Here is a 69887-nt window from a genome sequence, read left to right on the forward strand (position 1 = left end):
ACATGGATACAACCACCCATTTAAATTCTTATAATCTTACAGTTTTCAACAGTTAAAACAAAACTTTACCATTTACATACCACCTATTCAGGATTACATAAAAAAAACGTGTTATATACGACTCCTCGTTGTGTACTGCTACATGGCAGTGAAGCCTACAGGAGAAAATGATAAGGACAATAAAAAAGGATGATGCCACAGAAAAACAACTCGAATGAAAATAATTGTTTTAGTATGGCCTCCATAATATTTTACAATGAAAACACTTTCCAACATTTAATCTAAATTCTCTTACTTATTGTCAGCATTCCTTCCAGATGAATACATGCAAATGAACACATGGTTAGTGTAAATGGGTTCTCAAAGTAATGCCGCCACCTAGTGGCTAAAATCAAGTATTTAAATCATCACAATAACTAACATAAATATACTGTGAATTTTATACAGTCTTCTTTTGGCTGCTGCCTTTAGGGGACCCCACAGTCACTCACCTGCCTCCTTCTCACCCTATCGCTAGCATCCACCTCTGTCACACCAACCCCCTGCATGTCCTTCGTCACCACATCCATGAATCTTTTCTGTGGTCTTCCTCTTTTCCTATCTGGTAGCTCAATATTCAACATCCTTTGCCTAAAATATCCATTATCTCTCCTCTGCACATGTCCACACCATGTCAGCCTTGCCTCTTTTGTCTCCAAAGTGCTTAACCTGAATTTGCCTTCCGATGTATTTATTTCTAATCAAGTCCTTCTTGGTTACTCCCAATGAAAATTTTTTAACATCTTGAGCTCTGCCACCTACAGCTCAGCCACCTGTCTTTTTTTTACTAGTGGCACTGTGTCCAAACCATACATCATAGCAGGTCTCCATCTTGTAAACCTTCCCTTTCACTCTTGCTGCTATCCTCTTGTCACACATCATCCCTGACACTCACCTCCACCCTGCCTGCACTCTCTTCTTCACCATCCATTGCTTCGGATGGTTGACCCCACATATTTAAACTCATCCACCCTCACTATCTCTGCTCCTTGCATGTTCACTCTTACATCTGTCTCCTCCTCATTCACACATGTATTCTGTCTTGCTTCTACTGGCTTTCATTCCGCTTCACTTTAGTGCATACCTCAAACACTCCAGGCACCTACACCTATTCCCTACTCTACTCTACAGATCCCAGTGTTGTCTATGAACATCATAGTCCATGGAGACTCCTGCCTGACCTCATCTGTCAGCCTGTCCATCACCATTGCAAACAAGAAGGGGCTCAGAGGTGATCCCTGATGAAATCCCACACCCCACCACCATCTTGCTGTCCTCATAGTCTTTGTATACAGTCTAAAGTCTTTTATACAGCCTATGGCCCAAATAGCAGGACTAAAAAGACCTCAGTCATCTTTGATTTTAGTAAGACTTTTATACAAAAATGTGTTGAAGTAACATTTTTAATGGCCTTTTATAATAATAAAACATTGGACTATCCTGTTTGTATGATTTTGCATAAAATTTGCATACACTTTTGCATTAAAAATTCAAACCTAAAAACCTGTAAAGATACACTGAGGGTAGGGTTATCTATGTGACCTTTGAATGGAAAAAACAAAACGTCAAAACAAAACGTCCAAAATTGCAATTATAATTACACACACGCACACACCACACAATATGATCGGAAAAGACAGAATAATTAAAAAAAAAAAATCACAATTCAATATCTAAACAGAAAAAAAAAATCGTTAAATAAATACAAAGCTAAGCCCAGAGCCATCCTTTGACCAGCAGGTGGTGCAAGGTGCTGTATCTCCGTCAGGGTTCCCGTCAATCATTTTACCTCAGAGCGTAGAAGGGCGAGATAACGCCGACCAGGGAGCACTTTGTTCAGGAGGCGAGCACAAGTTGTGCGCGCCATGGGGTTTGTCTACTGCAAGGCACAGTTGGCACTTTCCTGAAACTTCTGGAGACAGCTGTGCCCCATTTTCTCTCTCTTTTCTCCCCCTCTCAGTTACTAGTTAATTTATTCACATCAATATCTCCCAAGAGGAGCGGTCGCCGGTTACTTCAACGTTAGCTTTGTGGTGCTGAAGTTATTTCCAGTTGAGTCGAGTTCACGAGTGGAGGAAACGAGGCAGGATGTACCATGAAGACACCACAACGTTACAGAGGCCACGCTATGGAAGTAAGTGACATAACTTTTGATTGTTTTCGAGCTAAAAGCAGATGAGTCCTGCCTCGCCTCGGCATGGTTGCGATGATGAAGACAAGCTAACGTTAGGTGCCTTCACAGGGATGTTTGATAAGCAACAGGTGGGGTAACCTGCGCCACCAGCTGCGGGATAACTTCAGTAGGTGTGGCTGGCGCTGACAGTGTGTTAAAATGCGGATCTAATGTGGTTGTTGGGAGGTTTTAGGTGAAAGAGACACATTCTGGATGTTGAAATAAAACTACTAACCCCCTCTCCAAGGTGGCCTTAAATGCAGCACAGCGATTTTTATCTGATTATTTGACGGTGGAAGCCAGCATAAGGCATTTTTCTCATTGGTTAACCATTAACTTGAGATTTCTGCTGCTGCTGTGAAATGTGTCCCTAACCCCGTGAGCACGCCAAGAATTTAACAGAGTACACTGATCACAATAAACCCAGGGAGGGTTTACTGTAAATATAATGCCCACTGACCAACTTCTGTGGGCAAAGTACAACTTTGAAAACAGTCAATATTATCATCAGTGCTCTTTTCTTTTCTGCGTGTGACTTGGATCATTACATTTTATTGATCATGTCTTGCTCCTGCGAATCCATAAGAAATGTGTCTCCAAATAAGATATATTATGTTGCAGTCTCTAAAGTGGGGTACAGACAAGTTAAAGTTTGTTGGCTCAAAATCCCAAAGTTGCCCTGTAACTTTCAAGTGCTGTTTTAGACACCCCCCCCCCCTCCCCATATGAATGAATGCATGTAATACTGACCTTAGTTTATTGATTTGGTTGGAAAATGGATGAACCAAAGAGCAAACCCTCTCTTGATTGGTAGTTTCCCCCCACCACCAGCCCGCGAAAACGTTAGTAGACTAACCCTGCAGCTAAACAAAAGCATGAGTCATAATCACAGGGACTATAACTCCGGTCCAGTGATCCTGTGGCACACAAAGGCAAAAAACTCATCCTGATAGTTAAATTTAACACACAGTGCAAGAGCGCAGACAGGCTCTTCCAGGAAGTGTGTGAGTGTGTCACTAGAGGTAGTGTGTAATGGCTGCACTGGGGTAGCTGTGCCTCAGACACATTTTCATCTACATCTGTCTTCTGCACAGCTGGACCACAAATCTGTGGTTGGACCTCTGGATATGATACTCAAGAGAGCGTAAAACATTTCACCTAAATAGCCGGACAGTTACGTCTGTGTAGATGTAGTTGGCCTGTGCTTCTCCCCACACGCGAGCATTATTTGTCAAGCCTGTACTGAGACTAGGTGAGCGGATGTCTCTGCAGGTGGCTGATGAATGGACAAATTCAACAGTGCGTGCTTGAGAGGTTTAAAATATTCAGACTATCCACGTAGACACTAGGTAGAAGAGAGTTTAAGGTACCACAGATGAAATTGTTTAAAGTTAAATGAAATGCATAAAACTCAGCGAAACTGCTTACAGGGTCAGTTTTCAACTTATTGTTTTATTAACTCTTGATCAGTGCTTGGAAAAATGGCTTGTGCAAATTTTCAGTGTCTGTGTTTTAAAGAAAAAAAAAAAGTTTTAGGAACTCTGTGAAAAGGGGAAAAAAAAGGGGTTGCATTGGGCCCAGGTGTGCAGAAGCTCCACTGCCATGAGTTTGATTTTACTGTTTTGCAATGTGAAACTTTCCAAAAAACATGTCAGCGCTGATGGATGGTAAAGCCCAACTAGGGACAAATTAGCAATAACTATAAACTCTCTATGCAGTGCATCAGCTTCATTCTCTGTATTGGAACTAGTGCATGTTAAATTTTCCCTATCAAACAAATCTTGTACAATAAATAGTTTAAGTTTTTTACACCATCTTTGAGTAATTAGCCAGCCCCAAAATGATGTGCTACAAAAGATAAAAATTGGCTACTAGAAATGCTGTAAACATTAGGTGACTTAGTGGTTGTACCTTATGACCAAGCCATCTTAAAAATGTATGTTAAAAAATTCCCAGAAGCTTAGACCTCCAGCTAAAAACTGTGCCGGTCCATGTGTAACTTCAGCATCTAGCTTGCACTTAGTTTGCTGTAGTGAAAAGTGAAAGCACCCGAGTTTGAGATTGTCCCTTTTACTCAGCCAGAAATAAAGACATTTGATTGGATTAGAGCAGAGTAAGGACCGCTGGGGGGGAGGAGATCTCATTAAGCTGCAGGTGAAGGTCAGCTCTCAGCAAAAGTCACTTGACAGTTGGGCACCCCATTAAGGCTGTTAAAAAAAAAAAAAAATGACCACGCAGGGGTTCACTGAAGCATGCAGTGCAGTGTTTAACACGGACCACAGCTCTTGGCATACAAACAAAAACTAACTGAACAGGAAATATCGTCTTAGTCTTTGTGAATTGTATGTGTTGTATTTTTTTTTATTTTGTGATGTATGTTTGGTGTCAGCACTTCTTCTGTTCAGGTGCCTCATTTTATTCAACACTTTGAGTGTGAGTGTAATTAAACACCATCTTTGAGGAGACAACTTTCTGTGGTAATGATTCTTTACAGTCTGGAGGGACGTGTAGGATATCCTGTCGTGTGTGCAATTTTCTTTTGAAGTAGTGTATGCAAAAATAGTTATGACCAATAAGAAAACACAATGACATAATTTTAAGTTTGCCCTCTCCCCCCGCTTTTTTTTTTTTTTTTTTTTTTTTTTTACAGCTATTCAGGATGATGAAAGGCTGTCAGCAGAAGAGATGGATGAGAGGAGGCGGCAGAACATCGCCTACGAGTACCTGTGTCACCTAGAAGAAGCCAAACGGTAAAGTGGGTGTAGATGAAGGGAGAAGCTTTGGAGCATGCAGACAAAAGCCTGCCACTTTTACTTGTATTGTGTGCTTTCACACACCATGTGAGAATTGGGTGTGCTCTTGGCCAATCATTAGGTCTGTTTAATATTTATATAGGACAGTTTGACAGTTTAATGAGCAGGAAGTGGTTCAGAAATAAAGTCATGCAGTGAAAGTGAGGGCAGTTTTGTGAATAAGAGACCAAAACAATGTAATGATTAACAGTGTTTGTAGTATTGTGAAACTGCAATGGTGAATAAAGGCTGAATCAGCATGCATGTAAGATGATGACATGGAGGTGTAAACATTCCTAAGAACACGTGTCATTAAGTCCAGGGAGGTGCTGACTTAGTGGAAAGAGTAGCTCATTATCCACTGTACCCTGAAATTCTCCAAAAGCTGGATTGAAATGGGTTAAAAAAAAAAAAAAAAAACCACCAAAAACTGTTTTCTAAAGCCAGCACAGATCTGATGAAGTCTTTGAGGTGCCTTAGCAAACCTGAAAGCCAACCACTTCCCGTCTTCATATTAGCATCCATCTGAACAGAACAGGAAGTTTGATCATGCTTCTTGTAACACACTGATTTGACAGCCACACCCAGTCCCCCAGAGATCATTTCTTCTCGAGTAATTTCTCATCTTAAATCCATTGCAGCCTCTGTGGCCTAGTGTTGACTCCGCATTTGCTTTACATCCACATACCCTTATAGATTTATTGTTTCACAGCTGAACTTTGACTCTTTAAAGACTGTTTGAATAACCTAGATTATCTGCTTATGGCACAGGAGAGTTGAGGGTTTACAAGGCCGGGTAGAGTAAACTGAGCACAGCTTCGCGCTTTCATCATAATCACCAAAATAATGACACTTCAGTTTTTTTTATAGTTTACAGGAAACACTTTAGCAGAAGGCCAACTGAACTGCTTAGAGAACTTTTAGTGAGAAAGGTGTTGTAGTAATATACCAGGTTAACTTTAAAATTACATTTTAAATTACATGTAACGTTCTCAGTTTCACTTTTAGCTTTCTTTTTTTTTCATCCCAGAGATTGTGGCGCCTGTCAGCTGTTGAATGGCACCTTCATTCTGTGAAATGTGTCAAGTTAGATTAGGATTAAGACAGAGCTCTAACAAAGCTGCAAGCCACAGAGAGCAAGGGATTAGGTTCTGGTCTCTGGAGTCAGCAGTCACTGAAGCCAAGCAACCATGAGTAAGCAACCCAGTACACCTGAAGAGATAATTTAATTATCCGCCATTCTAACACCTGTAGAAATCTGTCTGTCCAGTGACCCACTCCAGTGTAGTTCAAGCCTGTGTCCATATTTGTGAATGTGTAAATATTGGCCAAACACTTAAACGCATTCCATTTTCAGCACCTGACCTATTAACTTTGTTAGACTCAGCTCGTTGGTGTCAGCAGATACGCTATTGCCAAAAGTATCCACTCACCCATCCAAATCATTGAATTCTGGAGTTCTAATCACTTCCATGACCACAGGTGTGTAAAACCAAACATGCAGGCATGCAGACTGCTTCTTTAAACATTTGTGAAAGAATGGGTTGCTCTCAGGAGCTCAATGAATTCCAGCGTGATACCATGATAGGATGCCACCTGTCCAGAAAAATCCAGTTGTGAAATTTCCTCACTATTAAATATTCCACAGTCAACTGTTAGTGGTATTATAACAAAGTGGGAGCAATTGGCAACGACAGCAACTCAGCCACAAAGTGGTAGACCATGTAAAAATCACAGTGGGGTCAGTGGATGCAGTCGTGTGCAAAGGTCACCAACTTTCCACAGAGTCAATTACTACAGACCTCCAAACTTCATGTGGCCTTCAGATTAGGTCAAGAACAGTGTGTAGAGAGTTTCATGGAATGGGTTTCCATGGCTGAGCAGCTGCATCCAGGCCTTACATCGCCACAATGCAAAGCATCAGATGCAGTGGTGTAAAGCACACCGCCACTGGAATCTAGAACCGGGGAGACATGATTCCTGGAGTGACTAATCATGCTTCTCAGTCTGGCAATCCGATGGACGAGTCTGGGTTTGGTGGTTGCCAGGAGAACGGTACATGTCTGACTGCATTGTGCCTAGTGTAAAGTTTGGTGGTGTGGGGGATTATGGTGTGGGGTTGTTTTTCAGGAGTTGGGCTCGGCCCCTTAGTTCCAGTGAAAGGAACTCTTAATGCTTCAGTATACCAAGACATTTTGGACAATTTGATGGTCCCAATTTTGTGGGAACAGTTTGGGGATGGCCCCTTCCTGTTCCAACATGACTGCGCATCAGTGCACAAAGCAAGGACCATAAAGACATGGATGAGTGCGTTTGTTGTGGAAGAACTTGAGTGTATTCTTGAGAGTCAAGAATTCCCATAAACACACTCCTAAACCTTGTGGAAAGCCTTCCCAGAAGAGCTGAACCTGTTATAGCTGCAAAGGGTGAGCCATATTAAACCCTATGGATTAAGAATGGGATGTCACTCAAGTTCATATGCGTGTGAAGGCAGATGAGCAAATACTTTTTGCAATATAGTGTATATCAATTTCAGTATGGGTGGGTGGGTGCATGGGTGGTAATAACATTATTAATGAATCAATTTTTATTAATTAAACCATTTTGTCATGGCAAAGAGCCAGCATGCCCAGGATCCTGAAACTGAAGCTGCTACATTTTAGCCAATTCATCATTTGTTTTATTCTGTTTACATCTGTGCCACTACTGCTGTAACATATCTGTATAAAAGTCTAGCAGGACAGACGAGCTGCCAAAAAGATGTGCTGCTCCCTGTTTAAACCTGCAAGTTTTATGTAGTGCACTGCAGTAAAGGGAGTCAAAAAAAACAAAACAAAACAAAAAAACAGCCAGTAAGGTCAATGACATTGTCAAACTCATAAAGGTTGCAAGCTTAGTTTAATATCTGAACTATTTGTTACATGTTGCGCATTTAATCCAAAATTCACAGAAGATTGCCATATTGTTCCCCTGCAATTTTTTTTTTTTTTTAAAAACATCTGTCCACTGACAACAGATGCCAGTTAATAGACACACACACACACACACACACACACACACACACACACACACACACACACACACACACACACACACACACACACACACACACACACACACACAGTTGCACACCAAGGAGGAGACCTTGTACTCTTGCCGGAGAGTAAACAAATGATGGTTTACATTTGTAGCTTTTCTGGATGGGGAGCTTTCTGGTTTGCTTTGATGCAGGATGGCCCCGTGGGCTCCAGTGTTCTGTTTGCTTTAAGTTAACAATATTACACTAATCTTTCAACACAGTTTTTCCTAAAATGAAAAATAAAATTCTGTAGTTACACACACAAACATGCACAACACAACTCATGACTTGCATGACTAAGCTTCATGACGCAAGCTTCCCATAGCCACTGTGTAGTCAGAAATACAGAAGCTGAAAGCAAAAGAGGATAGTTCACTCATCATGTGTTTAGGTGGGATAGACCTTTGTGCTAGAGTCCTGAAAGCTATATTTTGTTTTAGCACAGCGGGTCACAGATTGGACAATAACAGGAAGGGATTTTTTGGAGGGCTGTAAACAGGGGCTGCTTCAGGAGACAAGTTCTCCCATCATTGTTTTAAGGACAGGAAGTGGCGTTTCACAGGAGAACTGTGTAACCCATGCAGGATGTTCCTGCACCATGTGTTCAAGTACCAGATTTTCTTTTTTCCTCTGTAATCTGGAATATCAAGTATACTTGCTCTCCATTAACATGCTACTTGTATTTAGAGATGTATAAAGATCAAAAAAATCTATTTGGTTTTTGATCTGAGTTAGCCTTAGCCACTAAGTTGTGTTGTGTTTTTCTGTACCAGATTTCAAGTCATGTAGTTTCAGGTGGGTTTTATGTTTGCAAGTCAGTGTTGTGCAGTTGCACTAAGTAGGATCGCATCATATGAGCAAAATCTTTAATTTGTGATAATTAATATTGTGTGGTATAATAAATATTAAAAAAGTTAATTTAGAGCTTCCCATAGGAGAGCTTAGGTGCAATGCGGTTGTGAGAGTTCTCTAATCTCACTGTTGGCAGTTGGCAGCAAATATCCATTTGTGTGTAACATCCATCCAAACCATCTATCATGGGATGAAAGGCACAGTACACCCTGGATGGGTCAACAGTCTTTTGCAAGGCTAAAACAGAGACAGACCACCATTCATGCTCACATTGAACTCTATGGCCAGTATAGAATAACTATGTAATTTAACATGGATGTCTTTGGACTGTGGGGGGGAGCCAGAGTACCCGAATTGGAACCAATCAAGATAGAATAAGTGGCAGCTTGAGACGCCAGGATGCACAGGAAGGGGCCATCTCCAAACTGTTCCCACAAAGTTAGGAGCGTGAAATAGTCCAAAATGTCTTCATACGTTGAAGCATTAAGAGTTCCTTTCACTGGAACTAAGGGGCCAACTCCTGAAAAACAACCCCACACCGTAATCCCCCCCCCCCCCCCCCCCCCTCCACCAAACTTGGCACAATGCAGTCAAGTATTGTTCTCCTGGCAACCACCAAACCCAGACTCGTCCATCGGATTTCCAGACTGAGAAGCATGCTTTGTCACTCCAGAGAGCACGTCTCTACTGCTCTAGAAGGTAGGGGCATTGTGTTTTACACCACTGCATGTGACGCTTTACATTGCGCTTGGTGATGTAAAGCTTGGATGCTGCTGCTCAGCCATGAAAACCCATTCCATGAAGCTCTCTGAAGGCCACATGAAGTTTGGAGGTCTCTAGCAATTGACTCTGCAGAAAGTTGGTGACCTCTGAGCACTACGCGTCTCAGCGTCCACTGACCCCACTCTGTCATTTTAGTGGCCTACCACTTTGTGGCTGAGTTGCTGTCATTCCCAATCGCTCCCACTTAGTTATAATACCACTAACAGTTGACTGTAGAATATTTAGTAGCGAGGATTCACGACTGGACTTGTTGCACATCGTATCACAGTACCACGGTGGAATTCACTGAGCTCCTGAGAGCGACCCTTTCTTTCACAAATGTTTAGAGAAGCAGTCTGCATGCCTAGCTGCTTGGTTTTATACATCTGTGGCCATGGAAGTGATTGGAACACCAGAGTTCCATGATTTGAGTGGGTGAATGAATACTTTTGGCAATATCGTGTATCCTTAACCTGTGAAATTGTTCATTCCTTATATAGAGACAAATGTTATATCCAAAGTATTTTACAGAAATTAGTCGCTTCTCTCTCATATTATCATACGTGAAATAATTTTATACCAAAATGTTGCGGCTCTCTGAGCTGTTCATTTTATAAGAATAAAGGCAGAGCCTTTGGTCTTAATCTGCAGCACTGGTTGAAATCATTATATGAAAGCTTATTCCTCATGGTGTATAATCTGCACACTTAACTGGGTTTGTGTTGATAATGCATGGTATGTGTGTGGCTGTCTTTAATGTGCTGACACATAAGACACATAATTTACCACACTGGATCCTTGGTGCACCCACACAGCCTTAATTAACCTAAACAAGATATCCTCTGCAGGCATGTGAGAAGTAATGCTTTACTGCTTTTGTTAAGACTGAAAGGCAACAGGAGTTGTTGGTATATATAATACCTGTAACTGAAACATGACTGGGATAAATAGCTGTGAGCTTTACACTGTAAATTCAGTGTATGGTGATTAGCAAACAGCCTGTATATAATCTTTCTCTTTTTTCTTTTTTAAGTTTCAAACATCTAGGATAGGGGACCATAGCAATAAACGTAGTCTTACTTGCAGGCAGTAAGATAATGTGTAACAGACTTCTTAAATCATGATGATTCACTGTGCTCACAAATCATTCACTAGTCCTTTGGAATGGGTTTTTTTTCCTGATGTCCCTGGGAATAGTCTGGCTGAGGTTGCGTTCCTGAAGCCATTGCTTAAGCTTTCAAAGGGAAATTACATCAGCATGAAAGGAGGTCAAGTAAATTCTAATATAAACTATATTTTGCTATTCAGTTTTTAGTTTTCACCTTTCTCAACAACTCCTCTAGGGATAAAATTTGCTCTCTTTTTCATCGTTGCACGCTGTTGTCTCGCGGAAGTGGAACTTTAAAAACTTGAAGTAGTATTATGTTGTTTTGATCAATGTTTCCTTCATTCTTCCCTTGACTTGTAAGCTCAAAGCACAGACTGGAAATGTGTGTTCAGCCCCCTTCCTAAAGCATGCTGGCCTCTGTGTGGGTGTTGCCAGTAACAGTTGCAAGTTCCCTCCCATACACAGACTACTTTGTTGCTCTGTTTAATAAAAAAACTTCCAGTTAATTTCAGCAGCAATGACTCTTGTGAGCATAATGAATACATATTGCACAATTCTGTTAATAGTGGTGCCTCATTGCAGTAATTTGGTCTAAAGTGACTCAGCTTTCATTTGTTATGGGACTGAGGTAAAAACTGAAATCTTAGTCTTTTGTTTATCCAAACTTTTGGTAATTAGCGGCCATCACAAATATATCTGAATTTGTGTTTCCAGAAATGTTATTTATTTATTTTTCCACTCACTTTAATTTTTGCTTGTGTGAGTGCAGCAGGTGCAGGAAAATTCAATATTGACTTGCTGACTGCACGTAGGAATTCTGCCACCAAATATCTCTGCACTGCTCCCTATCAGCTGTGAGGGTAAAACAGACTGGGAACCATAGCAGTATAAAAGGAAAGTCAAATTAATGTACATAGCGATTTAAGTTTTACTTACAGCGCATCATACATGCATCAACAGAGTGTCTACACTCTGTGTACTTAGTTGAAACAGCTTTAGAAGCCATTATAGCCTCAACTCTAATTCTTGTTTGCAGATTTTAAGCCCTGCCAGGTTAAATGGGGACTGCATGTGGACAGCCGTTTTAAGGTCTCTCCAAAAATGTTTAATTAGGTTCAAGTTAGGGCTGTAGCTGGACCATTCAAGGACATGCAAAGCATTATCCCTGAGACACTCTTACAGTGTCTGGGCTCTTTGCCTTAGGTCACGGTCCTGTTAGATTTAGAAGGTTAATCGCTGGTCTAGTCTGAAGTCCTGGAACAGGTTTTCTTTAACAATACCACTATACTACTCTCCGTTCAGGCTTCCCTCAGCTGTGACCGGTTTTCTTGTTCCTGCTTCTGGAAAAACAAGCTTGTTGCTGCCACTGCCATACATCACTGTTGAGATGATATTGGGCAGGAGATGAGCTGTCCCTGGTTTCCTCTATACACAGTGCTCAGAATTAAAGTCAAAGCACTCAGTCTCATCAGACCAGATAGTGTTGTTTCTTACAGTCTGATTTTACTAGCTTTTTAGCTCCACTGCCAACGACAGTTAGTGGAGCTGATCCAATACTGAGCAGTCAGTCATTTGTCCACTGACTGTCAATTTTTTGCTAAATTCACTACTTCTTTATATTTGAAATCTTCTGAATCTTGGCACAAATACTCTTTTTGTGTTTACCTTTAATCCCTAGTCTACTTCTCCCTTATTCCTAGGCTGACTTTTTTGAAACTTGGCCTGGGTATTCAGTGTGAAAAGCTCTACAAAATACTTCATACAAATTTTTTATTTTCAATTTTTTTTGTTTAAGATAAACAGTACATTAATTTTTAACTTCAATAACCACTTCTCTATTATTTATTGGCTGAATCGTTTGAGACTTGCTACAAGTATCATTGGGCAAATCTTTACCAAATGCTGCAGTTGTAATTCAGATTTTTTACTTTGATTTTTTATTTTTTATTTATTTATTTATTTTTTTTAAATATGAATTTTCGAAATTTTCAAGGAAACTGTACATTGTTGTTTAACTTCAGTTGGTACTCCTCACTTATTTTGCTGGCCAATTTTTCCAAAAGCTGATATAAACATTCATTAGGTAAAGGTCTGCAGAATGTTGCAGACAGATTTTCAATATTTTACTTTTTAATTTTTTTATGCATTTTTGAAAACTGGAAAAAAAAAGTAATTATCAGTTTAATGATAGCCAAATTACTTTCCTTTCCAATATATCACATAGGTACCAGTAAAACATTTGACAGTGGTGCTCTATTGGCCAACAGGTCTCTTGTTATGTTTTCCATTTGAGGAGAGGTCTCAGTCTGCCTGTTCTGCTGTAATGCTCACATCAGTAAAGTGCCGTGGTGATTGTTGTCCTTCTGGAGGCTTCTTCCATCTCCACACAGCACGAGGAGCAGGAACACATCACTTTCTTGGCTCCACTTATTGCTCACTTCCAGAAAGGGACTGGGTCATAGCTGCTTTAGCTCATTATACCTTACAGTATGTCTTGCTTTTTGTGCTGACATGCAGTGTCACCTGTGAGGTGTTTACCTTTCTAAATCATGTCCAGTTGAATTCTTTATTTAGTTAAAAAAACATAAATGGAAAGAAAATGTTTAAATTCTGTTCTTGCTTTGTTATCATGGTGTGTTAAATTTAGATTAATGAGGGGAAAAGGAATTTTAAAATAAAATAGAAGGCAGAAGAAAGTAAAGGTGTCACAATAATTATTTAGAGTGCAATGCAAATGAGTTGATCTGTCAGTGTGATTTGTTGTGTACTAATGGTGTAGTCTCATTTTCTTTATATTCATCTTTGCTAATCAGCAATTTTAGATGATGTTGTCCTCTTTTCTCTATGTAATTAACAGCCATGCTTAAAATTTATAGTTAATGTAATTAACATCAGACTATTGCTGGGGGCTTTATTTGGTTACAGTAGATCAGTATTTGAGATGCGCTTAACATCTGAGCTTCATATTTGTGCTCTGTTAGGTGGATGGAGGCCTGCTTAGAGGAGGACTTGCCACCTACCACAGAACTGGAGGAAGGACTTAGGAATGGTGTCTACCTTGGCAAACTTGCCACATTTTTTGCACCAAAAATGGTTTCAGAGAAAAGGATCTATGACAGAGATCAGTCCCGTTATAAGGTAAGACTTCTTTTCTTTTATTGAACTTATTTACGTACGGCCAATAGAAGAATTATTGCTAAATGTGAACTTTCAGATTGCATCACAACAGACAGAATGACTGTTTCTAGACATCCCAGGTACTTCCTGACAGTTAAAAACAGTTTTGAACAGGAAAGGAGGAGATGTGACAGACCAGTGCTGAGGGCTAACTGTAAGCTGATGTGCCGCTACACTAAAGCACAAAAATGTCTGGATTATGCCAGTATGAGTTTTTGGCCATCAGACCAGCTGAGCTGTTACTCAATTTATTATTAATAATGAAGCATTAATTGTGAATGCTATTTTTTTCAGTTCCTCCCCATGTGTGGCTACATTTAAATATCTGTGCTTCTGTGGTTATCTTTAGAGCAAAGGGCTGCACTTCAGGCACACTGACAATACAGTGCAGTGGCTCAGAGCCATGGAGTCAGTGGGCCTCCCCAAGGTAAGGGGCTTGTACAGCCAGGAGCACCACAGACACGTTAAATTCTCTTTCACATTCATCACACTTTAGGTGTAGCTTCATTAAACTAAAACAATCTAAAATACAAAACAAGACTGAGAAGATGCCATAACCGAAGTTAAATGTATCATAACTTGATCATAATAAGTAAGATGCATCAGAGGTTTAGAGTTGTTGAGTTAATTTGGACAGGGATGTTTTTTTTTTTTTTCTTTTTAAGTATATGATGTAAAATGTGATGTAGTGTATGATGTAAAAAAACAAAAAAAACAAAAAACAGTTTGGGTAGAAAGGCATCACTGCAACAGGATCTAACACCATAACATAACATACCTGTGCATTGGCTTATGGTTTGTAGATGGCATCGAAGACTTTTTAGCTACAATAAATTGTAATGAAGATGTAGTAGTTCTGATAGAACAGTGTTACCCATATTTTATCATTATCATTTATAAGATAACACCAAAGACTTGCACTCTGAAGTGCATCCTGGAAGTAAGAATATTCTTTTCTTTCTAATAATTTAAACGTACCCACAACTATCTCCATCTCCCTAATTCAGTGTTAAGTGGTTGCCCATTACTAGTTTATGTGTAACGTGATTAAGAAGAGAATTTTCAAAACAGGTAAGACTGTTAGCTATATATAAATCCAGCTCATTGTGTTTGTTCTTCTTAATTGTATCTATGTAAGTATGTATAATTTAGCTGAAATTAAAGAAATATCTGTCAGATGGCTGTTTGGGGGGAGGGTGGATCAAAAGGATGACTGACAGTAAAAGCTACTAATATGAAGTGTGTTGTAGAGATTGCTGTTGATTCATCTTGAATTGAAACTGTAAGCTTTGCTAAGATAATATTTATTGTACTGGTGTTGGTTGGATAGTTGATTCGTTATTTGCCCTCTGCTTGCTGCTTCCCATGCATGTAAAGTTTATGGAAAACAATGTGCAGGATCGTGCGCTTTTGTTAAGTTGCAGCACAAAAGAGTTTCATGGCTCTGATAAAAGAAGAGTGACTAATACCTGTTGTGGTTTCTGCTTTCAGATATTCTATCCTGAGACGACAGATGTGTATGATCGCAAAAACATGCCCAAGGTGGTATACTGCATTCATGCACTGAGGTAAGACTAAAAGGATTCCAAAAACATAGTGATTTTTCACTTGACTGTCTTCATGCATTTCTCTCTTCTGACAGCAAAATTGCTCGCTCATCTGTTATCTTTTTGTATGCGCAGTGGCTTGGTGCTGTTTTTTTTCCTGAAGGATCCACACCTGAATACTCAGTGTGATTTCATTTCATGAAATGTAAACCAGCAGACTGAAGTGTTGTTCTTAGATGGCCTAAAGGCTAAGTTATGGCATCTGTTAGGGTTAAAGTATGAGCCAGGGCCACATTTGTCTGTACAGTGTTGACTAATTCATGTCTGCAACATAAAAAGTGTACATAAAAGCTGGATGTAGCTTCCAAAATGAAATGCTAATCCAGTGCACAAGTGACTTAAACCTGCATTCTTTCTAATGGCCACCAGAGGGCAACTCATCTGATTGTAAAGTATGCGAATTGCGGTTTCTCAAGTGATGTCATGCACACGTTGCTCTAGTGTTTTCTGCCATATTGGACATAATTGATTGTTAAGGAAATTTATATTCCTCTGATTGGTTGGCTGTGGTTTGTGGGGTTTTTTGACTGTTGATGGGTGAAATCAGTTGCAAAGTAGGTGCTGCACCAAAGACCACCTAGTCATTGCTTTTATTGCTATCAGATTGCCAATTACCTACAGATTTCCATGTTTGTCTGCAAAGGCTGACTAACTACCAGCCCAGCAGTAGTAAAACTTTAAAGAATGCAGTGCAAACTGGCAATGGAGAAGGTTCCCCTTCAAAGTAAAAGTTGTGCCTTCTCGCTGTAGCCAACAAGTTTCAAAAGTTAATGATATATGTGTGGTTAGTGGTCACGTGTCTGCAAAACCTCAATATAACCCAACTCCTCACTTGATCTATAATGTCCTTCATTTGTATCCTGATGAACTAATGAATGCAACATCATGTACACTTTGGAAATTAGAGTCAAAAAAGAAGATAAAGCAGGGTATGGTTTAGGGTGGACCTACCTGATCACTGAGCAGCCACTATCCTATGAGCAAGTTGTAGTGAAGGTCAGAAGTGCTTAGCTCAAAGCTTCCTGATGAAACTGTAGGTGACATTGTGGTGCCAAGTCCATACAGTCTATAGTGCAGCTGTAATTTTCTCTAACTTGTCACTGACATTTACAAACAGTCTAATTTATATATATATTTTAATTTGAATCAGGTTGTAGCAGACAATGCAGAATTTAAGGACAATACACTCATCATGGGAATGAATGTCATGGGAATTTGGGTCTTTTAATGATTTCTTTGAACTGTTCTTCTCCAGTGTGGAATAATTGTGTGGCACACATCTTTAATGACTTTAAAGAACAAGAATTGGGTGCACACGTTTTAATTTATTTTAGATTTTTTTCTAATCCACACAGGGTCTAAAGTACACAAACAATTTTTTAATAAGTGGTACTGAAAGTTCTTCAGTGTCTTTTAACTTGACAAGGTCAAGGCCTATTAACTTCCCATTAGTGATCATGTTCAATACAACTGGTAGTTTGTTTGCCAGCATTAAAAGGATTTATTTGACAGTACTCATTGTGTTGACTAATACTCAGAACAATGGGAAGGTCCAAGGAACTCAATAAAGGAAGGAGAATTGTAGATTTACACAAGTTGGGAAGGTCTCTTGGAGCCATTTCTAAACAACTGCAGATAAGTACAAGTTATTCAAATGTTTCACCACTTTGCCAGGGTCTGTAAGAAGACCCAAACTGACGCCCTTAGATGAGATGAAATTGGTTAGGATGTTCAGGAACAACCCAGGAACCACCAAGGCTCAAGCCTTGAATTGGAAAGTGCTAAAACCCCAGCGTCACTGTCCACAATGAAGCCAGTTTTACATTGCCATGGACTGAGAGTGTGCCAGGCAAGCACAACTGAAATTTTAATTTTGGACACAACTGGGTGTTTCTACAAGACAGTGTTTTGGAATGGATAAAGCAGGCTAACATTAAGCTTCTGGAATGGTCTTCCCAAAGCCCCGACCTCAGTCCTATTGAAAATTTGTGGACTATGCTTAAAACTAATTTAAATGAACTCTACCATTTCAGCCAAGAAGCGTCTGGTCAAGGTGCAACTGGTTAAGGGTCATTTAACCAAATATGTATACTTTTGAGCCTGTGCAGATTAGAGAAAATCCAAAATAAATTCAAACTTGTGCACCTAGTTCTTTTTTTTTTCTTTTTTTTTCTTAAAGCCATTAAAGACGTATTCTGTAAAAATCATTCCAGCCTGGAAAAAGAAAAGATCAAAGAAATCATTAATAGCCCACAATTACCATGACATTCATGACCAAGATGAGTAAATGGAAACTTCTGACCACAAATGTACAGTGTGTACATGAAGCTTAACCTCCAATCTATGCATCAAAAGCAGAAGCAGATTAAATGATTTGAAACAGAAACTGGAAAGCATCATTTCTACTTTAGTAGGCCAGTGAGGTTTTATGAGTTGTTCGATATGTCATATTGTATATTATCCAGAATCGGTTATGTAGCTGTTTTTGGGTTTCAGTGCTCAAGTTTATGTTTATTTTCCTAATAAAGTTTTGTGGTTTTAGGGTGGCTTGTGCATTGCTGTAGGCCCTTGATTATTCACTTGAGATGACTTTGAATGAAATGTAGGGCAAATTTGATCTTTCTAACCCATCCAGTTAGCCAAACACACATTTAGGGAGTGGTTATATGAGCTGCCTGGGTTGTTTTCTTTGTTGTAGTGTTTTGGTGAGGTCCTGTGAGAATTGGTTTCCTTCCCCCCTTGTGCACACACGTGCTCTTCCTTCCTGCAAATCCTGCTCAAGTCCCACAAGTTCTCATGAATGTTATTCCTCCCTAGGTACAAACTCATGAAGACACATTCAGGAACATATATCATATATCATATGATAGAGATGTAACCACAACTGTAGGGAACCAAAAAAACAAAAACAAAGAGGGAATCCACAGTCTAAAGAGCCATCAGCTAGTCAGCTGATCATCTTTAACCCCTGTGGCTGGTAATCAGCCACCTTCATTAACCCTAGTCAGCTGTTTCGGTGTTTGTATCTCAGACTGAATCAGCTGCCTGCATGTTAAAACATTACCCTTTGTTTAAGCAGATTTTGGACTGTTTCTTTGAAGCCTTTGTGTGCCAACATCTCATGTTTACACACACTGGGACCAAAGGGCAGAACAACCACCAGCTGCTATAGCTCCTCCATTCAGAGCTATACTGATGCCAGACCTCCCTTAAGTATCTATAATTCATTGCCACTTAGCCAGTACCTGCCAGAAGATGAAAGTTTTATGAAGTTTCCAGTCATCTCCTTGTTAAATTCATTTGCTTGGTGGTGGACTGAGTCTGCTCACTACTGTGGTGGTGCTTGTTGTAATTTGAGGCAGTGTTACCCCCCTGTGGTGTAAGTGTGACACTACAAAGAGAATAATGTCAAATCAATCTTGAGAGAAAAATAAATATCTAGTTTTATTTTTCTCTTTCTCTCTTTATCTTCTACAGTGTTTTTTTTATTTATTTCTTTTTTGCAAGACTCTTTTATTCTGTTTTTTGTTTTCCAGCTTGTACTTGTACAAACTGGGAATTGCACCACAGATCCAAGACCTGCTGGGGAAAGTGGACTTTACAGGTAACAATCATATAAATGACCTGAAACTAAAACATAGCACAAAAATTATTAACAACACATAATTTTATACCTAGCACCTAGCCATGCCCAAAAATTTGTAAAAGAATGAGTCGCTCTCAGGAGTTCAGTAGCGTGGTACCATGGATGGATGCCACCTGTGCACCAAGTCCAGTTGTGAAATTTCATCTCTACTAAATACTCCACAGTCAACTGTTTGTGGTATTATAACTAAGTTGATGCAATTGGGAATGACAGCAATTCAACCACAAAGCGGTAGGCCACTGAAATGACAGAGTGGTGTCAGTGGAAGCTGAGGCGGGTAGTGTGCAGAGTTCATCAACTTTCTGCAGAGTCAATCACTACAGACCTCCAGACTTCATGTGGCCTTCAGATTAGCTCAAGAACAGTGCATAGAGAGCTTCATGGAATGGGTTTTCATGACTCAGCAGCTGCATCCAGGCCTTATATCACCAGGCGATGCAAAGCATCAGATGTAGTGGTGTAAAGCACACCGCCACTGGACTGTAGAGCAGTGAAGATGTGATTTCTGGAGTGACCAATCATACTTCTCCATCTGGCAATCCGATGGATGAGTCTGGGTTTGGTGGTTGCCAGGAGAACGGTGCATGTCTGACTGCATTGTGCCAAGTGTAAAGTTTGGTGGATGGGGGATTATGGTGTGGGGTTGTTTTTCAGGAGTTGGGCTCGGCCGCTTAGTTCCAGTGAAAGGAACTCTTAATGCTTCAGTGTACCAAGACATTTTGGACAATTTGATGCTCCCAACTTTGTGGGAACAGTTTGGGGATGGCCCCTTCCTGTTCCAACATGACTGTGCATCAGTGCACAAAGCAAGGACCATAAAGACATGGATGAGTGCGGTTGTTGTGGACGAACTTGAGTGGCCTGCACAGAGTCCTGACCTTTGGGATGAGTTAGAGAGGAGACTGCAAGCCAGGCCTTCTCATCCAGCATCTGTGACTGACCTCACAAATGCGCTTCTGGAAGAATGGTCAAAAATTCCCACAAACACACTCCTAAACCTTGTGGAAAGCCAGAAGAGTTGAAGATGTTACAGCTCCAAAGGGTGGGCCGACATCATATTAAACCCTATGGATTAAGAATGGGATGCCACTCAAGTTCATATGCATGTGAAGGCAGACCAGCTAATACTTTTGGCAACATAGTTTTTGTGTGTATATACAAAACAAGGAGTGATCAGAATGTTTTAAATCTTGCCCCATAAATTTAAAATAAGTAAAAAAAAAACCTAAACCTTATCTGATTTTCATTTTTAACCAACTTCTCCTTCATGATCATTTTCTCATGGGTTCTTGGATTGTTTTTTGTGCAGCTACTGTTTTTAAATTGCTCCTTTTGTAGTTTTTGTTCTTGCATCACTTTGAACTGCTGTCTCCAAGATGGCAAACCTTCAATTTGATTTTCATGTTGGAGAATGCGCTGTTTGCCCTCACATGATGGCATGCTGCACGGTTCAGGCAGTTTCTAATGAATGTCTTCACAAATGCTCCTTGTGTTACAGCAGAAGTCTGTGTTTTCATCCAGGGGAACAGGTTCACTGTACACAACACAGTGTTAATGAAAAATGAAAGCATGCTCCTGGTAGCACTCTTGACTTGATGTGATGCCCCTGGGCTTGAAAACTATGGTCTTGACAACTTAAGACCGCTGGTTCATTACCAGAGAGCTGGCTCTCATCAGTATGATGATCTTCCACACAATGGGACAATAAAGGGAATTCCACATGACGAGAAAGATAAGCGAGACGATAAGCTTTAGGAGGAAACTGATAGTTTAAAAATTTTTTTTTTTTTTTTTTAAATGGGTTAAGCCTCAGGAACTTTTTGAGTGCACCTCACAGTGTGCCAATACAGTAGGTCTTATACATCTGTCATGGTGTTGTAAGAGAAACATGGAGGTTCTGTCCTCATCTGTGACTTAATCTTCCTCTCCTTTGGTATGAGAGAGCTGTTCTTCTTGTTAAATGTTGTTCTAATAGCAACTTATTTTTAACTAATAGCTTTCTGAAAGTTAATGAAATATTTATTTGAGGGTTTTGGTGACTCAAATATTTTGTATATGAGCATTTTTAACAGTCATCGCCAGTGTGTTGATGCCTACATTTAAGATTGATACTTCTTAAATTTATTTGTTGGCTTTTATTTTGCTGTACTGTGTAACTGCTGTTTCCCATTTCAATAATATATGTGTCTTCCAGAGGAAGAGATCAGTAATATGAGGAGTGAACTGGACAAGTATGGCATACAGATGCCAGCTTTCAGTAAAATTGGAGGTATCCTGGCCAATGAGCTCTCAGTGGATGAAGCTGCCTGTGAGTCCAGTGATCTTTTAACCTGAACCCCTCAGTTGTTTCTAAATGAAGTTAACAGAGTTGGCATCCAATGCTTCAACTCAATGCACATTGTTTCTTTAGTGCATGCTGCTGTGATTGCCATCAATGAAGCGGTTGATAGAGGTCAAGCATCTGTCACAATGGGAGCCCTGAACAATCCTAATGCAATGCTGAGGAACACACAGGAAGCTCTGGCCCAAGACTACCAGGACACACTGAGCCAGTCCAAGGCTCGTAAGCGGGATCAGTCCTCAGGGAGGGTGAGAACACTTACAAACACTTCTTGGAGCTGTTGCTTTCTTGTTTAGCATCTTGGCTGCAGTTCCAGCTGTACTTGGAAGTTTTAAACTATTGCTGCATGCTAAAATAGACTAGATTGCTATGTCATAAAAATTTTTTTTTTTAAATTGCATGTAATACACAAATGACTCAGAGGCTGAGATTAGGCATTTCTGATTTCTTACCAGTATACACTGAGGAGATATATATATATATATATATATATATATATATATATATATATATATATATATATATATATATATATATATATATATATATATATATATATATATATATATATATATATATATATAATAAAAATTTAAGGAAAAAGAGAAAAAAAAACCCACAACGCAACTGGAGCCACAACATGTTCAGTTTTAACCTTGTTAAAACTGTTCTCCCCCCAGTTTCATATTAACTTAAGTTAAACCATGGGCAGCAAATGATTAAGTTGCATCTAACTTCTGCAGAGGTTGAGGTGTTTTCTGTGGCTGAGAGCGTGTGCATGTTTCGACCACCAACAGATTTTAAACATTCATTGTTGGTCTGAATGTTGTTACAAATGTATGAAATGGAATCATGTATGATGTTTTCAAAAAGAATTTAAAGAATGCAGGAATTTGATATGTGTGTGACAACTATAATAACTGTAGGGAGCTGCACTGCCATCTGAAAGGGTTGTCTGCACTGACTTACTCCCCAGGCTTTGCAAGCACATTCCAGTGACTGCAGTGTAAGCTGTATTTACCTAACCCTCCATGCCATCCGGCATCTCGCCTCCCATTCTCTTTACAAATACTGTGTAAACAGTAACTGTGCTTTTTTTTTAACCTCCCATTCTCATTTATATCACCACGCTAATGTAAATGAAAATGAGAGCTAGTCAATACAACAGGCTCAAAATACAGTGTTCTTTCCCTAATAATATAATATGAATATATTTTCTTTGTTAGTGGTCCTCAGTTGCTGCTGAAGAAAGAGATGTTTATGAGGAGCTGCTGACTCAACAGGAAATCCAGACGTGCATTGATTTGGTCAACAGTAAGAGCTTCCCTGTGTTTGCTTTACATTCATTGTCACAAAATACTGTCATGTGCCACAAATTCATTCCTTTTTGCAGGAAAACCGATCTAGTACTTTATGCATATTAATACTAAACATTTGTAAAATGAGATTATGCAGCATATTTACACAGTTAATAATAAAAAAAAGAAACATTAAGTTAACCTTAAGTTTAGTCCTTTTCTTGAAGACTTAAAAAGTATCTGCTGTATTGCTCACTGATGTTTGTTTGTCTTTTGCCTGTTTTCAGTTCAGGCAGCAATAAGGCAGGTGAATCAAGCTGTGTCGAGCCAGGATAAAGCTGCTCTGCTGGCTGCGCTTCGGCTGGAAGCTCTGGCTTTGATCGGTGTTCAGGAGTCAAACGGCCGCTGGTACCTGGAACAGTTTACCAGCTACTGCCAGCATAAATCTAAGGTACACTGAGTCAGAGCTTCTTTGCTCAGTTTTTGTTGGATTTATTTCCAGCTGTTGATATATAGTAAATAATCTGTTACTATATGGATTAAAAAAAGAGCAACACTTACATGCTCGACGTGACATACTTTGAAACTACTGTGTTGACTGTTTACAGTCCTCAGTACAAACAGTGTGACTGTGTAGGCAGGTGAACTTGTTTAAAGAAGTGTTGGCTGGTAGTGTATGAGGAGCATGTGTAAATCTACGTGTATATTTCTAGATAACCATAGTTTGTAGGAATTCAGATATTGCTGGTTTTCTGCTTTCACATAAAATATCTAATTATATCTTCAGGCTGAAGAAAAACAAAAAAACTAATCAAGTAAAGAATGCAAAGAAAAATAGCTCAGTACAGTATAAGTTCAAACGCATATCCTCAGCCACTTTTCTCTCTGTGGCCTTACATAAAAGCATACTGAATAATGATGGAGGGCTTATTGGTATCTTTCTAGTGTATTCTAATTTTTGTGCTTCAGGATGGTGGGAGGGTCCTAATACTGGACAAGGAAGAGATTCAACGAGTTGTCAGCTCTTGCAATGACTTTGCTGAGGCAGAGAAACGAAGTAAGTGGCTTTTGTAACTTACAGATGTTTACTGATGAGTTCAAAATCAAGCTTTTTTTTCACAAAATATGCAAAGTCTAATCAGTCAAGTACATTGCATGAATCATTATTTAATATGGGTTCTCAAAGGTCATTCAACACATAATGTATAAGCTGGGGAAAAATATTTTATTAATTTTTTAAATTTTTATTCATTTGGGAAATTGTCCATATTATCATGAAAAACCTGACTTTCTGTTGTAATTTTCTTTATCAGAACTTGAAGCAGTTGCAAGAATCAATACAGCCATTCGCCTCGGCAATGCTTTGGAAACGGTGGAGGAGCTGATCAACCCTGAGGCACAGCTGCCAATTGTGTACCAAACTGCTGCCAACCTCTACCAGGCTGAGCTTTTCAGTTTGCAGCTACAAGGGGGACGGGTGAGCCATGTTTCAGACTTCGGGCATGGATGTTGATACAAATATCCTTACCAGGTGTAGATAAGGTTAGTGCTAGATATATACTGCAGTCATCAATTTTTTTTGATCCAGTGTTTTATGTTTATCAGTCTGGACTGAGCCATGAGGAGCTGAGTGTAGCTGTAGAGATGCTGTCAGCTGTAGCAGTGCTGAATGAAGTGCTGGACACCAAAGATCCTCAAGCTGTGATTGAGCAACTAACTGACTCTCCCCTGGGCTTTACCAACATAGACCAAGACAACCTTAACAGGTAAGATGGCTGCAGGATAGATGAGGAACCACAGGTGTCACTGAAGGAGCAAAAAAAAGAAGTTTGGCTTAAGAGGTGCTATGCTGTGTAAACTATGTGAGGGCATCGTTTCTAAATGAACCCAAATATCTTTTTCTGCATTATGATTTGTAAAAGTATTAATGACTCTCAGACAACACATATGTTACTATAAATTGTGATAGGCTGATTAATTTTGGTTGGATTCTACCAATTAATATTTTGTTGTTGCTGTAATATCAGTTTTTGTTTTTAAAAATTAATTTCAGTTAAATAAGTTATAGGAATAATGTATTTGCACATCCAAACAAATTCTTTTCATTTCATTTGATGTACCGTATTTTGCGGACCATAAGGCGCACCGCATTATAAGACGCACTATCAATGAATGGGTCTATTTTCATACATAAGGCGCACCGGGTTATAAGGTGCATGATAAAACATATGTAGAACGAAACAAAAGCGTCAGATAAGTTGAACTTTATTCAACTCGTTCAAAATAACTGAGAATATTGTTCAGTTGTAACAAATACAGAAAAATACACACCATTTTAAATCATCTTCCACAAATCCTCATTTGAACAGTTGGGCGATTTTGACATCAAGCATGCCGGGTTCCCTCTCATTATCCGAGTCAGTCTCATTGTTGTTACTGTTTTGTTTTGGTTGCTGCACACAGCAACCATTTAATTGTTAATAAAAGGGAAACTGGCAATCTCTCGCATCTTCTTCAACATCTTAACAGATGCTACAATATATTCTTTATTAATGTGGGTAAAAACAAGTCATTTCTTCATTTTGTATAGAAGCCCTTCACAGATCCTGTGCACCAGTATATTTACCCATATAAGCAAAGAAAAAACATTAAAAAAAAAAAAAAAAAAAAAAAAAGGAAATCACTTTTTGACACCGGAAACCTGAAAACTCCGCTGTCACCGTGTTTTGTGTACATACAGCGCTCGTACTGCGTCCCTTCATACACTGTGGCATCGCCCGGCCCTCTCTTTGGCACCGAGGGGGACAACACACACACCCCCGGACCTTGATTCACCCTTTAAGCTACTTGTAGTGATTTTTGAGACCGCCAACAGCCAGTTTTGTTGCACAGAAGCTGGCAACAGTGCCGGCCGCCGATCACCAGATTACGCACAAATATACGGGCCAGCATAGATGAAAATAGGCCAGGAACATGTAGAATAAAATCCATCATAGTTTTCTGCAGTTTACTGTGTACACTTTACATTTTTTGAACAATGCTTCCACTAATTGTTGAATTTATCTCCGGCGGCTTTGGCTGCTTTCCACACCTGCTGCGCCGCACTCACAGCTTTTTTGCGTCTAATATCGTCAGTAGAGTCATTTTGTGAATCGATGATGGGCTGTTATAGAGAATTCAATGAGGCCTTTGAACTGATCTGCCAGACCTGAGGCCATATCGCTGCAGACCACGCAATGGTGCTGTGGTGTGGATGCCTCAGCCATCGGCGGTCAGACGGCAGCGCTCAACTATGTTACCCCCCTCCCCCCTGTTGTACGCTTTGTACGTTCTGGAAAATGTCCATATTTGTTAACCGTCCCTTAACAAAGTACCACTAAAACATTTTGAAAGATTTTTGAGTGCAGTGTACCACATAAAATTGGTTCAAGGTCAGTAAGCACAACAAGAATTCATACATAAGGTGCACCGGATTATAAGGCGCACTGCCGATTTTTGAGAAAATTTAAGGATTCTAAGTGTGCCTTATAGCCCGAAAAATACGGTACTAAAACTTCTCAAATCTCTTTGACTCTTTTCTTCAGGTATGCTGACATGCTTATCAAAGAGCGAGCTGAGGCACTTTCCACGGGCCAAGAGTTTCTCACCTGGAATGATGTTCAGAAATGCATCGACACAGTGAACGTTCAGGTCCAAGAAGAGCATGAACGTAAGAACGTCTTGCAGGTTTCCGGTTCTGGTTTACATGTTATACAGTAGGAAGTGTTTTGTCTTGTGCAACTAATCAGTTTGTGATGCAGTTTGGAGACCCCAAAGAGTTCATTGACCTTGTAATATATAGCACATAGGGACAGCTGTTTTGAACTGGTGTTATAGAAATAAAATGTAATTGAATCAGATTGATAGGAAATCTATTTAGGCTTAAATGCCCAAACTAAATAACACGACTTGCTCATGATGATACAACAGAGCAGGAACAACAGTTTAAGAACCATTAGGTCAAAAACATAGTAATAAGCATATTAATGACCCAAGTTTATATTTATGACCCTGATAGGTGTCTGAGAGACCAGCAGCATAAAAGCATTAAGTTAAATAAAGCCCATCAGCAAGAAACATATTTGTGATGTGAGGAGATCAAGTGGAGACCTGGGCAGGTTTCTTGGTTTGATAGTTAACATTGTGTTACATAACAGTACTGTAAAGTTTACAAGGACATATTGGGGAAATAACAAATCTAGAACTGGCTGTTTAATAAAGGCAGGGGTACTGATACTTGTTGCAACAATAACTAATCCACAAGGATTAACTGGGATTAGTCATTTTGTGTTGTGTAACATAAGATGACATGTTTTGCGTGGACAGAGATAACTTTTGTGGACGCTCATAGACATGTCCACTTCAGACAGATGTGTGATCATTACTTATGCCTGCACCAAAACCTGAAGCTGCTGGTGATTGCTTAACTAAAGTGCTTTTGTCTGCTGAAAGAACCATATCGGTTGTCACAGTGTGTCACAGAGTCAGGGCTAAGATATTACATCCAATCTCAATTGTATTTTTTAAAAATCAAACAATGTGCTTAAACTAAATATTTTACCATATTTCTAAATTCAGACTCAATATGACCTACTACTACACAGGCGCACATGGCTGCCTAAAGCTTAGTAGTGAAAGTGCTCAAAATACTAAATTTCTCAAATTACCTTTTCAAATAAAAAAAATTCTAAGAAATATTAAGTATACATTTGGTAAAAATTCAACCTCTAAGTTGCTCTTCAGCTATAAAACAAATGAAAGAGGTTTATTTTGGCCACTACACTAAGAATTTACTCACGTAAATGAAACACAATCTGTGCTCTTGTTTTTTCTTTTTTTTTTGTGTGTGTGTCCTCCAACTACAGGTATCATAGCCATAGCTGAGATCAATGAGGCACTTAACTCAGGAGATCACAAGCAGACGCTTACAGCTCTGCTCCTCTCTACAGCCAAGTTGACAGGGGTGAACCCAGCCACAGCCAGACACTACCATGATGTCCTACAAAATACCAAACAGCATCTCTGCCAGGTAAATGGACATTTCTTTATTCAGAATTTGAGTAGAAAAAATGTGCTTGCACCATCCACATCTAGATATTGCAAATATGGAAATATCTTTACAGCTGAATGAATTGTTATTTTAAACCACGTGACGTAACTTTGTCGGCAGCATGGTTTGAATCCACCATCTGGCTGGGGTCTTTCTGTGTGGAGTTTGCATGTTCTTCCTGTGTTTTTTGTGGGCTTTCTCCGGCTATTCCGGTTTCCTCCTACAGTCCGAAGACATGCAGTTAGTGTGGATAGGTTAACTGGTGATTGTGAATTACCCCTTAGGTGTGAATGTTTATCTAATTTTAATGAAAAGAACAAAACAGGACACAAATAGACTGTAGTTTTATTATACATGGAAACAAACAACACTCTGTGACCACATTAAAAGTTTCTGGGTCTGAAATGTTGCTTTGGACGTAACGTAGATAAACCCTAATGTTGACCCTGTTAATTCCACAATTTTTTGTATGTACATCCAGAGTCACGTCATAACTGCTGGTCTCTCAGATATCTCACGAAGAGAAATAAATTGTAGTTCTGAAGCTGCAGTCCTGGAAATAAGCATACACAGGAAGGGATCGAGACAACTGTGGAAACAGCAGAGACACACGGCTACTCTAAAGTATCCATACAGACCATCGTCCCCGCTGGAAAGCAGGCGGATGTAGTGGGCCATATGCAGGACGCCGCTGGGCAAGAAGCACATCAAAAAGATGATGAAAACCAGAGTGCTGACCCTGATAAATGGCCTCCAGTCACAAGCACTTTGTCCTAGATGGTAAATCACAGCCATATGGGCATAGATACAAAAGAGGAAGGGCATTATAAAGCCCAGACAAATAAGCATCAACCTATATGACACCAGAGGGGAATGGGATTTTTCCTCTAGGGGAAGTAAATCATGACATGTTGTGATCCCCAGCTGGGTGATGTTGTAACTCTGCCTGACAAGCAGCTCAGGCACAACAGCAGCCCCAAACAGGAACCATATAACCAAACATGTCCACACTGTGAGTGTAGTCGTAGCAAGCCTCCTGTATAAGAATGGTTTGGCCACAGCCAGGTAGCTCTTTAGACTGATGCATGCGATGGTCTGAGCTGAACAATAAACGTTGCCATAAAACAAAGCTGTAATTAGCCGGCAGGAGTTTTCCCCAAATATCCAGTTGTTCCCATTGAAGTGGTAGTGAGCACGCAGTGCAAGAGAAAGCAGGAGCAGCAGGTCCGACAGCGCCAGGTTCAGCTGAAGAACTACAGTGGAAAAGGACCGTGCTCTGAGTCTGACTCTGAGAAAGCCCAGAATGTAGGCATTGGAGGGGATACCCACCAACATAGACAGGATGTATGACGAAGGTATGACCCAGGTGCTGAGCACCCCTGTGATATAGGCTTTCACTGGGTCCTCTGGCTTCACATGCAAACATGAGTCTGTATAATTCAGTTCACATGCTGACGCCTTAAAGGTCCTTGGTCCAGGTTGAAATTCGGTCCCAGTTTTGTTTCCTGTAATGAGCAAAAAAACAGTTTTTACACCTTTGAACCAACTGTCATGCAGAGATCTTTTTATTTCCTTGTGTTCAAAAAATTTTCTTAAGTTTAAAAAAAAAAAAAAAAAAAAAAAAGCCTTCTGTTTTGTGAGTCTGTATTAGGAAAGAAGCACTTTTTCAATTGGCATGTATCAAAATGACATTTTCAAAAATGTTTAAGAATTTTTTTGTTTAATTAAAAAATTAACATAGTTCTCCTTCTGGTAAAGTCTTATCTTAATAAACTTACCCTCATGCTGATTGCTCTGCACTGCCATCAAACAAATGAGCAGTCCTGGCACAAAGTCGACCATGTCACCCTTAAGTTGATATTCCAGGATTTTCCAGTTAATTTGGCTCCAGCCCTCTTAGTTCTGCTTCTTTTCAGGAGTTCTCCACTGGTAAAACGTTTCTGTTTTGCATCTCTTCAGTGCAACAGTAGAGCTGATAATGGTGTGAGCCCCAGCTTCCTAGCAGTGTATATGAAAGTGTTTCCTGCCCAGGCTTGACAACTGAATTCCCTTCTGTCTGCGTCAGTCACAGCCCTCTGACTCATTGGGGTGGGAGGGAAACTACTTAATTGTTTACAGTAATGTTTATGTTAGGTTTAATTTTCCAAGGAGTTTGGTTAATTAAAGTATGACCTGGCTGACAAACACTAAATGGTGTCTTAGTGTTTGTCAGCCAGGTCATGGAATTCTGTTGCTGAAGATGGTATTTTAGCAAAGTTGGTTACCCAGGATAATTTTTCCTTTTTCCTGTCTTCTGCTTCAGTGATATCTTTCTGGTTTACACACACACTCACTCTAGAAAAAGGAAATCGTCTTTTATAATATGACGCATTACCTCTCCTGACACTCTCAATATATGAGGAGCATCTGAAACAGATATTAAGAAGGGCATTAGTGATCGACTGCTTCAGTTTTTTGTTGTTTGTGTTGTAAATAGCAGCTTCCTTCCTGATAGCCTTGTGGACGAGGGTGCACCTCACACCCTTTGAAGTTGTCTAAAATTAGCCTAAGACCAAACATAACGATCAAGCTGAATAAACATGCTGTGAGCTTGTTGTGACGTTACACTGCCTGGGTCTGTCTTTGAGATTGAGGTGATTGTTTTAAGTGGTGGGTTAGGAAATGGTTGCAGCACTAGTTTACTATGTCATCAGTATCTCTATTAAATAATTCCATAATCCGAGCTTGAATTTGCATACTGTACATGTACTGTAACTAAAACATTTTCCAGTCTTGCACACTGTTTTGACTTAGATTGCTTTAAATATTTTAGAAATTAATATCAAGCTAGTACTAATGCCTTGTGTGACTGAGTTTTAGTTTGGCCTTCATTCTGTAATGAAGATAAATGATCTTATTTCTTTATTATTTTTCCTGATTGTAGAGCTCCGGTGATGAATCCGCAGTGCTGTGGTGGGACCAAATCCAAGAGGCCATACTGACCGCTAACCAGGATGAAGAGGAGGCTCTCACATGTATGTTTTCTTAAAGCCTGATTAATTCTTATCATGTGATGGGCCTATAGATTGCTGGAACCCTTAAATTAATATTCAGAGCTCCCGCACTGCCTCAGTGCCTTATAGATACTCTTGACAAATGACAAGTGTGCTTTACCGAGGCAGATGTGGACATTGTCTAGCTGATTTGACATTGAAATAACAGTAATTTTGTTGCATGTTGTTACATTTAAATTAGTTATAAAATATTTTCCATGTAAAAAAATACATATTTTATTTTGTACATTATGCTTCTGTACACTACAATATTATGTAGATTTTATGTACAGAGCAGTTTGCATGCTGGTCCTGTTATTATGCCATCCTGCATTATTTTTTCATTTTAATACTTCTAAATAAATCTTTTTGCTTTGGATTGATAGTGGCTGGAGCAGTAGCTTATATTAACAGGATGGTGGGTGAGGGGGACTCCCAGAATACACTGCAGGCTTTGCAGGCTCCCACTGCAGGACTGAGAGCAGTTCTTCCTGAATGTACCGACACATACCAAGCTGAACTTTTGCAGAGACAAAGAGACGGTGCTGTTAAAGGTAACGGGATTTACATCTATGCAAGTATGCTTTCTGTTCCAGAAACTCATGAATATCTGGTGAGAAGTTGAGAGTTGGTATCAGCCTTACTGTGTTTAAAGGAGCACTTTCTGCTTTCTTCCAGGCAGCACTGATAGTGTGTGGGTAAAACACTGCATCAAGGACAGATATGACTATTTCTATAACCTGCAAACTGGAGAGGGCACATGGGAGGAGCCTGAAGAGTTTGAGCACAATAGTGGCCATCTCAGTAAAGAAGAAATCCAGGTACTGCTCCATTTTATCAAGTTTTAGTAACACTTAACATCCCAGTGATGGGGTTAATTTTATTTTTAGATTAACAGTTTCAGTGAGATTTGTTTTATAAATGCACTACATCTAAACACTGTTGTGGGGTTCACTTGGTTTTTTCCTCAGAATGTTGTCAGCTGTGTGACTGCAGAGTATAACAGGGAACAACTTTGGCTGGCCAATGAGTCCTTTGTGACCATGCTGCAGGCAAGAATCAGAGGTTACCTGGTCAGGAAGAAGCATGCGCAGAGAATGGAGTATCTACATCAACAAGAACCACATGTTGTCAAACTGCAGGTGGTTTATGGCACTACTATGAAGTGTATTTAGTGATCAGTTACATAATAAGCTTTACTGACATCGAAGAGTTATTGCAGCAATAAATAAATAATCAGTGTTAACTACTCTGTGGTGACACTGATATCAAATATTCTGTTGCATGTATATGTTGTCTTAATTTCCTTTGTTTTGCAGGCTTGCTGGAAAGGTTACAAACAGAGGAAAGAGTATAAAGAAAGGATGAATTTGCTTCAGAAAAATGTTTCTTCTGTTGTCAAGGTGAATTTATTTTATTTTTTTTATATTTATTAATGATGAACTAAAACAGGAGAATGTTAACTGGGATTTGTAACACTTATCAGTTAACTTGTACCTAGCATCAGTAACATAGCTGCATTATCAAACACCTGAGAAGTAAATTCTTATTTATTTAGATCCAATCTATTGTAAAGATGTGGAAAGCAAAACGTGAGTACAGTCGGAGGCTACAGTACTTCAAAGATCATGTGAGTAATACTTCATCAGCATCACCAAGGTGCAGTCTTTGGATTTGTGTTGTTTGTTTTCATGCTTCATAAGACTCAGATTTGTCTTTGTGTTTAGGAAAAAGAAATTGTGAAAATCCAAGCTTTTCTAAAGGCCAACAAAGCCAGAGAGGACTACAGAACACTAAGTGAGTCAAAAAAGGCATCTTTTTTACTCATTTAGAGCTGAGTCATCACAACATTAAATTCATGTTTTGCTAGTTTTAGAAGATTGTGACGCATGTGACTGCTCACATTTTTCAGTAGTATTGAGCTGCTAACCCCCCCCCCCCCCCCCCCCCCCCCCCAGCTTTACTCAGTGTGAATATAAAAATATAGCTCAGTATTCTGATGTATGTGTTTATGTAAATATTTAGGCTGAAAATACTGTGTCATATGATTTTTGTCTGTACTGATGAGCCATAATATAAATGCAATATGTGATTGCGGGGGTGGGGGGTGGGGTGGTATTTACATCTGCAGATTGTATCTCTTGTTGACTTAATTTTGTGTCAAATCTCAGCTGGAGCCAAGGATCCTCCGTTGTCAGTGGTGCGCAAGTTTGTCCACTTGTTGGAGCAGAGCCCCCTGGATTTACAGGAAGAGCAGGAAATGACACAACTTAGGGAGGAAGTAGTCACAAAGATTCGCTCCAATCAACAGATGGAGAAAGACTTGAACCTAATGGACATAAAGATTGGACTGCTAGTGAAGAACAGGATCACCCTGCAGGTTACCACTCCCTTTAATTTATATGTGCCAGAAAAAAGGAAAGTCAGTAAAATGCTTGAGATCATTTGTAGTCTGATGGTCTAATGACTAAAACCTCAAAAAGTTTCTTTATTCTTTATCTAGCCATATTTGGATTCCTATTTAACGGTTGTTTTTTCCTTGAAAAGGATGTTGTGTCCCATAATAAGAAAATGAAGAGCAAGAAAAATAAAGCGAGTAAAGATGACCCGATGGCAGGAGACAGACTTGGCATTAAAGGCCTAAGTAAAGGCAAAAGAAGAAAGCTCGAGGCCTTCCAACATCTCTTTTACCTACTACAGGTATTAAAAAATGGGTGTCTAACTTCTTTACCACTGACCTGTTGCCTAATCTAGAACCAGTCCAAGCATTTCCACTGTAAAAGACTGGCCAAAAAGCTGGCACCAACAGGGCATCAACATATTGCTGGACCCACAGTTGGAACCAGTGACATCAGAGGCTGTGAAAGGGATGCAGTTCACATATTTCATCCACCATGTTTTTCTTCCTGAAGAAGTCACCCAAACTTCTGGATTTGGTACTAAAGTCAGAAATACGGGCTGGTTCTTAGAAGGCACTAAACTTGCCTTTTTCACTGACTTGGTACTGTCACCAAGTCAGTGGAAAAGAAGCATTACTCTACCTCATCAGCTTTAAATGAACTTGTCCAGTGCCATTTCTAGTCACATAATGCCATGCTCTGGTTCTCTTCTATTTTCTTTAGACCAATCCATCCTACCTGGCTAAGCTGATCTTCCAGATGCCCCAAAACAAGTCCACTAAGTTTATGGACACCGTCATCTTCACACTGTACAACTATGCCTCTAACCAGAGAGAGGAATACCTGCTGCTCAAACTCTTCAAGACTGCTCTAGAAGAGGAAATCAAGTGAGTATTGCAGCTCTGTACAATATGGTACATTAAAGTTCACTGTACCCAGTTTACACTTTTTTTTACTCAAATATACTACTAACAGTAAATAAGTGCCTGTAAGATCCTTTACCGTCTTCTCTTATCTCAGTTCTAAGGTAGACCAGATCCAAGACATAGTGACAGGTAATCCAACAGTCATCAAGATGGTGGTGAGCTTCAACAGAGGCGCACGTGGTCACAACACCCTCAGGCAGCTGTTGGCTCCAGTCGTCAAAGACATCATCGAGGACAAGAGTTTGGGCATCAACACCAACCCTGTGGATGTGTACAAAGCCTGGGTCAACCAGCTGGAAACTGCTACTGGAGAGGCCAGGTAGTGGCAGTCAAATTAGTGAAAATACTGCCAGCATAGTTAGTTATTATGTGTTATCAGTTGTGTCCACACTTGTTGCTTTTTTTTTTTTTTTTTTTTTTTTTTTTTTTTTTAGTATTTAAGATTTGTTTTTATCACTAATTTGAAATCTCAGCTGTCTGAACAGAATTGGTGTGCTGTAATAACTGAATTCTGATGTCCAGCATTTAAAATTCATGTCAGTCAATTGAAAGCAGTGAACTTCACACATGCATACTTCTGCTGCCCCTCAGCAAGCTGCCTTATGAAGTGACTCCTGAGCAGGCCATGTCACATGAGGAAGTACGCAACAGGCTGCAGGCATCCAGTCAGGCACTGCGTTCTGCTACAGATAAGGTCTTGAACTCCATTGTGTCCTCACTGGATAATCTCCCGTAAGTTTTAGGAGCTGTGAAGTGTCAATGTCCAATTTCCTTTGTGTGCTCTGTGACAAGTTTCCCCTGTTGGTTAGTTCCCTGTATTTTCCTTTTTTGTATTGAACTGTTTAAATGTCCTCTTTCATGCTATGATTTTAGTTTTAGGTTATTTTCTTGTCTCCCGTTAAGCATTTGTCATTCATTTTTGCTGTGGTGCAAGCACTCATCTGGCCAGTTGTTTGACATTTATGTTCCAGTCACAAAACTGGGTTACTTTGGCAGGACTCCTGTCACACACAGTACAATCTTCACAGTCTCGAGTGTATATACAGTACCACTAGATGGTGCTGCGATAGCATTTAAATTGCTAATGAAAAAGTAAAAACACACTGAAAACCATCAATAGTTGCAGTCATTAATGCAGATATTGACGCATCAAATACATTCCTTATTATGAGCTTGTTTTTGCCAGGTAGTATATGGATGCATGTTGTTTTGTGCTTCATGTCCCATCAATGCTTTGTGTTTTGCATGTAGTTATGGCATGAGATACATAGCTAAAGTTCTGAAGAACAGCCTCCATGAAAGGTTTCCAGATGCCTCAGAAGATGAGCTGTTGAAGGTATAAGGGTGTGTGTGTGTGTGTGTGTGTGTGTGTGTGTGTGTGTGTGTGTGTGTATGTGTATTTTTCATAGTCATGCATGGTTTTGTCTGAATTTTATTATCATGATTATGCTGAGGTGAAGTGTCATTTTTATATATCAGATTGTAGGCAACCTGCTGTACTACCGCTACATGAACCCGGCCATTGTGGCCCCTGATGGCTTTGACATCATCGACATGTCAGCAGGAGGGCAGCTTCATCAAGACCAGCGTCGTAACCTGGGATCGGTGGCAAAGATGCTCCAGCACGCTGCTGCCAATAAGCTGTTTGAGGGCGAGAATGCACATATGACACCGATGAACAACTACATATCGCAGACATATGAGAAGTTTAGGTAAGAAAGACGAAATGGAATAGCTAGCACAAATCTGTGCTTTGATTTGTCTAGCATTGATAATATGATGAGCTTTTGATCAAATACAACATGATAAAAGTGAAATAGAGGAAGAAGAATTTTCTTTCCAATAACAAAGAGTGGTAAACCCAGTTGAAGAACATGTTTTGCTAAGGAAGTTAAGCTGACATGGTGGGAGCAGAGGCAATCCTGGCAGTAGACGCAGCCTAATGTGCTGTATCAGCAGTTTGGAGATGTGTGTCTGCAAAATCAATTGAATTCCAGACTGACTTGAACAAACTAAATGAGAGAGGGTGGGCCGCTATGTTCTGTTATCTGCCTCACTTTGTGTCTGACTCATCATTACTGAAAATCCAGATAAATCACACTCCATTTACTGGAAAAGGTCAGTATGAACTGTTAACCTTGCTGAGGGAAAAGTACCCAGCACATCACAGGAAGTTAAGCAATTTGATAAAACTTCAGTGAGATTCTTGTTTATGCTCTCAAAGACAGAGAACTGCTAACAACTGCTTTCTGTCCAGGTTATTTTTCCAGTCAGCATGCGACGTTCCCGAACCCGAGGAGAAGTTTAATATTGATGAATACTCTGATATGGTGACCTTAAGCAAACCCATCATCTACATATCAATAGAGGAGATCATCAACACACACTCGGTAAACTGAAGCAAAATAATAAAATGATTTCTACAAATGTATGACACCTACTGAGGATATAATTTAAGTGACTCAGCCTACAAAATCCCCACATTATGATTCATGCTTAAATGATTTATCCTGTGTCTCCATGCTCCTCTCTTGCATGCTCGTACATCCTCCAAATTTGTGTTGGAAACCTAAATTTACATAAAATTTTTTTTGACTAATTTATTTCTTACTTTTTCTAGTAGCAGTAATACTATTACAAATATTCCACTCATATTAGATTTAGTGGGGTTTTAGATTTTGTTCACACCAAGTCAAATTTGAAGATTTCTTCTTTAATGTTCTTTTAATACAGCTCCTATTCTTAGCTCACCATCTCACATACACCTGAAAATAGACATACTAGTTAAAGTTACATTTCTCACTGTCCTTTTGTTATATATATATTCTATTGTCCCTTTATCATCATCACCACTTAACTGACTTGACATCCTGTTTCCTTTCGTTATTTCCAGAACACTTCCTTGGAAAGGGGGGTAGTGGTGATGGTGTCAGTAGGCTCTAGCCAGCTGTGTCCTCTTGTCTTCTGTATAAATGAAGATGATGGATGTTCCTTAAAATTTTGTTTCTTACACTACAGTAGTTCAAAAAAACAAAAGCACAGCTGAGAAGGGGACATAGTTTTTACCTACAAATAGATCTATTGTTTTATATGTACCGTAGGCCTGAGCTGGGTGTTATGAGCCATACATAGTGAGTATTTCATACTTGTAATATGTATTAAAGCACTGATAATAACTAATAAAATTATCCAAGAGTTTATGCAAGAGGACCAAAAGAGCTGTTTGCTAGAAACTGGTTCTGCTGCTTGTTTGTGGGTAAATCTATCAAGGTTCATGTCAATGTCACAGTATGTTCAATGACTAATTTTACTGTGAACATTTAAACTTTTAATATGATCAATCAAATGTGTATTTGTTCAGCTGCTTTTGGAGCATCTGGAGGCCATATCTCCAGACCGCAATGACTTGCTGCATGAGCTCCTGCAGGACCTCGGAGACGTGCCCGATGTAGAGACATTGCTCGGTACGGTCAAGTAAACTTTTATTTTGATTAATCTCAAGTTAATCATCGGTTGACTGAAATGAAATCATTGTATAATCTGTGCTGCTGTATTTCAGGTGAAGGAGCTGTTGACCCAGATGATCCAAACAGAGAGAGTGCTCTGAGCCAGCTGGCGAAGACTGAGATCTCCCTCACTCTGACCAGCAAGTTTGAGCTGCTGGAAGGAGATGACAGAGACTTGAAGACTCTCAGTACAAAGTAAGGTTGTCGCTAGAGGACGCCGAGCAAAACAGCAAAGCCTGTGTGTCCAATAACACACTTTAATGCTCAGGATTCAGGTGTTTGGCCCTGTAATGGGTATTGGATGCAACACTTTGACACTGAATCACACTTATTCAGAAGTTCTCAATATAGAGTTTGGGATTGCTACAACTGCTGTATGATGCACTGCACTTAATCCTTCTTGACACATTGCGTGTTTCTTTGTGGCTATCATTCAGTTGCATATCTTTGTTGTTTTTCCTGTTCTTCTAATCATATCCTGTTCCAAAGGAAGGGGTTTTGTAGTCTGGCTTATCTTGCCTCCAACGCAGTGCTGGTCTCGTCCTTGTTTTCTGACACAGTTCTCGGTTAATGCAACAAATGATGGTGCAGAAAATGTGCTATCTAAATTTGTTTGTATTTTCATGCAATACTAATAATGGTTTGGCAGTCAAACTATCGCTCCTTTGGATAATGTATATAATTTTATTGATGGGGATAAACATTTTTGGCCTATACTGATGCATTTATCATACATAACAGTCCCTATAGAGCCAGAAGTTAAAGTTAAAAGAGAGTGTTAGAATAAAATGTTGGTGTGTGTGTTCTAGTGATATTTATTATTTCTTTAGGTTTTCTGGTTAAAGGTGGAAACTCTTATTCATTTCTGCTGAGACATTATACTTAGTGGTAGCCGTCAATTACATATCTGGTTACCAGCCACCAGTAAGTTAGATAAATGTAACCTCATATTTTTGGCTTTGGTGACCTGAAATAAAGCAAAAGAGAGACCCACATCTCACAGCTGATCTGTGTGTGTGCATCAGGACAAAAAAACTAATTGTGGATGTGATTCGGATCCAACATGGAGAGGCGTTGCCTGAAATTCTTGAGACCCCAGCCACCGCAACACAGGTAATATATTTTTCACACCTTGTTTTTCCTTCTCTATATACTGTACCCATCAGCTAATTTCATCACAGGAGTTATATGCATTAAATTTTTTATTTTACTTTCTTTGCATCATATTGTACTTACTAATTGTTTTACTTCATATATGACTGATTTCTGAAGGAGTCAGAGCATACTAAGATTGTACAGCGCAGGGCTGTCCAAGATGCCCAAACACCGGAGGGTCTGAAGAGCAGCCCGGCGGTATTTGAGGACAGTCAGCTACCGCTCGAGCAGAAGAAGAGGAAGATTCTTAGGAACCTTCGTAACCTGGAGCAGGCTGGCCTTGTCACTGCGAGTAACAAATACCAGGACCTCATCAATGACATATCAAAGGTTTATAAGGAGCTTTTTTCCCCAGTAAAGATGTGGATTTTCAGTGCTAACTTCAAAGTCTGTTCAGGTTCTGAATTTGTGAAATGCACCTAAAACCTGCATTTAAATTTTTTTTTTTTCTTCTTTTCAGGACATCCGCTACCAAAGACGCTACAGACAGAGGAGGAAGGCCGAGCTTGTGAAGCTCCAGCAGACACTGACAGCACTCAATTCAAAAACTGCCTTCTACCAGGACCAGATGAACTACTATGATGCCTACATAAAGACTTGCCTGGATAACCTGAACCGGAAGTGAGTTGTATCTTAATTGAGTTGATGATTGATTGGTATCTTGTGCTTTTACATGACGCATGTCCCCCTGTGCATTTGTGTGGTCCAGGAATTCGCGCAGATCTATAAAACTGGACGGCAAAGGAGATGATAAGGGCAGTAAGAAGTGGAAGCCCCAGTCTCTGAAGTACACTGCAGCAAAACTGCATGAGAAGGGAGTCATTCTGGAGATAGAGGGCCTTCAGACAAACCAGTGAGTTCAGTTGTTCACCTCTTGCTCTGTCAAAGTCTTGTAATGCAAGCGCTGAGACACTGAGACACATTTCCTACTTGGCAGGGGATCAAACAGACTATTGCGAGGGTGCGCGGGGTCACGGGTGACGTTATGTCTATGCCAGATGCAGCATATTAGGTAGATGCTTTTGACAGATAGCTGGGCCCCTTGGTCAGCCATAGTGCAGCTACTCTACCACACTGTTATCCATGATGTTATAATGCTTTGTACAGACCAGCAATAGAAAGTAGCAACCTGTTTTTGTGTCACATGGGCCCTTTTTAACCTTCTCAGAAAGTGGAGGCATTGTTGGATCTTCTTTATCAGAGATGAGATATTTAGAGACCATGTAATCAATGACACCAAGGAACTTAAAGCTTGTTACCTGCTCAATGCTCAACTTCAGCACCATTTATGAATATGAGGTTGTGTCTACCTTTGTTGGACTTCCTGCAATCCACCATCAGTTTTTGATCTTTTTAACATTAAGGTTAATATTGTTGTTAGAGCACCATGTCAGCAAATGTTGGATCTCTGCTCTATAGGCTGCCTCAATGTCATTGTATCTGGACTACAGCTTTGGTGTCATTCACAAATGTAATGATAATGTTGGACACATGGGTGGCTATGCAGTCATGGGTAAATGAGGCGTATAAAATGGGACTCAGCCTTTAGTTGCCCAGTCTGACATTTTGGGGTCTGTTATTCAGATTAGTGAGGTTGAGCACTGGTGGTGGCAGGGGTTTGATGGCAGTGTCTGTATTCAGTCTGTCAAAGCGGCCATTGAAGCATTATAGACTATAGACTAGTATTACTCAGTATGATGATGTCTTTGTGTGGCCCGTCTTACAGTCATTACCATAACTCTTTACCCAGGCTGTGTCAGATAGGAAGAACAGCTGTGTCTAAATGGCAAAACGTATGAAGATACTTAACATTTAGACTAATCAGCTAATAACACAGAGTTCAAGTCTCATTGGGAGTGTCAGCTATAATTTCAGACTTTCCTGTCCCCTTGTGTGTCCTGTGTTCTCACTCTTATTGTTTCTGTTATCTCTCAGGTTCAAAAATGTTATGTTTGACATTTCTCCCACTGAGGAAGTTGGAGACTTTGAGGTGAAAGCCAGGTTTATGGGGGTTGAGATGGAAAAAGTCCAGCTTCATTTCCAGGTAAACATTTCCCTTCAGGAAGCTCACTTGCCAACATTCAACCTTGGTGACAAATTATTAAATTTCCTGTTCTTTTCTATGGACTTACTGGCAGGAATTATGGAAGTAGGCCAGTACTGTCCAAGTCTGACTTTAGTAAGAGCTTAATGATGTATTTAATATGAAAAAAATAATCAGATAAACAGTGGGCAGTGTGTGAATGTGGCTTTACAGAACAGCCCAGGCTAGGGGTGTGCGATATATATTGTCTACGATAATATCGCAATTTCCGTGTTAACAATGTGCAAGCTGACATTCAGTATACTAATGAGGAAAAAAACAATCAAACCCCTCGGCTCTACGCGTTCACTACTTTATGCTTTAGTATAGGCTGAAATTCAGACATCGCCAACCTCGCAATCTACCGCCTTAATTCCTAGGCGAGGAGGTGGTTTGCAGTTTGCAGAAAAAGAAAGCAGACAGCTCGACAACTAACCTGTTCCATCATCAGCGATTATGAGGACTATGAAAAGTTTAGGGAACCCGCTGTTAAACCAAACCTAAATCAGTTAAGGTGTCTGGCAAAACACGCTCAGCAAACTTTTTTTTCTTTCTGTCAAGTCTTCCGTATTGAGCGATTGCTTTTGAAAAACTTGCTGAAGTTTTTTCTATTTACATTTGTCATGCCCAGGACACTTTTGAAAAAGAGACATTAATCTCAATGTGTTTTTCCTGGTTAAATAAAGGTTAAATAAAATAAGTTAACAAAAACACTGATTTAAGTCTTATATTTTACCAGCTTGCACTTCTTGTATGAACACATTTTTAAATAATGCAAAATATCGTTTATTATCGTTATTGAAAAAATTACAGAAAATATCGAGATATTATTTTTTGTCAATATTGCACACCCCTAGCCCAGGCTAAACTAAAATGTGTGTGCCGTATCTGCAGCAACAGCACGTTAACAAGCCGGTTTGTTTGATGTTGGCAGGATCTCCTTCAGCTGCAGTACGAAGGCGTGGCTGTCATGAAAATGTTTGACAAAGCTAAAGTGAACGTCAATTTACTCATCTTCCTCCTGAACAAGAAGTTCTATGGAAAATGAAAAAAAGAGAGCGAGAAACGGCGGTGGGAGAAACCCGGTTGTGCCTTTTGACAGAACTGTTTGTAGAACACGAAACATCACATGGTGTCGAGTTTTGTTTCCACTGCTTATAATTTGATGGATCACACCAAAATGAAATGTTATCGTCCACTTTATATTGCTGTATCTTTCCACATGGTGATTGTAAATGTAATGTATTTTTAAGAATTGAACTGTAGTGGTGGTCACTTCCATGTGTTAAAGATGTGAGGAGGCTTGTTGAGAAACCTGAAGGCTATGGGTCTTATTTCAGAAATGGAACAATGCAGCAACTTCCAGCTGTCTTACATCGCTGTATGTAATACTAAAGTGCCTTTTTAATTAAAGAATTTAAAGAAAGTTATTTTAATTAATAAAACATTTGAACATTTTAAAAGCTACAGTTGACGTATTTTTATGTGTAGTTGTTGCTATATAATTGACTTCTAATGCTAAAATAATGTTGATAATAAATTGCACATCTAAAACCTCTTTCTTTTCCTCATTATGCATCCATTCATTTTCTTCCACGTAGTAGTATCCAACATTTGGCAGCAAAAGAGGGACCAACGCAATATTAGGCAGATGGTCATAGTTATGCTTGATCAGTGTATTTCTGTTAAATGGGAGGAAATGCACAGAAAAGAGGAGGTGGAGTTTCCTGTCTGTAAAAACTGATCCTTCAGCAACTCCTCTGGCAAACGGATCATTTCCACTTTCCCGTTAACACATTTGGAGGATACACAGTAAAGCCATGAATCACATTTTAATTGGCTTGTTTGTATTTTATCTTCCAAACTCAGCATTCCCATCAGAAAATGGTAAGTAATTTTTCTTAAACTTTCATTTAAGACAATGATGACTACAGTTTGCACAGCCTTGCATTCTGTTGGGGTTTCAATTTGTATCTCCCCCCAAAAATAAATGTAGGATCTGTTTAAGCAATTACTTCAACTAGATCACACTGTGCATGAAGGAATGGCTGTATTTACCACCTTTAATCATTCAACCCAGTTACAGTTACAAAAAAAAAAAAAAAAAAAACGCAGCAGGGTTAATAGCAACAGGATTGACAAGTTTTTGGTTGATAGTTGCAGTATTCAGCAAACAGTGGTATCTCTACTACATTTAGAACATAATAAAATTCAGATATTTTCAGCACTTGTTTTTTTTTTTTTCCCTAAACATTTAATTTATTCATATAACCGACTTGGTGATCTGACAACAACAACAAAAATATATAAAAGGAAGATAATATAACGACATGTTCCTTTCTGTGCACTGTGCTCTTCAAGAGGTGTGGGTGATGTCACTTCCTTGGTGCTCATTTCGATTTTGTTGGGGGTAAATGGTGTGGCGTAATGGAGTTGAAAGCAAACTGGACGACGTGTGTAAATATCAGAATTCCAGAGATAATTCATGTAATTTTTTTTTCTTAAAAAAAACATTTCTAGTTAAATTAGATGTTTCTGTTAATATTTTGGCACTAAAAGTCCACTAATATTTTATATATATCTGATATTCATTTAAATTGTAGTAATGGTCAGTGGGAACTGAGACTCTAACCTTAACACGTGACTATAAGGATGAATGTAATGAATTTATCTGACAGTTTATTTAAGTAGGTTACAGTGCATCTTTCTAATTTAATAGTGGGGCATTAGGATGAGGTTGGACCTCCCAGACAAATTTAACAATCTGATCACATAAAACCAAAAGTCTGCTTTTCCAAACTACTCCTAATGCAAATGTAGATTGCTTTTAGGGTGTATGTGTCCAGAGTGCTGTACATCCCTTCAGTTTAACTACATCCTGCTTCATTTTTGTTTTGTTTTTTTTGTTTTTGTGTCTCTTTTAAGGCTCCACGCCCCTCCCACGGACTTTTTCTGGCCAGCTTGTAAAGGTCTCAGAGCCAGCAGACTACATTGATCTGTCAGACATAGATGATGGGGGCTCTGGCTCAGAGTCGGTGCAGGAGCCCATTAAAAGACACCACATGCACCCCCGTCATCCGCAGAAGCACTATTTTGTCTCAGAGGAAACCAAAGCATTTCTCAAGGGTGGCTTGGCCACGTGTCTCATCCCAACCATTTACATCTTTGTCTTCATCATCAGCGTGCCCCTTAACCTTGTTGCCATGGTGATGTTCGTACGCCACATCCGTCCCAAGAAGCCGGCGGTGATCTACATGCTTAACTTGGCCTGTGCTGACCTGCTGTTCGGCCTGCTCCTCCCCTTTAAGATCGCCTACCATTATCATGGCAACAACTGGATCTATGGCTCCTTCATGTGCAGAGCCGTCACTGCAGCCTTCCACTGCAACATGTACTGCTCCATACTGCTTGTGATGTGCATCAGCATTGACCGTTTCCTGGCTGTGGTTTACCCCATGAACTCTCTCACGTGGCGCAGCCCTCAGACAGCTTCAGTTGTGTGTGCTACTATGTGGCTCTTATCCCTGGGAGGAGTGCTCCCCCTCCTGACCTCAGAACAGACCTTACATTTATCATCTTTGGGCATCACCACATGCCACGATGTGCAGGATGTAGGAAAGCTACAATCTTACTATATTTACTTCTTCCCTATCTACTCCTCTGTGTTCTTCTTCATCCCTTTTATATTCTCTGTTGTCTGTTATGTACGCATCATTCAGGCTCTGACAGAAGCCAACATAGAGAACCGCTCCAAGAAGACCCGTGCCGTGGCTATGGCTGTGGTTGTGCTGCTAGTGTTTGTGGTCTGCTTCACCCCCACCAACATCATCCTCATGGTACACTACTGTCAACTGGCCCACAAGTCTAGTGACAATTCCTACCAGGCATACCTGCTCTCCATGTGCATAGGCAGCATCAGCTGCTGTCTGGATCCAGTCCTCTATTACTTCGGCTCCTCTCAGTGCCAGAAGCAGGTGGCAGCACTGTTAAGATGCAGGCGACTGGGAAAGAGAGCAATCAGCACACAGACGCGCAGCACAGGAACCAGTGGACTGACAGAGAGCAGCAGATCATGCAAGATGGAGAGTGTTCCGACTGAAATGGGGAGCCATTACAGCAGGCTGATGGCTTGAGTAAACGGACATGTGAAGAGTAGCACTGAAAAACTGTTCAGACTTTCAACTGCATCCACACTATAACAGACTACTTCAGACTCACTCTTTGCTCGAACTGTTATGTAGAACTGCACAAGGTGGATTAAAAGAAATTTGAAACTTGCTTTGATGCAGAAGTTAAGAGTCCAGTGGCAGCACTGGATTTATTTGTACCAGAATAAGCATATTGGATCAGTGTTTACATGCAAACAGTTAGCTTCTGTTATCTTAAGATATACTTTGACATCACTTTGACAGTGTGGAATATGTTGGACTTGTTCCACAGTAAGAAAAGCAAAAAAATGTTTTTTTTAAACAGTTTCTTTTGAATATTTGTACCGTATGTGTTTCCAGTGAATTATGGATATTACAGTTAGTGCTCGTTAATAAAACAGTTTTAATCTCTAAAAAAAAAAAAAAAAATCATGCATGATGTAGTTATAACTGCGTTGTGCTAAGACACAAACTGCTTTTGACATGATTTTCATGATTCAGTGCTGTTAAAGGTTTTATGAGTAAACATTTAAAGGAGGTCAAATCATTTATCGCTTGATGTTGTGGCATTCATCAGTCAAAACAAGTATCAACACTGTATTTTCTTTTGATGCTGTTGCGTTCGTCTCTTCGTCTCCTCTTTATTGCTGTGTGCTCTCCTTGTTGTCAGGACACAGCTCTGAAACAGGCAGAAAAAAAGAAGAGAAACAAATGGGAGCAGGATGAAGAATGGTGCAGTTACATATGACATTTCACGGGGCAGCATTTCCACCTTGTGGCAGTTTGTGCGAGTTGGTGTGTCTGGTAAAGATCTATGACTGGAGGTTTTTTTTTGAGTAGTTGCTGACCTGTTGTGCTGTCGTAGCTGTGGTAGTCCTCTGGGAAGTTCAAGCACCCAACTTGTTTCTTGAAAATTTCCACATCTTTGGGATCTATTTTTCCTGTCCTCGCTGAAAGCAACGGGAGAATTTAAAAACGAGCACGCTGGTTTAAATCCCAGGCTAAATGTGCCGAGAAGTGAAGGACTTACTGAACTGCAGGATGTATCTACCAGTGACGCCCCCGTTTCGAAAGGTGTCGGTCCACAGCAGGCAGTCAGAGCAAGTCTGCAGGATATGTCCTTTGTGGTCTGACAGATTTTCTTCCAAAGCACAGTGATGGGTTATTATATAGAACTCTTTATTATAAGATCTATTATTATGGATATTTTTGTCACTGCTTGTTAGTATAAAGATAAATTCATCGATCTGTAGTTCACTTACTGCGAAATGTGGTAGCAATTCCTGAGATGGTTGCATTTGCCTCCCCTGAGATGCACCGATTACTGAGAAACAAGAAGGTGTGACTAAACTTAAATGTTTCTCTTCTAATACAGAGAAGACTCATACATGAGCCTGCTTATCATATTGAAATAGCCTAAACAGCAAACTCACAAGCAATAATCTCCCCATCGTAAAGTCACAATATGATCACTGGAAGTGGGAGACAAGTCTATCCAGGAGCTTTTCAGAGACTCCAGTGCACTGTGGTACTGCTTGGGGTCGCCAGCTCCCATGACATAAATCCATTTTCCAAACACCTCAATGCAAAAAAAAAAAAAGATACATGTATCCGCTTCTTCTTTTTTCTTTCTTTTTTTTTCTTTTTTTTAGGAAAATGGTCCTTACATGTTTAAATAAACTGTTGTACAAAAGACAGAAAAACACATTTGTGACTTACCTGGTTGGGGTCCTCTGGCATGAAAGGTTTGACCAGCTCCTTACAGTCAGGTGCAGAGGCAGCACTGAGGGAAGTGAGAGCCAGCAGAAATGCAAAAACAGGCAGAGCCATGGTCAGCCAGAGGGATGTTTGCCGAACCTGCAACAGAAAACTTCTAACACTGATTCATTTTCCCTCGGGGCTTCTCACAAAAACTTGTTGTGCAAGTGCAAATACTGAAAAGGAGGAGGGGGTTTCTACATGCCCAAATGCACCAGAGAAGGTTTCCTAATGACCACGCATGCAGCTTTCTTCTTCTTTTTTCTCCCCCTTCTTCTCAGCATTGAAAGGCGAGCTCAATAGCCCTCTGTTGCCCACACCATTGCTCCTGAATGAACTCGGGCAAAGAGCCATATCTTGTCTTGGACTGTTGAAATCTTTCAAAAAGGACCTGAAGCAGCTTTTCTGCAGTAGAATGAAGGATGTTTCCCTGTGGGGCTTTGTGGACTCCGTGTGGCGACGGTTTAAGAGTTTAACATCTTTTCTCTCCCCCTAACACTGATGTTATTCAGCAACAGTCTTTGTTGAGGCTTTGGGGAACAGCAGTGAGTTGGTGATCAGAAAATAAATGACTAGAACACAGAAGGAAAAGAGTTAGAGCCGTTTTTATTTACCACACACAACCAGTGGGAACTAGTTACATACAAATACCACTAAATGGATTTAAATTGGGCATTTAGACGGATTTTTCTTAACTGGAAAGACAACATGCTGTATTAAAAAGTTATTCTGCAGCACAACATTATGTGACAGCACACGCAGATCACATTGCAGGATTATTTAGTACATTTTAAGGTGGATTTGTTTGGGTGTTCACGGGACTGTGCTGACTCTGTGTTCTATGTTACTGTGTATTCGGCTTAATCTCAGGTGGCTCGTTCTCTGTACTCTGGACAGCAGGTGACGCAATTGCCTTCTCATCAGGGCACAGATCTGATATAAGAGAAAATCACAAAATGGGGACAGTTTATTTTTTGGTGAGCACACAGGATGCTGGGACGACGGGGAGCTTAAATGACTGCTGACCTGTGCTTGTGAAGTGGTACTCTGGGAGGAATTTAAGACATTCTGCCTGCTTCTTGAAGGTCTCCAACTCAGATGGCCCCAGAGCTCCGGTCCGTGCTTTTAAAGAGACAGGAACAGAGAGATGTTATTTAAAGCAATATCAGAAAAATGTTAACCTGTGTGCTGTTACTAAAATAATCAATGGAGGTTAGAAAAATGACTTACTAAACAGGAAAAAGTATCGTCCCTTTGACTTGCCGTCGGGGAGGAGAGTGGTGTCTTCGGACAGGAGGCAGTCGCTGCAGGTCTCATAGTACTTCCCGTCATGGTAGGAGGTGTGACCATTGATATTATCTGTAACAACATTTGAGGCACTCATAATGCTGACTATAACCCCCAGAGATGAAATGAAACCAACTGCAGGCTTTAGTAATGCAGTCAGGCTGCACGCCTCACAGTCAGAGCAACAATAAGAGTGAATGGCCTGAGACACATACAGGTGGTGTGACTTGTCATTCCTGAGATGGTGGCGTTGGCTATACCCTGGAGGCATTTATCTTCATTTCTGTATCGAGATAACAACAACAATCAGAATCAACCCTTTAACATAAAGTCTCAACTGAAACATGTCAGCATGTTCACGACTGATTGTTTTGCAGTGTCCTCACAGGCGGTCGGCCCAGTAGATGGTGATGACTCCGCTCTCCGAGGAAGCTGACACATCCACCCAGGAGCTGTTCACCGACAGTATGTCGCGCTTCAGGGCCGGATCGTCCCAGGATGCCACGTGAAGCACCCACTTTCCATATATCTTCCCCCACAAAGAAAGAGAAAAGAAATCCACATGACTCACTCTCATGGCTTCACTATTTGGGTTAGATATGATCTTACTTTATTTTTTCAAAAGGAAACAGCGTTCTGTGAGAGACTGGATTTAAAAAAGTGTTTTAAAAAGATGTCTTCACTCATTTTATTACATTAATGTTTTACTATGTTGTGACTGCAGGCATTGCATTTGAGCCCCCATAAAAACATTAACATTAACCCAGAGGAAGATGACTCCTTTACACTAAGATAAAAAAAAATATGTTTATTTATGCTTTGCAGATGAATAAAAAAATGTAAATTAGAAAAAATAATTAAAAAAAACATAATTGAGCAGATAAGAGCCAGTGATCTCCTTATATAGTCCCAATAACTTCTTAAAACACACTTTTTTTTTTGTCTTTTCTAACTTTAAGTTGAACTTTCCTTTCCCAACTGCACCAAATTTGTTTATTTTACATTTTTAAAAACCTAACCTTTAGAACTGAAGAAGCCTTTTGGATGAGAGGTAAAACTTAAACTTACTATGATCTGGATGACTGAGAACCTACACATTTTTTTTTTTTTATTCAGTGTTTTACTTGTGAATCATGATTTTCTGCACGATAATCAAAGAATTTTGCTCTATTGCAATAGTTCTGGGAGAGGACAAATAATGTTGTGCACTTACAATATTCATTAATGTGCAGAGAACAGTGAAAGTGCTTGAAGATCACTAATGTAAAAAAAGATGCACGTGGCTGCACCAGTGCTGTTTTAACTGTTAATGACCGACTGAAACTTTTTAAAACTCCAAGGACATCAGAAACATTTGCTGTATGTCGTTAGAGGCTTTTCAGTCACACGGTTTCAAATTTCAATAGCAATAACATAAAACTCAGTTGTTCAAGTCACATTAACACACATCACTGTTATGACTAGCTCATAACAAATGATTGCTCATACTCACAGGGCTGTGGCTGTCCAGCACCAGAGGTTTAACCAGCTCTTTACAGTCCGGTTTAGATGCGACACCCAGGGAGGCGAGAGCCAACAGAACTTTTACCTGCTGTGCAGCCATGGTCCAGACAGCAGGCGGCCAGAGAGCAACTCTAATGTCAGGGACCCTGCTGCCAGCTAGAACCTCCTCAAAGGGAACTGAGGGACATGTTTTGTAACAGTGGGCTGGGCCACACACACACACACACACACACACACACACACACACACACACACACACACACACACACACACACACACACACACACACACACACACACAAAGCTGTCCACCATCACTTCACAGGACATTATATTGACTAATGCTAAACCCAACCATAATGACTTACTGTAAACCAATGTAATGATGTATGTTATGAGGAAATGCTTTCTGTCACCATAATGTGACTCTGTAAACAGATTCATAGAGTCACATTAATATGGTACGCTCTCTCTGCTTGCTCTCTCTTTTTTCTTTCCTCTGGTGAAGAAGGCTTTCACTTAATGCACCCAGTCAGTCGGGGCTTGTGTCCCATTTATCTTGTTATATAATAGCCAGCTGGCAGAGTTTGAATAACACCTCTATCTTTCAGGATGCGAGCACCCCCTTGTACAGCCTCTCTCACACAAAATAAAAATAAAAAGAACACCCCCCCCCCCCCCCCCCCCCCCCCCCACACACACACACACACACACACACACACACACACCTCAATTGTTTTTTCAACATGTCTTTGTGAGAGAGGATTTTTAGTATAGGTCTCTCCAGATTTGGTCGACTCCCAAAAAGGGGATACACTGAGCCCCTTCTCTGGAGACCTGACAAACGAATGACCTCGGACCTCTGTGGGGTCCTCTATTCACATCAGCGGGATAAACACAGACTAGCATAGATACAAACTGTGGGAGAACAGGCTTTAGAAACTGGATAAACTAACCTGATCTACATGTGTCAGTCTCTTTTCTCCTTCATATCATATATTTCCTTAATAAATGTATTCATATTTTCTACTTCATATCTCACATTTCATAAAGAAGACTATTTCTGCACAAAAGAAACTTCAGTATTTTAAGAATACTTTAAAAACAGTAAAAATGTTTCTACAAACTACACTGGAAACCCATGAATGTTCAAAGTTATTAAATCGTGTAAATATAATAAATGTATATTGCATTGTACTTTTGTTTTGTTTTTGTGGTAATTAACTTAGGTATATTACAGATTAACCCTTAGATTCTCTTTGGGCCAAATTTGACCTGTATTAAGATTTGACAACACCCTAAATGTCATTCTTTTAACCTGACATTTGATGACGCAAAAATGTAAATATTTTAAATATTTTAGACAGCTGCTACAAATGTTTGTACAGTGTATCTATACAGGCAGATTTTAGATCCACCAGTGTAGGTTTAAATCAAGGAAAACTGTGCTTTTAGGGAATCTTGAAACTGTACACACAATGTTTGTGTGTATTTTTAGTGGTGACAGAGTTCAAGGGTGATCTCAATACTGTCATGAGAAATGAATGTGTACTTATAAGTGCCTTTCTACTCTATCTGAGCACTCAAAGTGCTCTCTTACTGCAAGCCTCATTCACCCAAGCACTTTCTTCTGTGCCTGAGGGTTTTTAACCTAACATTCATACACTCAAACTCCAATGGATGCATTGGGGGCAATTCAACATGCAGACTAGAGGAGCCAAGGTTCACACCACCAACCTTCTGACTGGTAGCTGCCCTACCTCCTGAGCCACACCCGCCACTATATGAGACCACGAGAACTGTCTGTGTTCTCAGGTTCTCTTTGCTCAGGCTCCTGCAGAGACAGGCACCGGCTAGTCTTTAAAGGATCTTGGCATAATCTTGTAGCAGTGAAATAGTAAAACAGCATAGGTGTGGTATTACATGGTGCTCATAAGGAACAGAGATCATTCAGGGGTCAGAGAGCATATTAACTGTGGTAATAGGGTGGCACAGTCGTACAATGGTTACCACTCCTGCCTCACAGCAAGAAGGTTCCTGGTTCAAATCCTGGCTAGGGCCTTTCTCTGTGGAATTTGCATGTTTTCTCTGGGTACTGAGTGTTAGGCTAATTAGTGGCTGTGAATAGGAGGCAGATAACACGCTTGAAGAATTCCGTGCTGCATGAATATATAGTTAAAGTGTCACTTTAACTATACAAATTGATTGTTCAGCAAGACTGTAAACATGAATTTATACTGAGGTAACTGAGATTAAAACAGAGATCAAAAGAGGGGCACCTGAGCTGTCATTGCAGTGAGTGTGGGAAACACGTGTGCAAGGTTTCCTACCACTGCTTTGAAATCACAGACTAGTTTGCAATAAGCAAGTGTTTGTGTTCTGAGTGTGAATTAATGTTGATAATTATAGATGATGTTAAGAGGGTTTAAAAAAATTCTTTATAAAAGTGAGGACAGTGTTTAATGGTTGTATATAATAAAGCCCAACAGTTCCAGAATATTCTTTCCTTTTTTGCTTTCAAAAAAATTAAATCATTATGCCTGTTGGGTTTTCCTGTCTTAGGTAACACAGGACATGATAGCATGTTAGTATAGTTGTTTTTCTCCAAATTTATTAATCCAAGAAAAAAAAAAACAAAATCAGATGGGTGAGACAATAACTTCAACACTTTAACAAACACTTGTCCTTGTCCTGCACTGAATCCACTGCAAGCTGAATGTGTTTTCTCCACATCTCTGATACACTAAATGCACATCTAAATACAAATTTCATAACACTGAGTAATTTCAGCTCTCGGGACAGATTTGAGACAAAGCTTAAATGTGTTTTTCTTTATTGCTCTTCCTGCCTTGCATCTGCAGCGGCTTCCTTCTCATCGGGACACAGATCTGAAACAAAGGAAAGAAAAAAAAATCAAACTCATAAGTAATCGTTTTATTTGGATGTACTGCTTACTGTTGACTGGATGGTGAGAACACCTCACCTATAGTGTTTGTAAAGTGGAAATCTAGTGTGAAGTTGAGGCATGCAGCCTGTTTCTTAAGGACTTCAAGATGGGAGGCATCCAATGTCCCATTCTTTGCTGGAGGGAAGAAAGGATGGAAATGTTAAAATTATTTTCAAAAGAGTTGTCAAAACAATATAAACTGTGTGAACCAAATCATTAGCACTACAGAGTCCTAAAAGCCTGATGCTATTGAACTTGGGTTTACAGATAAGCAGTCACAGATAAATTGCAGGCAACTCACTGTAGAAGAAGAAGCTTCTGCTTTTTCTGGTTTCACCTTTGACCCATGACACATAGTTGTCTGTCCAAAGCAAGCAGTCAGGGCATGTCGCCAGATACTCCCCAATATGCTCATGATCAGAGGAATTAAAGTGATCTGTAAGATACAGAACAGATGGTTATTGTGTTTTTTTGCAGTCGGATCATAATGAGTATTTAATAATATAAGCATAACAATATGTGCAATAGCTCTCTTACATGCAGCTTTGGTAGAGTTTCCTAAGAAGGTGGCAGTAATATTTCCATGATAACATTTTCCGTCTCTGGTAAGAAGCAGTAAAAGTTTTAAGAGCATGAAAAAAAAAGGTAGTACAAGTGATTTTGAAAATATCAACACTTACATTTTGTCTGCGTAGCGAACGAAAATGTCGTTACTGTCTGGTATGGGTGACTGTTCGGCCCAGTAGCTCTGCAGTGTTTTAAACTCTTTTAATTGCTCCGCGCTGTCTGATGTTCCAAAATGAAATATCCATTTTCCCGAAAGCTAGACCCAGATGAGAAAAAAAAGTAAATTAAATTTAGAGAGTCAAAGCATGTTCACAGATCTGACAGTCCTCTTCACATAAACAAACATTTAAGTTTAGACATTCAAAATCACCAATGGGACGTTTTTTAACAATGCAAGGTCTAAGTCATCATTAGTGATGACCCCAACCCAGTGCTATCAGAAAAAACTCAGTCCAGCTTTATGGTGAATGTCTCTGCTGAGGACACTATACCTTGCTTTTATCCTCCACAGGCTTAATGAGTTCTTCACAGCCTGGATCAGATGCACCAGACAGCAAGAAGAGAGTCAGCAAAGGCAGACAATAATGAAGGAACATGACTACAAGTGAAATGACAGCCAGCCGTAGACTACAGCAAGAACAGCACAGCTCAACTTTTATTGGGAGGGTGAGACACAGATACAGGTGAGATAAGAGAGAGGGGTGGGCTTATATCAGTGTTGCAACTATGGAATGGGATTGCCCAATGTTGGCACAAATAAGAATAACGCTTCATTTGATGTTTTTTTTTCCTGGGGTATCAGACAGACGTGAATCCTTCAGGTATGGCGAGAACATCAGCCAAGGTATTTCACAGACTTGGCTGCGGTGGGACAGGAAAAAACTATTTCATAGTCACGATCAGCTGCTTCACAGCCACACTTAGTGTTTCCATCTTTGACTCCCAGAACAATCACATTCCCGGCTGATAAACTCTCTGAAACCCTCTCTTACTTTGCTGCAGCCTGCACTTTCCAGCATATTGCACAACATTGGAAACTCACTGGAAGTACAAATAAAGTGGATTCATGCAAACAAACCCCAAACAAACAAACAAACAAAAAAAAAAAGCAAGCAAGCACACGGTGTACTTTTGTAAAGTTACACTGTTATAATACACCCACAGTAACAGTGAAATCAGTTTGCTGACCTCTCTTTAACAGATCAAAAAACATACCAGGTACATAAATGAATAACTTTAACAGTCTCATTAGTTTTGTTGTTACCAGGTAGTAACAAGCGCTGTGACAGTTAAACACTTAACCTGTTATCCTCCTCATCTCACACTGAACTCCCTACAAGATGAAAAAGCGTTTTCTCCCCATCTGTCAACACATCAGTGATACAGAAAGTTCCCGTATCACAGAAAGCACATCTGACTGCAAATGTGACTCATGGAGCGACTTGATGTCTCTGAATAGATTTGAGCTGTACAACAGGTGATAACAGTGTTTTATTGGTTTTTCTTTACATCTTTGACAGCCTCCTTCTCATCAGGACACAGATCTGAAACAGAGGAAGGAAATCAAACTGATAAGTCTCTCAACAAATTAGACACACCGAGTTTATGAAACTAAAGGCAGAGAGAAACCTCATTAAATTAGGGTAAGGTATGGTGCATTCAAAAAAGTAGTGAACAGACATGATTAGAAATCAGACAATAATTAACTAGATACTGCAGAAACAACAGGACGGCTGCACTCCTGCAGGGAGACTGCAATGAAGACTATGGGGAGAGGTGAAGGGGGCTCATAGAAGAAAGGGATTGTGTGCTTGGTGCATCTTTGCTGGCTACAGCAGAAACTCTCTAATAGCCTTTTGTTCATTTAAAAGAGATAAATATTTAATACATAGTAGCAGTATAGATTTTCATGTGTTCATACCTAATTCAGACTCTTTGTGTCAGAGACTTGTTCACATGCCCTCCTGCTGCCTTCTGTTGTGATGAGTTATTCCATCTGTGGCTGGTGGTGGTCACAGATCACATGGTCAGTCTTATACAGACTGCATATACAGTGTTGACATAAATGTGGTCACTGGAGATAACGAATAAATAGGAATCACAGTACTGAGTGATCAGAAGAAACTTCTGCTGGTGGAGGGCAAATCATGGGAAGAGTGGTACCAGTCCAAGTCTAAATGTAGAGCGCTAGCCAGTCAATTTACTCAACTTGGCCTCCAGACTGTAAACAATATCAGCTATTGTTATTATTATTATTAATAGCAATGTTTTTTTTTTTTTTTGTTCAGGTGACACTTAAGATGGTGGCAGGATATCACTTTACGTTTCTGTAACCAGATTTTTCTGGACAGTTCTCAGACGATCCGGCATCTTTTTAAAAAACTCCTTCTCTCTCAAAGTTCTGCCACAGTGTCCATAATCCTGTCACAAATCTCAGGTATAAAATCCATCAATGAATCATTGTTTGTTCTACCTTTCATATTTGAGAAACAGCCGTACAACAGGGGTGAGAAATTTAAGTACAGATTTTAACACACGACTTACAAACACGACTGTGATCACATGATTTTGTGCACAGATATTCGCAGATGCTCTCCGAAGTCCTTTCAAATGAAAAGAGCTGACACTTTCACTAAGGTTAGAGAAGCTTTATATCAGCATAGTCAAAACCCATGAAACTTCTCTGTGTATTTACAAAAACATAATACAAGAATAAAAAAGAGAAAATGAACACATCACAAATAGAGTCTCACATACTGTCACAAAAACAAGAAAAGAAAAAAAAGATTTACAAATCAATCTTTATGTACTCCCACTTATGGCTTCGATCTAACACAAAACAAAATAAAACATCTCAGTTCAGTTGTGATGGTGCATCATCGGTCCATTGCTCCCTTTTGCAATAATTCTCTCTAGCATTATCTTTAAATAATAATAATATCAAATACACATACAAGACAGAGGAGCTACATTTGTGAGCTGTACACTTTGCAGTAAGGGAAGGGAAAGGAGAATGTCCACATGTCCTTTGTACATGATAATAATTCATCTTGGGCAGTGAAAAAGGTTTCAAAGATTGATTAAAAACAAGCTTGTTTTATCTTTCTGTACCAACCAGTTGTTCATCATACTAAAAATCACAGTTTCGCCGGATGATAGTTAAGTATGAGCGACCAAAGCTTGCAGTTCATCATCCATTCTGCTTATGTGTTATTATTTCTCTTTCTAATTTTACCACTTTTATTCTAGGATATGTGAGTAATCAGAACCAACAAATTACATAACTAATGGTTCCCTTGATTTCTGGTAAAAACATCTCTTTTGCCCCCCCCCAAAAGCACTACATTGCTCACAATAGGAAACCTTGCAGGTTGGATTGTAGCAAGAGTTCAGTGAATACAGAAAGATGCACCACTTGGCCCCAAACTTTCAGTCTGTACAGGACTACTGGCTACGGCAAACCTTTGTGCAAACCTTCCTTGGTCTTATCCTTACTTCAGTTAAATTACAATTAGCATAGTGACTGATCTCATTTGACTTAAAGACAGACTATCGAACAAATTAGCTTGTCCCCCATACAGATGTAAAGAATCCATAACTAATAAAATGCCTTCTGGACTTTTTCTTTAACTGCCTTACTTGGTCTAGTACAGCATGACTATTAGCTTTTAGTTGCTAAATGTTAGCTAATGTAATAACTTATCTACAATGCCACTTCACTGACTTTGTGCACCATGTTTTAACATTTCCCATGTGGCTACTGTTAAAACAGGTTAGATAGTCTGTCTTTAAGCCTTGAGCATTTTTTTTTCTTAATAACCATTCAGTTTCAAACTTAATATGGAAACAAATATAGTGAATCGAACTGAGAAAACCACCAACAGTATAAAACTTTAAATAAAATGTAAGTGGTCTTAAAGATTTAGAAACCTACAAACTCTGAAAAGACTTCCCAAATATCTGTATGGACCTCAATTAAAACATCATGGTTTTAAATGAGGATCGAGATGTCTCTCCACTTCTCTTCTGCTACTGCAAACAGAGGAAATTTATAGAAAACATGGTGACGGCCATCAAGATCAGTCAAACAGTGACTTTATCTAGTTAAACCCATGGGAATTTTAACTTTAGGATACTGGAATTTTGTTTTTGGGTAGCAAGCTTTGTGATTTGATGCGAAGGCAGGAAAATCTGTCTGTAAGCGGACTGTGTGCACCTTCACATACACACCGTATGCAAATTTACAAAGAGTTCTCCTCTGGGTCATTTCAGTTTGGTTCCTTTGTACAGTCTCATAGTTGCAGAGGAAGAACAGATGAAGGTAGCAGAGTCACCACTCAGAACGGGAGAAAAACAGGAGCGAAGAAACATGGACAGAAACCATGGAAGGATGGGGCTGCGGGTGGGAGTAGTAGTAATAGTAGGATGGTGCCTGGGGCAACTGTCTGATTGGGCAGGTGATGGTGGAGCAAGAGTCACTGGTCTAGATGACATCACATCTGTCTCTCTGCTTTTTTGCCGATCCACACCAGGTCATTGAGCGACAGATCAAACCTATTTCCAAAGCCCTCACACGCTCATCGTCATGTTTGGAGAATACTGCAGAAAAAAAAATTAAGGAGAAACATCAAAACATGACTGTGTATGTGTTTAAGAGAGGAAAGCACATCTCTAGTCAGTAGTCTTAATTATGCTGCAGTCACACCGGGCAAAACAGTGGTTGGAGACTGCGGCATCACCACGGCCATGCGCTCGTTGCTGGGGACCAGGTCTGTGAGCACCAGTCAGCTGCTGCCTTCAAAGGGACTTTGGTGTGTAAAGACGGTGAAAAAAGGCCAATAACACTGAGGCAGTCTGTGATTAATTTGCATTTTGAATGTGGTCAAGTTGGCAATTACATGCAATATCTTTGTGATGAAACAGCAACTAACTGTGATAAATCGGTGAATCTTTTGCTCTCTACATATACAGAAATTCACACTAACTACTTACATTCAGCCAGAACACCATGGATTTCAAACAGAAATTCAGAAATGCCTTCACAAATAGTGATGTAGTTGCTGCAGGACAACAATTTAACAGCAAAATGACAGCTTTTATATAGGAATGGCAACCAGTTGAGTTAATCCAATCTCATTGTACATCCTGTATAATGACAATAAAGGCATTCTATTCTATTCTATTCTATTCTATTAGTCCCCTATTTCAAAGAGACGGTGCAGAATTGCACTGTGTTGGCAATCTCTCTCTCTCTCTCTTTATAAATTAGATTACATTTGTTTGCAAACCTTTACCAGTCAGTCTGAGTCAGACTACAATTGCTCGTCAACAGGTTGCCTCCCACAATCATCGGTCCTCTGTAAATTACATGTTATAGTATGTATTCACAGATATGGGAAAAGTGGCTGTAGACTACATTTTGCTGTGTTTTTGTGCCTGACTGGGACCGCCAAAAGTTTTCCGTTAGAATACTGACATTTTTTCTGAAATATTTTGGTGGGAACAATTTAGATATGCAGGTATTGGAGGGTAATCTAATACTTTCATTCTCATGTCCAGTTTTAAAAAAGAAAAACGTGCTAAAGTCGAGGCTTCAGAATGGTAGTCAACAAACCACTGGTGGCATCATCTATTATATACAGTCTGTATGTCTTGCTGAGTGCTAGTAAGATTTATATCATCTGTATAGTTTGAAAGTATAGGCAGTAGCAGCTTAGTTTAGCATAAAGATATTAAAATGGGCAGGGGCAGGGCAAAGCATTACTGGGAATTCTCAGCAGCAAACACTTCCAGTATTCCCATTCATTAAATAACTAACTTACACTTTCACTCTGAAAAGGGTTAAGGAAGTTTCCTCCCATCTCTCCATCCTCCCTAGGTGTCCCAGGTTGGTTACTCATACTTAGGTTACCAGGAGAGTTCTGTTCAAAGGCAAATAAAGCATAGCTCAATAGTAACTGCTACTACAAAGTATACAGAAATCAGAAGTGCAGCTCGGAGTAGGTAAAAAAGCTTTTCGTACCTTGGGGAGACTGTCCATATCGCCCGATCCTGAGGGAGGGAACACAAGAATGAAAACAATGCACATCACCAAGATCAAACAAATACAAATTTTTCATGATAAATTAGAGTTTTTTTTTGCCCCTGCAGAACAAATAAGCTTCCTGTTCTTGTACCTAAAGATCCATTCATGTGATGCGGCTCCATCCCAGCCATTCCCCCTAATGGACCGTCACTGCCTCCACCCATAGGGAACTTAGGTGAACACGCACACAAGACAAGGTAACAACATTTAGCACAAAATTAAATGATAATGTAGCCACAGTATTCCTTTTTGACTTCTAACAACAACACAGACTGAATAGCCACTCAGACGCTACGGCGTACAGACAGAAAAATGCCTCACATTTGGCCGGCTTCCACCTGGAGGGACTGTGTTTATCATAGTGTACATGTTGTCCCCAGAGTTGGTTGAATCTGACAGAAAACAAGAAGAAAGAACATAGAAACAGTAAGAGAATAAAAGCTCAACAACATTTGTGTGTATATATCCACACACACGCACACACACACACACACACACAGATGCAACACATACACATACACAGAGCTTACCTGCTGGACTTGGCATTATTGGGGTTCCAGGTGGCCCCCCTCCTCCTGGAGGTCCCTGAAATCAGAGTTTTGTTTCCATGACATTCATGCATGATCCTGTGAATTACAGCTTAATTAGCTAGTTTAGAGAAGTTTTCAAACATACATACCGCATAGCTTCCTGGTGATGCAGAAGAGTACGGGGTCTACAGAGATAAAGAAGAAAACCACAAAAGTTATGAAATGAAAATGAAACTTTTTGTTTGGTATCTTCGCTCCAGCACTTACAGAATTGGAGTTGGGAGGATTTGGCCAGGGTCTTCCACCACCAGGTCCCCTAGAAAACACCCATACACATTAGTTTTCTGCATTTGGCAAGGTCTTTGTTTCCGATCCATTTGAGTAGAGTTGGCAATAACAAGCTATTCAGATGCCAGAAAAAAAGTAAATGGAACAAGAAGAATGAAAAAAAAAAAAAAACACACTGAATAACAACTAAACAGAGGGAAAGGTTTAGAGTTATGGTTTCATGTCCAGAATCAAAAGCCAAACACATATGGTAAAGGTGTAGAAAAATGTGCTGAGTAAACTTACATAAAAAAAAAGACATACAGAAAAGGATATTTTTTTATCTTTTATAAACTAATGGGCTCAAATAGCCCTGTTGCTACTCTTTCTGTATGCCTGTCATGTGTGTGTGTGTGTGTGTGTGTGTGTGTGTGTGTCTTGGTGGTAGTGGCTGCGATTATATTATGCATTTACCACTCACATGCTCATACCAGGCATCCCAGGACCAACTAGAGCATTCAGTGGTGGTCTCATCCCACCTCCATAGTTCTGGAAAAAAGACACCAGAATTACATTTGGTGACGAGTACATGTGAATAACTTACTGTAAATATTCCTTTAAAAAAATCCTCTTGACCCATACCTGGGGTCCTAGTGGTACCATGCCTCTGGGTGGAGTCATCCTCTGCATTGGTCCTCCCATATTCGGATGCCCTGAAATGTAGGATTTATCAGACTGGGAACATTTTCCTGGGAAATCAGACATATTTTTTGGGTGACGTGTACCTCATGTCACCGTCTGCTGAACCTTCTCTTCAAACAAACACTTTTGCATTTTTATATTTTACACCTTTTTGTGGACACTTAAGTGATTCAAAACCACAGAGGAACACATTTTTTTTTATGATGCTAAACATTACAGCTGCTTCCGTGACACAGTTTTCTCACTTTGATGTTGGTTCAACAGCAGCTGAACACCCTCTTTACCTATGCATAATTTATGTGTTGTTTGGAGGAGTGAGTAGTGCGTGTTTGATCCACAAGAATACTACATATTTTGTTTTTCATATTATTGATATTATATCAGTATTGAGTGCTATCGCCTGTGCTTCACTGCCATCTAAAAGCTATTAAAAACACATGAACCTGCCATTCTTCCACTGCAATGAATAAAGCAACTGTGGCTTCACTACATCTCATCAAAAACAGTATATAAAGCTTTCAATTTTCAGAGCGTGTTACGTGAGCTCTAGTGCGACTCCCCAGAGAATGAAATGTCATAATTCTTTGTTTCATGATCCCCTCGGGAACGCATTCTGACTTTGGTGATTCCTTTATTCCAATTATAGTGCCCTAATGGAGCTTATTTATTTTGAAATGAAATGTCTTGACAGCTACTGTGGTAATATTTGGCACAGGTATCCATGATCCACAGGAGGGGATTCTCTTGGTCTTATTTAAGGATGCATTTGAAGAACGTGTTTTAAGGGCAAAACATCAATCAGGCTATACTTGCACATTAAATATTATTGAAAAAGATAAAATCCTGCCTGCATTATTATTAAATAAACTGATTGTTGAGTGCATGCCTGCGTTTGTGTGGACCAGAGTCTGTGTATGTACCTTGCTGTCTTGTGGGATCCATTCCACTCGGTAGCATGGGCTGGCTACCTGGAACTCCTCCAAGACCCTACAGAAACATCTCCAGCTTTATAATCGGCGTGACACAGAATTGTTCATTTGTACTATTCAGTTATGTTTGCTGCCTGCAGGTGTCAGTGTGGCGCTTACCTGATTAGGTAATCTGAGGGGCGGTCTTGGTCCTCCTGGGTATCGAGGTGACATAAATGGCTGAAAATCAGGCAAATAAAGTATTTACATACATGCAAACAAGTGGACCGATTGACCAAATTTGTGACATAAACTAGAGGGTGGAACAGAGGGAACTTTATACACTCTTAAAAACTGGAACTGCTTCTTTGTTTTCTGTTGAATATGGGGCTCATTTTCCTTTAACAATACAGCAAAGTGAGGCTGTTGACCACATTTTCACTGGAGTGAATTTATGAGGGGGGGGGGGGGGGGCACAGAAAAAAAGGATGGGGTTTTTTAATAATGATGTTAGTGCAACTGTTAACTGTGTGGAATTTGGCAGCCTGTGTTTGAAGCTCTTTTGCAGCTGTGAGTGGGTTTTCACTTGTCCTCACCACAGACAGTAGCAATGCTGTTGCTATGTCTGCTGAACTGATGCCACCCCGGACCAAAGTGCCACTCTGCAGTGGTGGAGGAGCAATACTCAATTCTGCCACTAGAGAGCAATGGCCCTCTTAATTTAATCAGACTCTTCACCTGAATTGCTTTCTTAGCTGTGCTACAGAGACGTCAAGTGAATAAAGCTACAGCATTTTAGGTCACTTTGAGTATTACAGTGACTTAAAATCTATTTTTAATATTAATAAATAAATGTAAACAACTAAATAGAGAGAGCTAAGAAGTATACGGCTGATTCAGCAAATGACTTGACAGAATCTGTGAATTAATAAATACGATATTTGCAGGCACAGCAGGCATCATCTGTGACTTACTTTGGAAATAATGTGCAATTTATCAAAAAAAACAAAACAAACAACAACAGCTCAGCAGTGCAGATGCAGATATTCTCTGTTATGAACTGGCAATCAGGTAATTGTTATATTTCTTTAACTGATAGGTCCTGACAAGACCTTGTCTTCAAAGATCAACTGATCTTCAGAAGGAGACGGAAAAGGCCGTTCAGACTTGCATGAGAGTTTCTGAAAGCAGAACCATGAAATGCCCAGGAAGGCTATTGATCTGTGAGTCTAATCTGAGTGCCTGAATTTGACTGATAATGACATTTAATCAATGCACAACTGGCAGAGACCTTCAGAGATGATCCAGGGCAATGCTGCATTGTGTTTTTGTGTGCCAGAAATTCATCTCTCCTGTCAGATTATTATTTTTTCTAAATTATGAGAAACTCATAGTGATGCACCCACACAGAGATTGTATACATATCCAAATGCAACATACATGAATATCTATATACACACAGTTGTGTTTGAGAGTGAGTTCTTGCTCACAGGGAATTGCTAGGTTTCTATTTATAATGTTTGCAATGTGCGCTTTCAATTTAAAAATGCCTTGCTGTGATTTGGTGCTATTTAAATAAAACATAATTGAAATGAAATGAAACTGAATCAAACTGAATTTGAGGAATAGTAAATGTAAGCTGATACTACATCCTCTGAAGTAACAGAAACACGGCTGTGCAGGTGTGTGTTGCATGCATACCTGAAAGAATCCCGGTGGGACTGGCCCCACTGGCATGCCCTCTCCTGGGGGAAGGTTACCGAGGACTGGACTCGGTGCTGCTGCAGCACTCTGAAAGAGGCAAACGGAAAAAAACAGAGACTCTAACTCACATCTCAGACTTATCAGAAACAAATTCAAAACTTCTTTCATCTGTGGTGAAAGGTACGTTTCATACTGTTTGTTCACGGGAACTAATTTCAGGCACTTTCCATTTTTCTAAAGAATAAACAGGCAGCTATTACTTTTGATAATTTCAGTTTCTCAATGCAAAAAGTGTTTTATACTAAAGGCTGTTAGCTACAACATCCACGTTGCAAAGATAATGCAACACCAAATGCCAGAACTTTTATAAAAGTCATATTAAACAAACAAATGTTAAAGAAAAGTCTGCAGTCTGAGGGTCTTTCCCCATCTCTTCCCCTCAGTGAGATATTTCCTGTTTCTGCAGATGCCCTGCCATGCCAGCCCAGGTTTATTTTTATACAATGTGTTTTTGTTGTGCTTGTCCCAGACGGGTGGCGCTGGATCATTTCAGCACTGCCTCTGTCTGCTTCCTGTCGTATTGTACGACCAACCTGGAGTTACCACCCAGCACTGGCCTCTTCTTCCTCATCCTCTTTAGGAATACAGAGCAAACAACACGCAGTGTGGGGGAGTGTGTACATCCATATATTGTATGTGATAATGTGTGAACGGTGAGCTCATGAAGCCAGAATGACTGCATCTGTGTCTGTTTTTTTTTTTTTTTTTTTTTTTTTTAAATCAGTATCTGCCCACTCTCTGTTCTATTTTTCTGATCTTCTTTTCCACTTTCTCTCCCCTCTGAAGGCAGTGGTGGGGTGTAAAGAGATCCAGTGAAATTCACCCACACTCTCTGAAGTTTCCGCCAGCTGACTTTTTAGGTCAGACAGGAACAAGGTTTAATCAGAGCTGAGATAAAAGCAGACTGACGACACTCTTGTTTCCTCCTCTGCTCCACCCCGCCACCCTCTCTGTTCCTTCGCCTTCATATCTTCCAATCGTTAATGTTCAGCAACGGGGAACAGGATGCCGTGCAGTTTTTAGATTCTATATGCTGCTGTAAACACAGGCTGTATTTGTCTCAGCAGATGAAAGTACAGATGGACACAGATGGATATTGTATCTCCATGGTTCAGTGGTGAGAGGCTTGATTTGGGTTTTGTGTGTGCGTGTGTGTACAAAATCATGCACAGCATCAAGTGTGTTTTTGTTTTTTTTTTGTTTTAGTTTTTTTTTTCCACCCCTTTTATTCCCTCTCCCTCCTTGCACCCTGGATTACCCAGAATGCCTTTGCTCCCTGGCAGCCTGGAGGTCTGCTGAGTTTGCCTTCGTGCACAGAGAGAGGGAGGGAAAGAGGAGAAAAGAGGACAAAGCAGAGATTATGAGTGTGTGTGTGTGCATGTGGCAGTAAGTGTGTGAGCACACTTAATGTTTGTGCAGGAAAAGAAGAACAGGAGGAGGGGGTGGGGGATCTACCTGACCTGCTGACAAAGCAGCATTTTCCCAAACACCCAAACATGGCAACAAGGAGAAATAAAAGCAAAAACAAGAAGCCTCGATACCTACCAGGCTCAAAACCAGGACCACCTTTCATAAATGGAAAACAGCAGCAACACTGGCAACAACACTAAATGCACTGATTCTGGCACTGACAGTGTCTCCTGATTGTGACAAATCAGGTTGAGTCAAATGACATTAAAATCAGAATGAATCACACCGAGGAAGGATTAATGAAGCCTCTTTAGAAGAAATGATTTTTTCATTTTTCATGTTTGTCCCTACATACTGATATATTAGAGGAGTCACATGGTTTAAAGAGTGTAAAATGTGTGTATTACAATTCTGAGATGTGATTCGGAAATAGGCTTATTTGCTTTCTTACTTAGTTACACTTAGATCCATAAGTATTTGTACAATGAGTAGATCTGAAATCAAACAATGACTGAAGTGCAGACTTTGAGCTTTAATTCAAGGGGTTTAAGAAGAGTATTGCATTAGGTGGTTAGAAATTCAAGCCATTTTTATCCACACTCCCCCATTTTCAGAGGCTCAAAAGTAACCGGACAGCTGTGACAAGGAGCTTCATAGCTTATTCTCTCATTATTTCATGGCAGATGATGTGGATTTAAAGAAAAAAGAAGTGGAGTCGATTCAAAGTGTTGAACTCGGATTTCACAACTGTTCACTAGAAATCTCAAAATGAGGCCCAAAGAGATGCTGATGCAGGTGAAGGACGCCATCAATAGGCTGAAACAAACAAACAAAAACTTGATAAACCTTTCAGAGAGATAGCAAAAATTTTAGGAGTGGCCAAATCAACAATCTGGTAGATTCTTACAAAGAATGAATGCACTGGCCAGCTCTGCAACACCAAAAGGTCTGAAAGACCACAGAAGGCAGTTGATGGCAGAATTCTTTCCTTGGTTATAAAACCCCTTCAAAACATCTAAACATCTAGCCATCTATCCTCTTCTTTGAGAGGAACATGCTCCCTGAAAAGCCTTCGGCTCATCCAAATGCTGCGGCGAGAGCAGTAACGGGGACTGAAAAGAGAGAGCGCATTTCTCCTATATGAGCTTCTCTTCACACACAAGGTCTTAAATAATCAGGCCACATCATATCTCAAAGTACCATATTGCCCCATTATCTCAGACTGCGGGATTACTTGTGGTTTCTAGAGTTTCTAAAAGTAGAATGGGAGGCAGAACCATCAGCTATCAGGCCCCTCTCCTGTGGAACCAGCTCCCAGTTTGGATTTACAGTAGGAGAGAGACAGCCTTTCTACTTTTAAGATCAGGCTTAAAACTTTCCTTTTTGATAACGCTTATAAGTAAGGCTGGATCAGATGACCCTGAACCCTCTCTTAGTTACACTGCAATAGACCTTGGCTGCTGGGGCTTCCCATGATGCACTGAACATTTCTTTTTTACTGAGCTGTTTATACACCGCTGCCGCATTTGGAGATTTAAACCATCGTAAGTAATCATTAAACTCTGGCTCTCTCTCCCATAGTGTGTCTTTTGTCCTGTTGCTCTCTGCTCTCTTCTCTTTCCTCTCACCCCCAACTGGTTGCAGCACATGGGTCTCTACCTTACAATAAAAAGCACCTTGAAGCAACTGTTGCTTTGAATTGGAATTAGATAAATAAAATTGAATTGCACTGAACTGAATATCATTGTCAAAATCTACAATCAAGAGGCATCTTCAAGAATGGAAATACATTTACAACAAGGTGCAAACCACTGGTTACACTCAAGAACAAGAAGGCCAGAGTAGACTGTCAGAAAACAGCTAAAAGCCTGCACAGTTCTGAAAAAAATCTTTGAACAGATGAAACCAAGTTGAACTTTGAAGAGAATGATGGGCAGAAACAAATATGGAGGAGAAGAGAAACAGCTCAATGTTATGGCATGGGCATGTATGGCTGCCGGAGGGAACTGCCTATAGAAGTAGCAGGATGGATTGTGAAGTGTACAGGGTTATACTCTGCTCACATTCAGCCAAATGCTGCAAAACTGATCAAACAGACCTTCACACTGCAAATAGATAGTGAGCCAAAGCACACTGCAAAAGTAACCGAAGATTTCTCAAGGGAAAGAAATAGGATATTCTTCAATGACCAAGTCAGTCACCTGATCTTGACCCAATAGAACATGCTTTTCTTTTAAGGAAGACAAAACTGAATGCAAAAAGTCACACCAAACAAGCAGCAACTGAAGGTTACGATGATCCCACAGACTGCTTCAATAATGTTGAAATTTCAAATTTGGATTGATCCTTCCATAACACCTGTTTTCATTGATTTTCAGTCCAGTTCATACATCACTCATGTTCTTTGTCAGGTTTTTGCTGGATTTTTTTCCTCGTTTCTTAAGGACACGACTGTCAGATAATGTTCATCTGCTGTAAACAGATGTAGATCAAATCATCATCTTTGTCATATTTGGCATTTTTTTTGTAACAAAGTGACTACAGATACAGTTTAAAATTGGTTCTTTGCTAAGTTGTCTGCTATGCATAGACACAACATTGGTTCATCCCTTCAGTGTTAATTGGCTTAACAAAAAACACATTTCCTTGAAAATGGTCAGGTACAAGGACTGGACTGAAAATGAGTGAAAAAGCAGCCAATGTCCAAAGAAGAAAGCCTGAAGAACTATGACTCAAAATCACTTTTAAAAAATTCCAAGAAAGTCTGGCTCCTTGGAAACAAAATCTAAAGAAATGAGTGGTGGCTCAAGACACAGTACAGTAATTTTTGTAAATATTCAGAAATCTTGTAAACAGAGCCTCTAAGGAATGATTTAAACATGTTTTAGATACTTATTGGGAATGTAAAAAATAATCTGATTTTCAATCTTTCTCTGTCTCCTCATAACTGCCTCAGACATCCTGCACACATCTGGCAGGAAAAAAGAAAAAAAAAAAATCAAGCCTGACCTTTTTTTCCCCCCAACTTTTCCAATCATGCACTGAAAACAGACTCTTTAAAGTTTGTTCGGTTAAACTAATGGCAAAGCTCAAAGATTTGCAGAATCACAATACCTGGCATAGCTGTTCTCACATTAATGTGGTGCCATTACCTCATGTTAGCTACAACAATGCAGTGATCCACTCAGTAAACTCCTGCTTGCCAGCTCTATTTAAACACTGATTCCCAACCAAGCTCAACATATTCCAGCACTTAACCTCAGCAAGCACAAAAGATCCACAGATTGTTAAACACTGTTAATGAATCCATCATTAACACCTCTCACATATCAGTGTTTACACTTTTCTGACAAGGCCAAGTGAGAGGAACACTGAGATAATGAGGTGGTGCCTGTGCACATTAACACTGTACAGTAGTGTACATTATTGTGTGAATGTAGCTGTCAGCAGTGGTGCAGTGTAATGTGTCTGCATACACTTTTGACTAATTTTCATTGCACTTCATTTGATGGAGTTCATTGCCCATTCAATTTGTGAACAAATTGCAAGGCCAATTATAAGACCGAGATTATCTCAGAAATTCTCAGCTCTGAAATGAAAGTTAACCTGTCTGATACTGGATTTTTTTGACGGCTTTTCCTGCCGATATGCTGCCATACAGCATTTTACATTTATGCTGAAAAGGGAAGATGATGGTGTCGTTGGTTGTTTTCCTGGAATGTACACAAACTTACTGTGAAGATGCTGCTTGACTATGCACCACCATTTGTTCAGCTGTGATGCCTACTCTGTAGTATGTGCTGCATACAGTGCTGAGAGTATGTCAAACATTGGAGTGGAAAAAAAACAAACAAAATTTCAAAAAAATTTTTTTATATAATTTTCTTAAAAAACAAACAAACTGAAAAATGTATATTGAACAACACCCATCCCTACCAATAAGATGGAGAAACATAAGCTAAACATACTGCAGTTGGACTCTAAAACTAACTGCTGTATGAAAATACTTAAATACAGTAAATGTAGGTGACAAATTAAAGGAAAATGCTCTAAGGGGTATCTGTAAGGTGTTGGGTTACCACATGCTGCAGCATCGTTGCACCTTTGTGATTCTTTTCTTGCTACCTTGTTAAAAAAAAAAAAAAAAGGGTTATCATCACTCTTCCCAAAAATTGTTTTAACACAGGAGTCTAAAATTTCCTGCTGGTTGTCACGTTGGCTGAGATGAGGTAAGCATTTCTATGCCACCACACTGCCCAACAGTCCCAGCAGGGGTCAGGAGTTTGGGTTTTTCTCTTTAATATGCCACCTATCTGTAGCAATGTAGATAACAAGAATGTCAATTAGCTCATCCAGCTCACACTCCATCACAGTTCACAGGTCACTGTCCGTAAAACGACAAATGTTACCTTGACCTTGAGCACAGTTTGGGTGAAGACCCATTACTGTAGGAGGAGTAGGATAGAACATGCCTCAACACGCCATAAGTTCATCGATCCTTCAGCCTGATGAGCTGATGGAAGTATATCTTAAAGGAGAGTAAGGCTCAGTCCTTCTTTGATACACGCCACTTCAAGTGATTTCCCTCGCTGCTTTCTTTAAAACCATCGTCATTCTTACACTCATCTCTTTTTTTGATACTCCATTTTCTAGAGAAATCCAGAAAGACCTGATTGAAGCATAACAAGACAATCAACTCATCCGTCTGTCCATTCGGGAACCCCATTACATTAAAGCTTTTCATTTAATGAAGTGCTGTGTGTTGTTGTGTTCTCCCGACACTGTGGTTATTTGCACGCTAAACGAAGTGTTTGTGATGAAACCCGAGGCAGTGGAACAGCCCCCGAATGTCCTCAGATGAACACCTGCATCTCCTGGCAAACTCATTTGTTTCATAAATTATTCAAAACATCACCCTCCAGGAGAACATTACAGTATACCAGACATA

General features: G+C 39.9%; 6 protein-coding genes across 7 annotated transcripts in view; 2 read left to right on the forward strand and 4 right to left on the reverse strand.

Moving 5' to 3' along the window:
• The first annotated feature begins 1819 nt into the window (after positions 1-1819).
• iqgap2 (IQ motif containing GTPase activating protein 2) lies at positions 1820-42526 on the forward strand. Of its 2 annotated transcripts, XM_030737379.1 has the most exons (39): positions 1820-2173; positions 4863-4962; positions 13787-13943; positions 14332-14409; positions 15474-15550; positions 19126-19193; positions 21430-21543; positions 21646-21824; positions 22803-22890; positions 23162-23325; positions 23844-23931; positions 24188-24351; positions 24480-24640; positions 26459-26583; positions 27779-27942; positions 30887-30977; positions 31382-31387; positions 31475-31549; positions 31674-31816; positions 31967-32137; positions 32315-32398; positions 32554-32625; positions 32723-32792; positions 33167-33375; positions 33543-33695; positions 34118-34281; positions 34415-34639; positions 34912-35052; positions 35572-35656; positions 35800-36032; positions 36578-36710; positions 37682-37784; positions 37880-38021; positions 38852-38939; positions 39099-39311; positions 39442-39602; positions 39691-39834; positions 40917-41025; positions 41999-42526. In XM_030737379.1, the coding sequence occupies exons 1-39, from the start codon at positions 2128-2130 to the stop codon at positions 42110-42112; spliced, it is 4902 nt and encodes a 1633-aa protein (XP_030593239.1). In that variant the 5' UTR covers positions 1820-2127; the 3' UTR covers positions 42113-42526. The 2 variants fall into 2 exon arrangements, with proteins under 2 accessions (XP_030593239.1, XP_030593238.1); XM_030737378.1 differs by having other exon boundaries at positions 31382-31549.
• Positions 28368-29956, reverse strand: f2rl2 (coagulation factor II (thrombin) receptor-like 2). The gene is made up of 2 exons (XM_030737380.1): positions 29742-29956; positions 28368-29468 (listed from the first exon to the last, which is right to left on the reverse strand). The coding sequence occupies exons 1-2, from the start codon at positions 29803-29805 to the stop codon at positions 28447-28449; spliced, it is 1086 nt and encodes a 361-aa protein (XP_030593240.1). The 5' UTR covers positions 29806-29956; the 3' UTR covers positions 28368-28446.
• A 270-nt stretch (positions 42527-42796) lies between the features above and the next one.
• Positions 42797-45692, forward strand: f2r (coagulation factor II (thrombin) receptor). The gene is made up of 2 exons (XM_030737916.1): positions 42797-42951; positions 43990-45692. The coding sequence occupies exons 1-2, from the start codon at positions 42885-42887 to the stop codon at positions 45195-45197; spliced, it is 1275 nt and encodes a 424-aa protein (XP_030593776.1). The 5' UTR covers positions 42797-42884; the 3' UTR covers positions 45198-45692.
• Positions 45693-47778: 2086 nt separating this feature from the next.
• On the reverse strand, positions 47779-49924 carry LOC115785959 (uncharacterized). Its single transcript, XM_030737918.1, has 6 exons — positions 49750-49924; positions 48644-48786; positions 48473-48540; positions 48201-48329; positions 47997-48092; positions 47779-47903 (listed from the first exon to the last, which is right to left on the reverse strand). Exons 1-6 carry the CDS (start codon positions 49858-49860, stop codon positions 47815-47817), a joined length of 636 nt encoding a protein of 211 aa, XP_030593778.1. The 5' UTR covers positions 49861-49924; the 3' UTR covers positions 47779-47814.
• Positions 49925-52348: 2424 nt separating this feature from the next.
• Positions 52349-53948, reverse strand: LOC115786252 (uncharacterized). The gene is made up of 6 exons (XM_030738322.1): positions 53765-53948; positions 53387-53529; positions 53244-53308; positions 53008-53142; positions 52743-52841; positions 52349-52647 (listed from the first exon to the last, which is right to left on the reverse strand). Exons 1-6 carry the CDS (start codon positions 53867-53869, stop codon positions 52592-52594), a joined length of 603 nt encoding a protein of 200 aa, XP_030594182.1. The 5' UTR covers positions 53870-53948; the 3' UTR covers positions 52349-52591.
• Positions 53949-55906: 1958 nt separating this feature from the next.
• Positions 55907-69887, reverse strand: part of ssbp2a (single stranded DNA binding protein 2a) — a 58988-nt gene continuing 45007 nt past the window's right edge. The window contains exons 5-17 of the mRNA XM_030737427.1: positions 63467-63556; positions 61946-62005; positions 61778-61844; positions 60798-60868; positions 60637-60704; positions 60156-60204; positions 60038-60073; positions 59889-59943; positions 59680-59750; positions 59450-59528; positions 59296-59324; positions 59096-59194; positions 55907-57872 (exon numbers count right to left, since the gene is read on the reverse strand). Of these exons, the coding sequence (XP_030593287.1) occupies positions 57843-57872; positions 59096-59194; positions 59296-59324; positions 59450-59528; positions 59680-59750; positions 59889-59943; positions 60038-60073; positions 60156-60204; positions 60637-60704; positions 60798-60868; positions 61778-61844; positions 61946-62005; positions 63467-63556 (804 nt within the window). The 3' untranslated portion in view covers positions 55907-57842. The remainder of the gene's footprint in view (positions 57873-59095; positions 59195-59295; positions 59325-59449; positions 59529-59679; positions 59751-59888; positions 59944-60037; positions 60074-60155; positions 60205-60636; positions 60705-60797; positions 60869-61777; positions 61845-61945; positions 62006-63466; positions 63557-69887) is intronic.

Source organism: Archocentrus centrarchus, chromosome 9, assembly GCF_007364275.1.
Source record: "Archocentrus centrarchus isolate MPI-CPG fArcCen1 chromosome 9, fArcCen1, whole genome shotgun sequence".
NCBI lineage: Eukaryota > Metazoa > Chordata > Actinopteri > Cichliformes > Cichlidae > Archocentrus > Archocentrus centrarchus.

What these genes read in the sequence shown, in the direction of transcription:
- LOC115785959 (XM_030737918.1), bottom strand. Translation starts at nt 49,860, where the DNA reads ATGGCTGCACAGCAGGTAAAAGTTCTGTTGGCTCTCGCCTCCCTGGGT. An exon ending in ACGATACTTTTTCCTGTTTA is followed by an intron (nt 48,093 to 48,200) that starts GTAAGTCATTTT and finishes TCTCTTTAAAAG; the next exon opens with CACGGACCGGAGCTCTGGGG. An exon ending in GTACCACTTCACAAGCACAG is followed by an intron (nt 47,904 to 47,996) that starts GTCAGCAGTCAT and finishes CTCTTATATCAG; the next exon opens with ATCTGTGCCCTGATGAGAAG.
- f2r (XM_030737916.1), top strand. Translation starts at nt 42,885, where the DNA reads ATGAATCACATTTTAATTGGCTTGTTTGTATTTTATCTTCCAAACTCA. An exon ending in AGCATTCCCATCAGAAAATG is followed by an intron (nt 42,952 to 43,989) that starts GTAAGTAATTTT and finishes GTCTCTTTTAAG; the next exon opens with GCTCCACGCCCCTCCCACGG.
- iqgap2 (XM_030737378.1), top strand. Translation starts at nt 2,128, where the DNA reads ATGTACCATGAAGACACCACAACGTTACAGAGGCCACGCTATGGAA. An exon ending in ACAGAGGCCACGCTATGGAA is followed by an intron (nt 2,174 to 4,862) that starts GTAAGTGACATA and finishes TTTTTTTTACAG; the next exon opens with CTATTCAGGATGATGAAAGG. An exon ending in TGCAGCTACAAGGGGGACGG is followed by an intron (nt 24,352 to 24,479) that starts GTGAGCCATGTT and finishes TATGTTTATCAG; the next exon opens with TCTGGACTGAGCCATGAGGA.
- f2rl2 (XM_030737380.1), bottom strand. Translation starts at nt 29,805, where the DNA reads ATGGTCGACTTTGTGCCAGGACTGCTCATTTGTTTGATGGCAGTGCAG. An exon ending in GCAGAGCAATCAGCATGAGG is followed by an intron (nt 29,469 to 29,741) that starts GTAAGTTTATTA and finishes TGCTCATTACAG; the next exon opens with GAAACAAAACTGGGACCGAA.
- LOC115786252 (XM_030738322.1), bottom strand. Translation starts at nt 53,869, where the DNA reads ATGTTCCTTCATTATTGTCTGCCTTTGCTGACTCTCTTCTTGCTGTCT. An exon ending in CTGTGGAGGATAAAAGCAAG is followed by an intron (nt 53,530 to 53,764) that starts GTATAGTGTCCT and finishes ATCTGGGTCTAG; the next exon opens with CTTTCGGGAAAATGGATATT. An exon ending in GTTCGCTACGCAGACAAAAT is followed by an intron (nt 53,309 to 53,386) that starts GTAAGTGTTGAT and finishes GCTTCTTACCAG; the next exon opens with AGACGGAAAATGTTATCATG.